This window comes from Ammospiza nelsoni, chromosome 2 (assembly GCF_027579445.1).
Source record: "Ammospiza nelsoni isolate bAmmNel1 chromosome 2, bAmmNel1.pri, whole genome shotgun sequence".
Taxonomy (NCBI): Eukaryota; Metazoa; Chordata; class Aves; order Passeriformes; family Passerellidae; genus Ammospiza; species Ammospiza nelsoni.
This window is the reverse complement of record NC_080634.1, coordinates 20,561,509-20,633,597: the sequence shown is the minus strand read 5'-3', so window position 1 is coordinate 20,633,597 and position 72,089 is coordinate 20,561,509. Positions and strand designations below refer to the sequence as shown.

The 72,089-nt window shown below is 39.9% G+C and overlaps 2 protein-coding genes and 1 pseudogene across 4 annotated transcripts in view; all 3 read right to left on the bottom strand.

Moving 5' to 3' along the window:
- Positions 1-8,643, bottom strand: part of C2H3orf52 (chromosome 2 C3orf52 homolog) — a 9,821-nt gene extending 1,178 nt beyond the window's left edge. The window contains exons 1-6 of one of the 3 annotated variants that reach the window (XR_009417819.1): positions 8,200-8,643; positions 4,795-4,918; positions 4,113-4,246; positions 3,225-3,295; positions 1,206-1,396; positions 188-282 (exon numbers count right to left, since the gene is read on the bottom strand). Coding sequence is in view for 2 of the 3 variants with exons in the window: in XM_059466161.1 (XP_059322144.1) it covers positions 281-282; positions 1,206-1,396; positions 3,225-3,295; positions 4,113-4,246; positions 4,795-4,918; positions 8,200-8,379 (702 nt within the window). In the remaining variant the exon portion in view is untranslated. Of the gene's footprint in view, positions 283-1,205; positions 1,397-3,224; positions 3,296-4,112; positions 4,247-4,794; positions 4,919-8,199 lie in introns of all 3 variants that reach the window. The other 2 variants (XM_059466161.1, XM_059466162.1) reach the window with 2 other exon arrangements.
- A 3,098-nt stretch (positions 8,644-11,741) lies between these two features.
- Positions 11,742-36,933, bottom strand: LOC132087564 (suppressor of tumorigenicity 14 protein-like; annotated as a pseudogene).
- A 6,759-nt stretch (positions 36,934-43,692) lies between these two features.
- TMPRSS7 (transmembrane serine protease 7) lies at positions 43,693-71,863 on the bottom strand. Its single transcript, XM_059494055.1, has 16 exons — positions 71,512-71,863; positions 69,193-69,260; positions 67,186-67,379; positions 66,365-66,403; positions 62,499-62,727; positions 61,086-61,216; positions 59,773-59,885; positions 58,085-58,191; positions 53,485-53,621; positions 52,241-52,348; positions 51,534-51,644; positions 50,280-50,396; positions 47,743-47,920; positions 47,299-47,567; positions 46,020-46,156; positions 43,693-43,920 (listed from the first exon to the last, which is right to left on the bottom strand). The coding sequence occupies exons 1-16, from the start codon at positions 71,533-71,535 to the stop codon at positions 43,750-43,752; spliced, it is 2,133 nt and encodes a 710-aa protein (XP_059350038.1). The 5' UTR covers positions 71,536-71,863; the 3' UTR covers positions 43,693-43,749.
- Between the last annotated feature and the right edge of the window lie 226 nt (positions 71,864-72,089).

Genomic DNA, 72,089 nt, shown 5'->3' with positions numbered 1-72,089 from the left:
TCAAAGTCAACAGAGCATGCATCAAATACATGATTTTCTCAAGGGTGAAATGGATTACTGAGACATAGAAGAAGGAGGTAGTGGTTCTATAGCAATACAACACTGTCATATATATACCACATTTTCCATTTACAGTATTGCACCACAGGCAGTATTTACAGGACAACAATTTTAGAAGCATTTCTACCTAATGAATAGTTCCCTGCCCTGGGATTACTTGTAGATAGGGAATCGCATCTCCTCTAGGTAGTGATGAAGATGAAGAATCTTTCCATAATTTCTCTGAAAGTTAAAGAGAAATACTTTCATTTAAACGAAACTTTAAACAGTTATTTCAACATATTCTTTCCTGTCCTCTTTTACACTCTTTTCCTAAGAATCCTGTCAATATATAAGGAATAAAATTCTTCTAAAATTGGAACTGATGATCTGTTGATCTCTTGTCCCTTGGTAACAATCCCAAGAAAAACCAATATGAGTTAATTGCAAACCTTACTTACCTACACTGCAATGCCGAATTGTTAGCCTAGGAATATTCTAAAAGCACACAGGTGTGACTCAGTAAATTGGCACTGGGGGAGGCAGTTCCATGCATTTAGCATAGCTTCAAAGCTCATGGGACTTTTATATGGGCATTTCTATCAGGACAAATATAAATGCATTGGGATCCCTACCTAGTCGCTGGTAGTCATCATCTAGAAAACCTGGAAGAATGAACATTTGTTTCCTTTAAAGGTATTTCTGTACATAATAAATTTTCAAAAAAACTACACAAAGACAAAAATCAGGATTCTTTTTCATCCCTTGGATTAAATTTGTTTTGTTAGCATTCAAAACCAAATGTACAATAAGGAGAAATATTCTTAATTGTTTGTCTCCCCATTATGGTATACACATACATACAAGGAGAATTTTTCTGTACAGATAAAATGCAATATTAGATCAGAAAAGTTTGGTTGGAGTCCACAGCTAACAAGTCTCATCACTATTCCCTTTCTCATCAGAGGACCAAACAGTGAGTCCCAGGTTTTAAGTTAAGCATATCAAGACTTTCTATTGAAAGCTATTTTAAAATATCCTTAATACTGTTATGCAAATCATATATACTAATGAATCTCAATATCTTTCTAGAAATATTTCCCTCCTTTCACATTAATACTTCTGCTCTCTGTAAAGAAACAGTTTCTCTAAGGTACAGCACTTACATGTGAGAGAAGTCAGGTTGAGCTTTAACCTGTCACATTCAGATGTCCCAGGATTAAGAGTATCTTCATCATAAATATACTGACGTAAAATGTTCCTTATAAAATCTGGGTTCATACGGTTTTCCATAAATCCCTCTGTTGATGGTGGTACAGAAAACACTAGCTGATAAATTACGGTGGAGCTTTCATTACTGAAAAACAAAGCCAAGGATGAATGTCTTCAAGTGTCAACAGCATCTTTTCTTTTTTTTGAAAGACTGACTTTTTGTATCAATGTTGGGATGGATTTTTATTAAAAAACATTTTCCCAAGAAAGAAAACTGCCAAAGATGCCAGTTTCTGCCTCCCTTCTCAGAACAGCTCTTGAAACTGGGTATGTACTCGAAGCCAGCCAGAGACGTTTTCAAAACCATGAGGGGCAAATGGACACGTGTTCTGATGGGATGCAGTTTTCAGTACTGGTGCTTCACAAGAAGCTACTTATAAGAAGTGTTGCAATATCCTGTGCATAGTTTCACTAGAAACCTGTAGGAATGTTTATTTTCGTGCTAGCAGTATCTGGGACCACGCAGCTGTGCTCCCAACTCAGCTCTGGAGTGTATTACACAAACCAGTGAACTGGAGACCATCTGTGGAGATTTCATTTTTTGTGGTCTACCAAAACTGACTACAATTCAACAGCTATCTTCTATACTTACAGAATTCAAAACATTTTCAAAAAGTACTTGAATGGGGGAAAATAAAAGGAAAGAAAGAGAGGGAGAGAGCAAGAGAGAGGCATCAAAGAGGCAGAGAGAGTTATTATCTAATCAATATATGTGTAGAACTACAGCTTTGTACTTGATGGTCTAAATCATAGTTAGTACCCATAAGGCTAAGGAGCTACAGTTCACAGTTGAACAAAGCTGGCATGCCCAAGGCTGGCAGGGCAAGGGAGCATATTCCTCAAGGGAGCAAAGTGCCTTTGCGACTGCCACTTGCCACATTGCAACGTGGCTATTCCTTTGTCATTGCTATCTCAAAAGAACTGTGACTTTGCAAAACTACTTCCCTTGATTTTGTCCCATCTTTCTGATTTCTTTTGTAAGAGTTCTTTTTCAGAAGTCCTTGGGAAAGCTCTCTGTCTTCCCTTGCCTTCCTGCTATCTCACCATGACAGGAGACATGTATATTCCTCTTGCCTTTACATCTTTTGGGAACAAAATTATTCTCTCCTTTCTATGAACCCTATTTTATATATTTAAGATTATTTAAACTACATCAATCTGAAGCGTTTCCAGCAATTAATTTTTCTTTTAATAAATATCTTTAAACATGTTTATTAAGGGCTGCAAATGGAACCAAAGATAACAGAGATTGTGGAGAGCCTGGTTCAAGCATGGCTTAAAGAAAGAGGCCATGAAGGTATACAGCTGATGGGAAAGTAAAAGGCAGCTGTAAAGCAGCAGTTTCCAGGCTTGATTTTGTAAATAACTAGGTTCTCAGGCACCTTTTTATAAACAGCAGGATTCTCAGACAGTCTTCTCATAACAGTCCTTGGCTGCTCTGGGAACAGATATGAAGGTTTTGAGAACTTTTCATATGACAGTGAGAACACTAATTTTGGTTTCAATAAACAACCACAGGTATTGTAAACAAAAGGAGGGGTTAGAGTTTTCTCTGTAACCTATCGTGAGCTCAGATTTTGCAATATGCATGAAGTTAATTAACACTATTATAAAAGATGACTGATTTGATCAATAAATCTGAGTCGATGCTGATCAACAAAGATGGGTCGTCTCCCTTCACTTTCAACAAGAGATGATACTACACAGCAACAATATGTTCCTGTTGTTATGTAATTTTAGCAGCATTTACCACTTACACCAGATGATCCTTTGACAAGTTTTCACTGCCTATACACATAATTTTCCCCAAACAACCCTATTTTTCAGAGATTTAAATATTGTACATTAGCATATGTAAAGTCTCATCAGAAGCCTGTAATTTTCAGATAACTTTGGGGACAGAAATTGCTTACCTGAAAGAAATCACCTGAGCTGACCTAAAGTAACGTCCTAAAGCTGGAGATGAGCTGTACACCTTTGTTAGCTGACAGAGAGAGAGAAAAAAAATGTTTCTTCTATTCAATCTCTTTTTTGCCCTCACAAAGAAAAAAAAAAGCACAGCAAATCATTCTTACAAAGTGCTTTAAGGAGGATAAAAACAGGTGCTGAAGGTCAAATAGCAGCAAATATCTGCCCTGGAAAAAGGTAGAGAGTTATGTAAATTTGACAGACAAATTAATTGTACATTTGAGTGATTGCTATGTCACCTTAACACAATGGGGGCATTCAAGGTGAACTAAGAGTGTGTGCTCATGTTGCTCTGTGCAACTAATGCTGTTAGGTTTGGGGTCTAATTAGTACCAAAAGGCCCTTCTAACTCTTACTTTGTGGGGGAGAGGGTCTCTGTCTTGAGACTGCCTTCCCACCATGTCCAAATGATAACTGCCATGTATGCTGAGCATATTTCAGCTGTAACTCAGAGCTGTGCTGGCTCAGCAGAAATCACAGCTATAAACTCAGACTGTAATCATGTACTCATAAGAGAATGCAGCACGTAGGATGTTTAGCCCATATTATGCTTAGATGACTTTCCCAGGCCTCTCCTAAATTATTCAATGATTCTATGAAAAAGGTGAAGACAATGTCTTTACAAATGGTCAAATTTATGGGGAAAAAGTCCATCCTTTATTGTGCTTAAAAGCAGACAATTAATTTTTTTTCTAGATTGTGACTTTAAAAAGTACAACACAATTTTATTTGTGGACTTGCAAATGACTGAGTTGCTACGCAGGGAAACAGAAACTTAAAAGGCAAAACACTGAAGCAGAATCAACTTTGCCAAGAATTACATAAACACTTACCCTCTTAGTAATGTCCTCGGAGGAGAAGTGTGGGAGACCACACATTAACTCCAGTGTTCCTGAAAAATTGTGAAAATTTCCATTGCTTAGTAATTCATCAGGATCCCAGTAGTCATCCTCATCTGTGTAAACATCTAATAATTAAAAGGAGATAGAAAGGGGAGAAAAAAGTTTCAGATAGCTGAAGTATTGAGAAACAACCCTCTTGGCTTTCTCATAGATTTCTTAGGTAAGGACTGACTGGGAAAGACAGAAAGAAAGTGCAGTCACCTGAAAAAAGTGACAGCACCTGGAAGTCAACCACCAACCTCCATTAGCAAAAGTCATCTGCTCTGGGAGTCTGACAGGCAATGACTCCATGGGACCTAAGTCATCCATGGCACTTGTTCCAACATTACAAACACAATTTCTATCCTCATATCCAAATCTCTGGCTGTGATATTTCCTCACTTAGCTACAAACTTGAATTTCCACCAGATCAGGATACCATTTGCTTGCTGCCTGCTAAGATAAAAGCATTCACAAGAACTACTGAACTACAATACCACCCTCTGCAGTCAGTATCCCAGTTCCTTCAGCAGTTTACTAAAGGACATTAAAGGATGTTATTGTTGCATTTGTGTTCTATTAGAGTGTACATATTGCATGTTTGTATTACTGTAGCCAAGAGTGAGATACTTACTAGAATAAAGAATTAGGCTGATGAGAATGACCAGGAAGATGACTAGAAATATTGTAAATATAACCATCCATAGTTTACACTTCCAGAAAACTACATTCCTGCATGATTTCCAGCCATCTCTCTCCTAGGTATAAAAGAGAAGGGCATATTGATTAATCAAATAAGGCAGGAAAAAAATATTGAAAAATGTCTTGGCTGTCACACTTAGAAACAAAACCCCCACATAGATGGGAGAACCTCATTGGTAAGCAATGCCCTGCATCAGGGGTGCCAAGCCTTGACTACTGCTGCAGGAGAAAATGCAGACCTAGAGAAGGTAAAGGACATTCACTTGAGAGAGATCATTCCCCTTTGCACAGAAGTTCCAACTCCTGAATGGCCCATAAAGTTAAAGTACTGCAAAGGTGATTTCTTGGCTCCACATTTGGTTTTTTTAACTACGTGAATTAAATTTGCATATTCCACAAGCTCTCTTTTTAATGTTTTTCATCTCTCCCAACTAAAAAGTGTCTCTGGACGTACTTCCAAAATCATTCACCTCTGCAGCATTGATGATGTCAACCTGCATAACTTCTGGATGCCAGCATCCAATGCAAAGGCAGTGCTATTCAATAGATACTATTGCGTTAAACCCTCTGTAAAATAATTGAGAATTTTATAGTTGACTTATTTTTTTTCAGAAGATTGGAAACTTGAAGGCTATTGAGTGTATTTAACAGAGAGTTTAATGCAAATCTCACCTGCTCTATGAGGTCAAAAGAAAACTTCACTCAAAGCAATTGTGCAGGTATGTACATTCATATGGGAGAGAAAGGACAATACCTTGCCTGTTATTTAATTTTTATAAGACTGAAAACCACGACAGAAATTAGTCTTTTAATGAGTTAATTCACAGGATAAGTATTAAAAAAAAAAAAAAAAGGCGGGGGGGGAAGGAGTAAGCTTAGGTGATGGATGGCAAAACAGATAACTTCATCTGTTTTGTTCCACAGCCAGAAGAATCAGAGGACTGAAGCAAGGCTTGAATTCATAAGCAGACCATGCTGTCTTTTTAATTACTCCTCTCTCTTCCTCTCCATCCACCATAATGGTAGTAATAAACTCTATGTCTTTTCTGTCATCAGTACCAGGTAAGGAAAAGCACGTGCTGTAAGTTGTCTGGGACACACACATGCAGATTGGCAGAAACCAGCTGCTGCTGGAGGCAATAATCCAGGTTTCCTTCCTTTACTTTTTGAACTTTCTAGGAACACAGAATAACAGGGAGGCTTTCACTGAATTTAACTGAATTGAGCAGCTGGCTAAAAGCTTCTATGTGGTGGCAGGGGAACAGGGAGAGAAAACAGACACACAGAGAAAACGCTTACAAGAGAGATTCCTTCAGGAACAGAGGCAGAAAAAGGAAAACACTCTCTGTAGACACCTCTGCACACAGAACTTTGCTCTGTTGGAGCATGAAAGGCAAACATTGAGTATGGTTTTGTTGACAGCACGCTTTCAACTGTCATCTCATTTACTTTTTTTGTTATTTGATTTTTAAAATATTTTATAGAAACATATATATATATTTTATAGAGGTATGAATTTCAATTTAATACTTAACATTAGCATATAGTTTTGTATTTTAAAAAATTTTAAAAGCCAGTAACTACTGCCTAGAGTGCAACTATGAAATCAGCCATAGCCTCATCAGTTGAGACAGGCAGCTGTCAAGTCCAAGTTTTGACTGAGCCACCATATAGTAAAATCAGGACCCCTGACAAAGAGAAATTATTTGCATCTGCTTTCCAAAGCATTCCAAAACTTCGGAATGCTGAACACTTGCTTTATTAAAATTATATTATATTATATTATATTATAACTATACTACAAAGAATACTAAAGAATACTTACCACTAACTAACAACTCATGACTGTCTGCAGACTGACAGTCCACACAGCTTGGATCCGATAAGCTAATTAACATAAACAATCTCCGCCAGAATCCAGTTACCAAATTCCTTCAAGTAAACAACCTTCCCAACACATTTCACATGTGCAAAACACCAGGAGCAGCAAGCAGAGATAAAAACTGTTTTCCCTCTGTGCTTCTCCAGGAAAACACCTGAGAGAGAGAATTATGTCTCTCTCTGTTCAGAGGGCATGTTAATACCACACCACCACATGTTTAGGCTATCACAAAACACAACTCTTAATCATACATAGCAAACTGGCTTGATCCCAAGAAAGCATTCAGTTCCACAACTAGTCCAACATCTTCCGAACTTTGCCAATAGGCCAGGGGGAAGCAACAACAGCCGAGAAATTCTCTCCCTGGTGGGCAGGAGAGCTCTGATTAACCTGCCAGCTGAGCAGAAAGCAGAGCATTGTAACTTCCAGTAATCTGTATAGGGCGGGAAGCCACTGGCTATAATCAGCATAAAGAGAGCTCAAATGAAAACTCAGCTTTGGAAAGGATAAGCCCAAGGGTAAGGTTTCTCGAGATAGTCCAGCAGACTTAGCTCTCCTCCCCCCTCTGCTGCTCCTCTTTGCACCTCCTGGAATGTGTCTAGCCCTGCAGCGAGCTGATTCAGCTTTCCAGACCACGGGAGAAGTAACTTGACCCCTGACACAAGAGAACAGAGCGGGGTTTTGCCTAGTCAGCGGAATAAATGAGCCCCAGAGGTGTGAGCAGCGGGGCTCTCCCAAGGCAGCAGTGAAGTCACAGGAGCGGGAAGGGACGGGCGGTGCCTCAGGCAGACAGCTCCCGGCAGTCAGCCGTGCCCACAGAAAAGCAGGAAACATCTTCCCACCACCACAAATACTCCTGCAGTATGTAGTGTAATTCACTACATACTACAGCAGTCACGTGTGAATATGTTATTCTTCTGCCAGAATTAGTCTGTTCTGTAGCTTTAAAATAGGGACTAGGAGCTACGTCCCTTAGGATTCATGTGCTGATCTTAGCTGAGGGTTTTGAGCATTCTGTTAATACAAATTCATAATGGTTAGCAACTGAAAATTACTCAGAGATAATCCAGCATGCTCTGTTCGAGGACATCTTATTTTTGTTTGGTAGCACTGTTTCCTGGTTGACTTCTACTGAAAGAAAGCCTGGCTTTAAAACTTATTTCAACTTTTCTCTTTTCTGGTTTTGAGCCCAGTCCCACGGATAGCACATTAGAAGAGAAAGCAAAAGGAGAACCAATTACAGTTTCACTTCCTAAATTAATGCTTAAAATCCCACTCTCAGAACATTTCATTGATAAGGAAAAATAATTACCTTTAACATTTTTTTAGCCTCTTTCCCTCTACTTCAAACAGGAAATTAAATAATTTCTACAAAATGTTCCTTCAAGTATCATTTCTCTTGCTGTGTACTATTTCCACCACAGGAAGGATTAAATGACCAAATGAAATTCCTACCTTTCTCGTTTGAGCATTTAGAGGCTTGTCACGATCAGTCTCACTTTCCTCCACATTATGTTCCCGTAATTCAATAATCTCTTGCTCCTGAGCAGAACTCTGCCTTTTCATTGCTTCTGTCTCAGAAGAGGGTCCTCTGCGAGAACCTCTGTCTCTGAAGTGAGCATGGAGCCAGCTCATTTCCTTCTTGTTTCAGCTGCTATTATGGTCAGTGGTAGCTCAGACACGAGGCTGGAAACAGGAAGAGTGGGGATAGTGTTCACAGGAGAGGTCTCAAAATACTGTTAAATTAGGGGAATTCCTTGGAAGAACAAATAAAGTCAGCTGCTCTAGCTGCAGAGAAAGGGAAGGCAGAGGAAGTATTGATTTGCATAGCTATGAGAGCTCTGACTCTCAGCTGTGCAATACTAGGTTTTCCAGTTTGCCTACCTGCCTGTACCAGCCCTTGACAAGCAAGTGACTAAACCTTCAGCAATGCGGGGATGATTTTGAAAGGAACCAGTGTTTTCTCTGCTGCTGTCAGCCAAAACAATAAAATGTTATTACTGTTATCCATGCAGCTAAACAGATGCGGTGCTGAACAGCATGAACAGAGTAAAAGTTCATAGAGCATGTTGTTTGCTTAGGGTGGGACTCTGTCAACACTTGTGATTCTAGTCTCCCTTTATAGTCAATAAAGAAATGAACACTAACGACCTTTGTGCTATAAATTGTTCTTCCTCTAGCTATTATACTGCCTAAAATCATATCTAGTGTTAAAGAACCATTTATGTCCTTTAACATACTATCCAACCTAAACCTGAGAAGCTGCTTTCTGGTAAAAAAGCCCAGAGGACATAGATAAAGAGAAGAGAAAGATGGGCTTCAATTTCATTCTGTGCTCTACAGGACATGCTTTTATGAAACAACTGTGGTGATTTGGTCTGCACTAGCTTCCCACATGCCCTCTCATGTGCACTAGGAGTCTCTCATAACAGCTTATTGTAGCCAGGGGCTGATTACGAACTCAGCCTCCTAAATATCCTTGATCCTACCTCATCTTATTTCTCCTGTTCACATGCCATCCCCATGTTTCTCCTTCCTTTCCACAGAGCATCTCTCTCCCCTCTGACTCAAAAGGCCTGGGCAGACAGCTGGTACCCACACCCTTCCTTACTCTTTTGTCCCAGCACAGGGAGTATCATGCATTGAGAACCAAACACAGCCTCTCTCCCCAATGCCCTTTCCACTCACAGCACCAGTCCTTTTTCCTGCCAAAAGCTCAGGGTGTTCTCCCCTTGTCCCACCACTCCAATTTTCTCTTTGTGCAACTCACCTTGGTTCTGCTGCCTGAAGCACACCCAGGGTTTGCATTCCTGATGTCATGTCACACTCATCCAGGCAAAGGCACTCCATGAAAGTGAGCATGTCTTAGGTTTATTCCACAAGTAAAAAGAAATAAAAATTGCATACCCCACACATTTTGGTTCTGAGAATCTTTAAAGCTCTGGAGGACTGAAGGTGAAACTGAGCAGTCATCAAGATCATAACATGTATCTGGATCTACAAAATCTTACTTGGGACATCTGACACTAGAAAACCGTTTATCTGGTTCTCACTACTCCTGCTGGATATTGGGCTCAATTATTTAATTTCTGCTCACAGTAGACCTTCCTACTGGATTGTCTGAAATCAAAACTGCTCCTCTGAGACAAAGAGTTAATGATTATACAGATCTCACCATGCAAAGGCCAAAGTCCTTATTTTATTTTATGTATTTATGAAGAAACTGCTTGAAGTCTTTCTTGCATCTGGGGGATCTAACTTCCACACTTTGTGCATTTCTTCCATGTGAAATTCTGACCCTTCAGCTTTGCAAAAACAGGAAAGTCCAAGGCACCAATGTAGTTCTGATTACACATGGGGTTTATAGTTTCAGAGGCACATCCAAACAAACAATACATAGTCCCTTGCAGTTTTAGCACATGTTTATTAAAAAGGAAGATGTGAATAATTGAGTATCCGCTAAAGAAACAACCCTCCTAATATGCAGGCTTTGAATATAGCTTATGCTGTAAGTTTGACACAAGCTGGGGCAAGATGCCCAACAGGAGAAAGGAAGGAAAAGCAATAACAGTGTTAAAAAGAGCAGTCTCACTGCATGCAGATTACAGTGCTAGCCCTTTTCAACATTTACCCCACATGCTGCCAAGGGACGTCTGACACTAAACAAAGATCACATACTTATGTACTGCAGAATGAGTGTGCTGTGTGGACTGCAATAAAAGGTGTTCAAACTGCCAGTTTCATCTTTTAAATATATATATTAAAGGTGAAAGCTAAACACTTCCAAATATTGAGCACATCTTAAAGACCATCTAAATGGTCTTAAGGCCATGTAGACAATTCTTTTATTAAGCTAAGTACTGGTATTCTGAAGTCCCATAAACAGCTTTGGAAACGTTAAATTGGCTAGATTTGGAGTGATAAGCTCATCAGGAGAATAAAATTTAAAAACTTAGATCTACTACCAGGGTTAAAGGAATATTGCTATCATTTCTTATGTTACTTTCTTTGAGCCCAAGGATGAATCCAACCACATACATCCATTCTCCTTCTATGTCCATTTCAATTTAGTGTGGCCTTGTGGGCACAGCCCAGAAAGATACACCAAAAAACAAATTTCCTGAGCCTGCAACTCTGCTTTCTGTGGACCAAGGACAGGACAAAAAACAATCCTAACCTACCAGGAGCATGCTAAAAATTCACAATGGATGCCAGAGCTGGAGAACTACACATGTAACATATTGCAAATATTAAACCCCTACAGTTAGTTCAAATTCTGAAGAGAATTTAAGAAGGCATTATAGTTTCTTTTTGTTCAATGAATTACAACTCATTCATTCCTTCCTTTTATTTAGACATCATCCCAAAGAACCTAAACAATACTCTTCCAGTTACTTAATGAAAATTTCTTGCATCCTAGCATTTTTGAGCTATATATCTGGTATTTTTAGGAAAACACAGTAGAGACCCCAAAAGTTACAGCCCAGAAAGTAAAAATCATGCCGTTGCTCATAACTGGAAAGAATTAATCTCAGCTTTACACACAATACACTATTTATATTTTTGAGAACGATGAAATAATTATTTATGTTTAGGATCCTGTAACATACCTAAAGACTTGAATATATATGGCATGTGGCCATTTTTATCCAGATAAAATGTGGAAATAAATATAGATAACAAGGGACAAGGAAGGAGAGAAGGGTTATGAATGAGGTATGGCTGGATTTTTGTTACAGGTTATAATTCATTTTATTTTGTTTCTAAGGCAGTGCTGTTTCTGCAAATAGCCATAAGGAAGATGAATTCATAAGGAGCCCGGAGTTCCTCTGAGGCTGAATAGTTATTTCTAGATGAACCACAAATGATAGTTTCTTCATTTAAAAAATGTATTCTTTCACCAAGGAACGGTCAATGGCATTTTCATGTTGTATCATCAAATTGACTACAGCAGGAAGCAGCTTTCACACAGAGGTGATCTGCATTTTGTCCTTGGCTCACCAGTTTGTATTCCAACAGATCCAGTCATAAACTCCTGTCATCTTGGTGTACACACCAGGACAATTGCGCCGAGCACACCCTTCACCCCAGCTCACGATGCCAGCAAGGTACCATCTATTGCCCTTCCCTGTCCAGGCCAAGGGACCTCCAGAATCTCCCCAAAATGAAGGAATCCAGCCATTAGTACATGCACAGAGAGCAGTGTAACAAAAATTAGGTTATTTAGGAACAGTAAATACCTGCCCCTCTTTGTCTCAAATATTAATTAAAACTTACTTCTAGATATAATGTACTCAGCCAGATGCCATATTTATTCAATTGTTTTAAATTATGGATGCAGCACACTTACCAATATAAAGCAACGGCGAGAAGCAGTTTATAAAATTACTCCTTGATAATGTCTCATTACAGGATTCATTGAATAACTCACCACAGCTCAAACAGGGAGAGAAGAAGACAGGGATGGAAATAGGGAATTCTACTACAACTTGAAATAGGGAATTCTACTGCAATTTGAAATCTACTATAAATTGTTCACAGGTTGAAGGCAGATCTCTTATACTGTGTGTTAAATAGGAACAGAAAGATACCACACACCCAAATCAAAAAAGCCAACTAACCAAAACAAACCCAAACCTGACAAACAAACCAGGCACAATTGAGTATTATCAGTAGTTTTATAATCAAGACTGACTCTACAGTAGACTACTTTGTAGAGACAGAAGAAGGAACAAAGACTAAGGAATGTGCAAATAAGAACAGGCTTCTCAAATGGAACATGCAGGTTTGCATAGCAGTATAGAAAAATAAAAAGTTCTATTTAATTCAGTTCCCAGGATCAAAGTGCATTTGGGCTAATCAATGTTTTTTTTTGCCTTCCATTATTTTAACCTTCTCTGACCTAGTCTGTTGACAGAACTCTGGGCAACTACAGTGCAGCTCCTCTCTGCAGCTGTTCCTAATGCACACAGGGCTGTCAGCAGCCTCCAAATTCACCCTGGGGCTTGTTTGAGCCCCCAGGTGGAACCAAAACATGTAAGAGGTCAGGAGAAAGCCACGTGCTGAGAAAAGAGTAATAACACAAAGCTTTCATCACCCAACCAACCAAAATTATCTATTATGATGGTAGAAAATTATCTAGAGATAAGAAAAGAAGTCAGAGTTCTTCCTTTCTCTCAGGCTGCTGTCATACTAGAAATGTTGCTAATCCAAGAGACTGATGTCAAAGTGACTTGAGAAAGGAGGCTCAGACAATTACTCAGCCAGTTCTGAAAGACCAAAGAGGTTGTATATCTCTAGGGAAAGGAAGGATCCTAAGCAGAAGAATCAAGATCAAAGAACATTCTAGAGTGATAAGAAAACAGAATGAAAGGGTGATTTTTTTATTTCTTGTGTATCAGGTCCTCTAAAGATGAAAGGTATTTGGAAGCTTCATATAACTTGTGCAACATATGCACAGCTTACATGTCCAGGAAGGAGTAAAACAGAACAAGGCCCTCACAAGTCTGAAAGCATAGTAAAGCAGGTTTAGGGTGTTATGGGACTTTCCTGAGTTCCCAGTGTCATTCCTCTCTAGCACTGTACAGGAAACACTTACTATATATTACAGTGATATAATATACTGTGACAGAAAGTATATATAATATATATACTAGTGACAGAAAAAAAGGGAAAAAAAGAAAAAACCAACCCCCAAAAAAGTAAAGATGCTACCCAGACTAAGAACTTAAAAACCCAGAGGTCCAACATGCCAGAACTCAGACCAACATGCTAAAACTCAGACATAGCATATCATGCTGGAAAATGTCTAGTATGATATACAGCTGAATAGGTTAAAAATGCCCATCTGAAAATTCAAGGGCATTTCTTAAGCAACACATTTTTTGGAGGAATACCACCCCTCTGACATATTTTAGCAAAATAATTCCAAGGTCAAAGTTTGCAGATAAACTCTACGTAATGTTAATAAAAATAATAATTAATTTAATTAAGTCTTTGACACTATAAAAAAAATCTACAAATAGTCTATCATGTTAAATAAGTTTCACCCATCATGAGCTACAATCTTGCAAAAGTTATCCTATTGCATTAAAATAATAAAATTTATATATTACACAAAATTTGTACCAAATTGCCTCAGCCTAATATTCAGTAACAAATTTCTATCCCTTTTGCATGCTAACTGGTATAAAAAAATGTTTGTAAAGCTGATACTCATCATCAGAAATTTAAACACCAATGAAGTACACAACTAGTGTACTAGGAGAAATAAGGCAGAGTCAGGACAGGGAAGTATAACCAAAAAGCAGTTTCTGGTTGTGTGTGTAAACAAGCTGGGGTTTATAACTTACACTACTGTGATGTAGTCACAACTTGTAATTATACACATAAATGAATGTTTGAAATTAAAAAGCACCATTGCAGCTGCAGTTCCAAAACTTAGCTTAGCTTTTCCTTTTGTATTTCTTTTTAACTGTAACAATAAATTACTCATCATACTTTTACAGTTTTTTAGCAATTCCACATCCAGATATTAAAAAAGATAAAAATAAATTAATACAAATAGCGCAATTCACAGGTGGACCTTTTAGTGCAGACGATTCCTTTTATCTTTATATTTTTGTTGTCTGGTATGAAATATAACTGTTGAAGAAGAAAAAGAACTCTTCTCGATACATTTTACTCCTTGCATTTGCAAAATGATATTTCTCAAGAGAGTCAGAGATTATCCATTATGAATTTTCTTCCTTATTTTGGAGGTCTTTTAGTTGCCATGTTAAATTAACCATAAATTTGCACTCAATAAAAAAGAAAAACCAAAAACCAAAACCCAAACAACAACAACAAAAACCCAAAAAAACCCTCACCACACAAACAACCTAAAACTGAAGAGTTTTCCAAAGAAAGCAAACATTCATTTGTAGTTTTCCTACCAGTTCCATATTACTGGCATGCATGAACACCACCATTAAGGTTCCCAACACACAGCATACGTGAAGTAGTAAGATCATCATAGAGCTTGTTGCAAACACTTTGGTTAATCATTCTCACTCGAGCTTCCTGCAGTGTTTTGGCAAGATGACCTAGAAAAAAATACAAAGGGTATTGCAGAGGTTACGATGGCACAAATTTCTTACAGAGATACCAATTATCAAAACCAAAGAGAATTGCTTCTAACTCAAAATCTACCCAGCTAATGACAGCAGAGTAATTCCCTCACGTTCAAATGGTGCCTGCCCTTATTTTTGAAAGCTGGGTTGTTCACACTACCCAATAGCCATAGACGTTCCAATGCACCATGCACCATCTTTCCATTTCCCTAGCCTTTATCCTTATGACCTTAGTCTATCAGAAAGTAGTAAAAGTGCCATGCAAATTGTAAGATAAGACTGCACACGGGGTGACTAAATTTGAATGCTGTTTCAAATTATGCCTGAAGCTTTTTGTTATTATTTAAAACATGGCCATGCTCCAAACAACATCCTAGTCCTACAAAATGCAATTTCTATATAGTTTTCCATTCTCTCAGTTCTAGGGAAGAAACTGAGGAATAAAGCTGAGCATGGAAAAACAAATAATTTTAAAGAAACACCAAAGAACAGTCTGTAACTCACAAATTATGCTAAGACTTTAATTCTGAACTATGGTATTGACATGAGGTGCCCTTGTGAGCTAAATATCCTGATCCTTCTGATGTGCTGAGATGCTGCCCAAGCCTAGGTTTCAAGCTGTTTAATGCTGACACAGCGCAAGGATCCCACAGGCTCCCTTGCTACCCCTCTCTACCTCAGTGTGCTTTTTTCTGCCTCCCCACTGCAGCTGGCTGCTCCAAGCTACACAGAGGCAGAACTTCATGAGGCCTTTGATTAAGACAGAGAAAATGAAAGATCCTCCACATTTTTTTGCAATTGCAATTATTGCTGCTTATGGCTCTATGTTGTCAATCAGAAACAAATTCTTTCTCTGCAATAGTTGCAAATTACGGATCTCTTTACTTGCAAGGTTCTATTCATCTGATTAAATGAGTCATGAACATGAAAATAGGCACATTTTTATAAATCTATGATCATTTGCTTTTCAATGATCTGTGACACCTGAGTATGCATTTTGTCACTTATCACTTGCTATCCAAGCAACCTTTCAGAATTCACAGACTGTAGCTAAGGAGATCTTTTCTGGCTTTTTATAGACACAGTAAGTAAATGTCATGGGTTTGGGTTTTTTTTTTGTTTGTTTTGGTTTTTTTTTTTTTTTTTTTGTGCTTACAAGTATAAATATTCCATTGTTAGAGTTTAAAACTAAGCCAAACTTGCAAAAAGCGTATCCAGGAAAGGAACATACTATTTTCTTTTATGGCTCCCCAGCCAGTTACATAGCCAGTTCCATAAAGAAACACTCTAGAGGTGCTAGGTAAACAAATGGGCTCTACCAGCTCACTGAAGAGTACAGGTGTCTCCATTTCCAACAGAGCAATGTCATAGTCTGAGATAGCTTTGTCATGCTGTGGGTAGACAATAATCCTTATGATTGATCTCATAGCTACATGATTGCTCTTTTCATTTATAGTATGTGAACCCATATACACTCTCTATCCCATTGGAACAGAGTATCTGTAAAAAAAAGTATTTTTAGAACATCCCATTGGAAAGCAACACAATGTTAGTTCACTCTGTTTTAACTACTTTTCAGTATTTGAGGACATTCATCAAAACCATGGTGCATTTTCAATTTCCACTACCTAAACTGAACATCAATGAGGTTTTCACTCATTGATCAATATATAGGACATGTATTGGGATAAAAGGCCATAGTTCTACTCAGAAAATTCCTGCCTTTTGAAAGAAGGGGGAAAAAAACAATGGTGTTTGCCCTACATATAACAGGACAGTGTTCTGTCATCCAGGTTTTACTGGTAATGGAAGCAAAAGAATAACTTCAAAAATTGAAGACTTTTGAAGCCAGCAGACAACACCAAGTGTTCATGTAGGGATGTCATGTCACCAAGTTATTACCTGGATCAACTTATCTAGACAAGGAATAGCTTCTACAAATTATTGAAAGCACCTTTGTAAGGTTATTAAAGTGCAAATACTCTAGAACAGTATAATTTCCTCACGCCTTGCAGAATCAGGATCCAGGAAGCAATGGGTAACAGATATGAGCCACCTGTTGGAGATCACAGATGCACCACACACGTGGCCATGTGCCCCCATCTGTAAACTTGCTTGCCAAGGCCACTTCTCAGATCTCGCATCTTCACCTTCAACGATTCTGTTTTTTCTAAGCTGGTGTCTTCCACAAGCTAACAGAAATAATTTAATAAATTAGTAAAAAACCCACCAGTTAATTCACTTTGCCATGCTTGACACAAACTTTTACCCTTAGACCTTACTGTGCAATTGGTAAAAAGGTGAGTACTTGCCCATTTTCACTCAATGGGTAGGTCAGATATAAAGCATTATCTGTCTTCCTGTGTAGCTTTCTAAAGAGTTGAATAACTCAAAAAAAGGTTAAGCACAATTTAAAAGTTCACTTGAATAATTCTTGTCTCTATTCCCTCCTTACAAACACAGCTTGACTACATTTCATTCAGCTTAAAAAAGCAGCAAGACCTACCAGCTTATCCAGGAAGTGCATTGCTTGAAATTAGTCATCATAGACAGAATGGATGAGCTGATTTAAAAGAAACAGTGCAAAATTCAAGACAGACATTTGCATACAGTGTTACCAGGAAATTAATTTTTTAAAATTCATATTTGATTAACAAATTCTTAATCCAATAATGCTTAAGAATAACACAAATTGATGATTTAGTTTTCCAAGTAACTAACAAATTTTAAAATGAATGTTACCACACCAAAATGTGATCCATCTGCACAGTCTCTTTTCCCATCACACTCAGGATTTGGTTTCAGCAAGCATGTTCCATTGAGGCATTTGTATGCATAAGGGGAGCAACTTTGGTGTGCTGAAATAAGAGAGAGAAGATAGTGTCACATGTTTGGAGTCATGCTTTCAAATTATTAACAACATCTTGCACATGCAGCAAGTTGTTCAAAGCTACACATTCTAGTCTGCTTAAAGTAGTAGTCCTATACTAGTGTAAACTGGTCCCACTGTGGAGAGCGAACAGGGGAATGACCCACCCTAATTAATGATCACACTAATTTCAGTCTCTACTGTCCCTGACAAAAAAGAAGACCCTTCAACTGTCCACACTCCCAATTTACATAACTCTAACCTGAGTAAGTGAGGCTTCTCAGACTTGTTCTTTTGCCTTCACCAGAACCACAGGCATTACAAATAATAAAAAATTCACAGCATCTTTTAATTTTCAAATGAAATTGAGAAAACTGCAGAAGAGCTTTATACCTCCCTCCAATAAATTTCTGACTAAGGACTATCACAGTTTACTATGTGAGAAGCCTGATAGATCTCATCAATTGGCTTCCATAACTATTATTTTTATTACCAGTTGTTTACAAGGACCTCTAAACAGTGGGAGGTAGGTTTTTTTTGAAAAAGGATTTACTCCTGGTTACCCCAAGACTGAAAGCACGACAAAAAGTACATAAGCAAAATTAAGCAAGTCACTAGGGAGCCACTGGTAGTATCAGCAATGTCCACAACCATAGAGGACCAACAGCCACATGCTACACTCCCTACTAGAGGTCATCTGGATGTTTCTCTGCCATTTCTGCCAGACATTTATCTACCTTGGTTTTGGTAGTACACAGTGACAGAGAGACTTGTGCTGTACTATCTGACCTTGGGTTACCTTCTGGTCACTGTTTCTGGTATCTTTTGAATGTTCTCTATGTTCTTTGACATGCAATGCCTAGTTTAGGTACAGTACACTAGCTGAAGCCTTCCCACTGGTGATCAGGAAGGTATTTTCAATTTCCTATTTTATATCCTAGTGTGACACTTAAAAACCCCAGAACAAAGACAACCAACCACTAAATACAAACAAAACTCACAGAGTATTTTGTGACCCTGACTAACAAGTCAGCTTTTGAGCAACAATCATCCCCTCTGCCATTTTTTCATCAAAAAGCAACTTAGGCGATCCACATGTCAGTTTAATTATCTCCATTCAGATCTTCACAGAATCACAGAATATTCTGAGTTGAAAGGGACCCACAAGGATCAACTTTACAGTTCAACTCGTGGCTCTGCACAGCATCACCCACAAGAGTTACACCCTGTGCCTGAGAGCATTGTCCAAATGCTTCTTGAGCCCTGGAAGCCTTGGGGCTGTGACCACTGCCCTGGGGAGCCTGTTCCAGTGACCAATCACCCTCTGGGTGAAGAACCTTTTCCTAATATTGAACCTAGTCTTCCCCTGATACCACATCAGACAATTCCCTCGGAAGTGTCACTGGTCACCAGAGAGCAGAAATCAGACAGCTGCCCCTCCTGTTCCCCTCACAAGGAAGCTGTAACTGCAATGAGGTCTCCCCTCAGTCTCCTCCAGGCTGAACAGACCAAGTAACCTCAGCTGTTCCTCATACAGTTTTCCCTCAAGGCCCTTCACCATCTTTGTCACCCCCTCGTGGACATTCTCTTAAAGATTATTATTTTTTATATTGTGGTGCCCAAAACTACCCCCATCACTCGAGGTGAGGCTGCCCCAGTGCACAGCAGAGCCGGACAATCCCCTCCCTCACCTGGCTGGCGATGCTGTGCCTGATGCACCTCAGGACAAGGATGTCCCTCCTGGCTGCCAGGGCACTGCTGACTCATATTCTTGTTTTTATTTTTCTCCATACATATTCTACAGCCTTTCAGGACCCCTTACAAATGCATCCCTCTTAAATACATCGATATTTCTATTGCGTAACACTTTTCTATTTCAGAAGGACCTACTCTAATCCATAATTTAGATCACGAACAAAAATTATGTGACAATCCATAACAATATTGGCAGAATGATATTAAAAATATTCTTCCTCTTTGGCAATCAGTCTTGACCAATCATTCTGTGGAAACAGTTTCCTGTATTTTTTTCTCCCCACATTTTCTTTACTTATTGATAAGCTTGTCACATAAAACAGTGTCAAAATACAGTTTATCTATTTATCCTCTCACAGCAGGGAACTAAAACAAAATTTTAAATCTCCATGCTGGTTTTAATATTATTTTCACTATTTACAAATAGCTTACTTTGGCTATTTCTTGTGCATTTTTCCTCTTTGGAAAGTTAACTTATAAAGATTGGTGTGAAATTCCCTCTTGATTTTTCTGTTCTCCCACTCTTTAAAGAGACACATTACACAGCCTCTTTTCCACACTTTTACATCTTCACCCACGTGCTTCATGTGATCCTTAAGATTGCCAGCAGTAGTTTAGAGATAATTTCAACTCATGTCTCAACTTCGTGGAAAAAACTCTTTACAGAAAACAACAAACAAGAAATGATTTCTCTACCCCAATCCAATTCAGCAGTACCATCTGGGCAGCCTTTCCAACATTCAAACTAATTTCTTGAAGGAATACACATTCTGTCTGCATATCTAAGGACAATCTAGAAAAATAAGAAATCAATGACACTGGAAATATTGATACAGTCTAAATGCAGTAATGCAGGACTCTACCATGAAGAAATAGTAAAATTATTATTAAAAATTGAAGTTTGTGTAATTTGTAAAATAAAATGAATATTTTAAAAAATCTCACTTGGCAAAATCTGTCAAAGATTTTTATCAAGCAGTCTGAATTAAATGAGTCACCTAAATATAGTTAGCAAATTGAATTTACATTAATTGCCTCTAAGGGTTGAAAGTCATTCACCACAGATACATAACTACTGATAGGAAGCATTTCTTTCATTTGTTAAGGAATGTATTTAATACAGGAAAAAGAAAATAAAATCAAAAATAATTTTCCTAAGGAAAAGGAAAATAAAATCAAAGTTAGGCTTCTCTTTAGTATTACAAATACATATTTCCTCCTATTAAAATTCTGTACAAATTAATCTCTATGTTACTACACTCAGTGTCTGATGTGAATAAGTGCTTTATCAAACAATTCCCAAAACTCACAGTCTTGTATGCAACAGCCCTTGACCAAGAATTTCTTTCACATTCACATTAACTAACTACTAGTTAGTTTAGATGGTAAATTGTTTCTTTACAATATGTAAAAATGTTTGTTCTCTTTGACTCTTTCAGATGTGCAAGAAAAAAAAAAGTCTCTGAAAGACTAAGTAGCTCAAACAACTCCTCTTTCTGCCCAAGTGAAGTAAAATGAAATTTTCTCCCATTTAGCACCATAGGCAAATTAAGAGCTACATCAGATTGAAGGACCAAATCCACTTGTCCCACAGTAGTCTAATCAGTTCCAATCTGGATTAAATTAGTCTTCTTCACTGCCTTGCATGTGATGTCAGTGGGAGGAAAGCATACACCACCCAGCCAGCACAAGCTCAAAGCAGGAGTGTCTGCATTTTCTTGTCACTTCTCCCTGAAGTTATGCAGCTGATGGCTGGCATTTGCTTTCCAGGTCAGCTCAGAGCAGAACGTGCAATTTTTAGTAACTGTGCTTTGATAGGCACCCAACAATGGGGAAAAAACTAACCTCAGGTGGGTGATTGCAGGTACTTAAGATATGGGAAAACATGACTTTATTTTTTTCCTTCTCCTGTTACTACTGCTGCAGGGAAGGCTGATATAGGCCAGCGCTCTCCATCCATGCTGGTGTCTGAGATAGCATTCCCCAAACTACTGCATCTACTTGATACTGACACATGACAGCCATTCCACTCCTCCTGAGTCTTTAAACAGAGCCTCCTGACTGTGACTAAGAACTGATTAAATAACTTTGAGCCATCTGCTTCCTGCCTCAGTGCTAGTCGCAGAGCACACAGATACACACAATAAAGGCAGTGGATTTTGTTAAAAAAGGTATTCCTAGGCTTGGAATCTTAACCATTTTTGAGGCAAAAACCAGAGTAACCACAGAACTAAGAATAGTTAGTAACTTTTTCTGGTAGAAAGAGGACCCACATTGTTGGAAGAAGAAATCCCTGAAAATTTGTGTCTTATAGAATGACTTATTGGATTCAGGGCACCCCTGATGAAGGAAAGAATGATGAGGAGGACTCCATCTTATCACAAGGCTAATTAATTACTTTATTATACTATATTACACTATGTTACATTACATCTAAGCTGAATCTGCCAAGCACTCAACTGCACTGACTCGTGACTGCCCACTGACAGTCCCGACACACACATGGATTCAATTGGCCAGTGAATCAAAACACTCACACCAGAATCCAATTAACAGTTCCCTTCAAGTAAACAACATTCCACAATGCATTCCACTTGTCAACAACACAGGCACAGCAAATGAGATAAGAACTGTTTTGATCATACTTTTCTCTGCTTCTCTCAGGTTCAGAGAATGTGAATCCCACAATGACTGACCACAAAACGTGCCATTTATTTAGAGTGAAAGGCCATGAAACAAGAATCTTTATCAGAAACCTTAAAATTTAAATGCTTCTATGTCAACAATGAACAGAACTACATTCTGACAAGCAAGCTGAGGATTTGAAGAGGCTTCTCAAAATGAACTGATCTCATGAAATCACAGAGAACTTTAGCTACCTAGACATTAATTGGGTAAAAAACCCCTGGCATTTAAAAAATCTGAAATTGCATCTTTTCTAAGAAATGTCACAAATAAATATACTCGTATCTCCTGAAAATTCATGTTCCACCATCTGGAAGACCCCCAAAATCTAATATTGATCCAGAACATTTTCTGTTTCAGGGGAGGGTCCTGCCTTCCTTAGCAGACACCTGTCTGTCAAAACCAAGACAGATTTTGGTGCCCAACATGAGGCTTAAGGGCATAGAAACAAAAAGGGAATAACAGTTCTTGAGTAATCTAATTTTTGTGTGCTGCTAGAGAAACCTCGTTAAGTGACGCCATGTGGTCCAGCTTACCCTAGTTTGGGTGGCATGTGATCGTAGCTATATTTCTCCCATTTGCAGACCCTTATCTAAACATGGCTCCTATAACCAAGGCTACTGTGGCTATTATCCACTTTGTTTTATGGGTGAATAAGGTGAGGAATTTATGGATTTTTAATTTCCTCTGGAAAGCAGGCACATGGATTCAGAGCTATCACACACTAACTGTATGTTTTTGGGGTTACTTTAATAATGGCACCTACCATAACGAAATGACACTGGGGAAAATTTTCTCCCAACCGTTTAACCATCTCTTTGGGTCTGCCCCACCATTTTTTGAAGTGTTTAGATCCACTCTAAATACTAATAATATCATACAGTGGCTGGTGTTGCTGATAGGCTGTAAATTTCTGGCGTTCTTCTGGCTGATTTATGTCCTGAGATATTTCAGGGACGCCGCTTGTAGATTTTCGGCGTTTCTCTTTTCTCTTTGCTCGGCTGATTTATGTCCGGAGAGAGATCAGGGAATGCCATTTGCTCTGTTTCTCGGCTGTTTAGGCTTGTAGGTCTAGGGAATTCCCAGGGACGCCACTTGTAAATTTTCTGTGTTGCTGTTTAGGTGGCCTGGAAAGGCCCAGGGATGGCCTTGGAGAGCCGACGCTTCAAAGAACGAGGAGAGACTTCTGATCTTGTCTCGGTCTTGGTGTTTATTAATTGTTTATCTAAAAGATTTTCTTTCAGCCCGACAGAGGTCTGCACAGCAAGTCAGCCATGGGCACACTGCCGAAGCCCCCGGGCGGTCACTTATCTTTATACCCGAAGTTACGTGTACAATATTTATCATTTTTCTCCAATACTTTCTACTCTTATTAACCTGTGCACTTCTAGTAACAACCAATCCCCAAGTGCCACCACCACCACAGAAGATGGAGGCCAAGAAGAAGAAGAAGAAGGACAGGACACGCCCCAATTCCTCCATCTTACTTCTTTAGACCCCCCTGTACCAAAATCCTAAACCCTGTGTTTTACACTTTAACTAACTTATCCCTTCACCATTCACCCAGTGGAATCCTCCCAGTCCTCATACAGGTCTCATCTCCTGTGTAGGATCAAAATCCTGCCACCAGACACTTCTGGCAACATTCCAGGATTCCCGAGCCCCCCAAGGGTGGTCTCGGCCTCTCTGCACCTCCATCCTGAGGTGCTGAGATCCCACATCTCCCCCTTCTGTTTGCACCAGGAAGACCTCTTTTACTATCCGATTCATAGCGTGTTTTAAACATGCAAATATGCATGGGACGACAAGTATGAGGAATAGGAGAATTATTAAAACATAGAACCCTACTCTTAAAATTCCTCTCCAAATGGGAGAGATGTCAAAGAATTCTACCATACATTTTGCTTTGGCTGATTAATAGGTAAATTATCCCCATTGCTTATTGCAATGAATGAAAGAATGATGCACATAAGCATCATGAAACTCATGGCTTCACTTCTGTGTGACATCATTGCTTTGCTTTTCATTCAGGACCTTAACAGAGAATTCCCCCAAAGTCCTTAGTTTCTTCTTATTTCTCTTTTGAGTTGTCTTGGCAATCTGAGTCTCGACCCCTGTCTGAGTACTCGTCTCTTTGTTTTTTGGATCTTTGTTTCTGGGATCCGCATTTTCATGTTCTCGCACTCGAAATGGTTTCACGTGTCGTGCCGACACCCACGTCTCGATCTGTGGAGATACAAGCGAAAGCCTTGCTCCCCCACTAGGTGGCGCTGTCACCGGCCTCCCCAGCTCGGATGACAGCATGAGCTCTACCGCCCCTGTCCTGTCGACTGCCGTGTTCGTGATCTCATTTGAGACCGTGTCTGCTTGGCTTTTAATTCAGCTGGAAATGGAGCTTGAACACCAGAACGTCTCCCTTGAAGGGAAGGGACTGGGACTCCGAGGGTTACAACCGAAGGTGCCAATTCCGAAGAGGGTGTGGAGCCGCTGGGACATAGGATCCCGAGCACGGCCCCTCCTCGCCTCAGATGTCACTCTCTCCCCCTTGCTCCACCTCCGAATCTCCTCCCCTCGGTCTGTCCCGACTCTGTCTCCTCTCCCTCTGACGTTGTGTCCCTGGCTCCTCCCGCCGGTGCGTACAGCCCGCCCCCCGCCGGCACCCGGGCCCGCCCCGCAATTCGAGCCGACTTTGCTCCCGGGTTACTCTGCCGGCCGGCCGGAGCGGCCGGAGCGGCCGCCACCCCCCGGCGCCGCGCTGATAAAAGCCGCGTCTGCACTCATGTCTCCCTTCTCTGTCTCTTCACCCGCGCTCCCCGCCGGCTCCGCCGCTGCCGCGCCGTGCCCCCCGCGGGAAACGCCTCCCCCCCCGATCCCTTCTCTCCCCCCTGCACCCCCCCCTTCCGTTCCTGACTCCCTTGTATTCTCCGGAGTTTCAGGACGCTTTAGGAGCTTCTTGGGGTTTCTGGGTTTTGGGACCGGGGCTTTAATATTATTTCCTGCTCTCTTTTCTCGAGAGCCCTTTCCCCTGGCTTCTTGAGGCCAGAGCTAATTAAAATTTTTTCTTTTTTTTTTTCTCCTGGAGCTTTGCTCCCCACCCTCCTTCTGAGGGTGCCGGCAACTTTTCGTTGCTCTCCCAGTCTTTTCGACTGTGCCGAGATGATGCCTTTCTGGCATCAATCTTGCCGACGAGAGCAGCTTTAACGCTGTCTCGTCCTTCTTTGTTGCTAAAAAATATAAGTGCCTATTAATTTCCTGCCAAAACCCCACTTCGAATAGCAGGCATGTTTCAGCCAGTGGGTAATTAAGCCTTGCCCACAACAACAGCTGTTTTAATTCTTTCTTTTGAGATCCTTTCTGTATATGTTTGAGCCACGCCTTGTAAGGCGGACAAAATTTCCCGTTGTTTTTTGGGAGAGTGTGCAATTATGTTCTTATTTTTTGACCTTCTCACCGAATCTGTCGTCAGAGCTGTCCGAAGGCTCCCGTCTCTGTCCAGCAGGTCACAGGAGAAGGAATCCAGAGGCGCCTTCCGGTTCCGATCCGGGCTGCTCTGCTACGAACTTGTCTTCGGCAGAAGCTGAGAGATGGAATTCTCAGTGACTGCTGTTTTTTTTGCAGACTCTTCTGGCCGTTTTTTTTTTTTTCTTTTCTTCTTTCTTCTTTTCCTTTTTTTTTTTCTTCTCAGGCTTCTCTCCTCAGGAGCTGCCCTCTCGGCTCTTCAGCTCTTCAGCTCTTCAGCTCTTCAGGGCTGATCCCCCCCCGAAAGGGTTGGTGGGGGGTGCCCACGCAGCGAACGCCACTTGTAAGGTTTTCTGGCGTTCTTCTGGCTGATTTATGTCCAGGGACGCCACTTGTAAATTTTCATTTTTCTCCCGGCGTTCTTCTTTTCGCTGCTGATTTAGGTCCTGAGCTATTTCAGGGACGCCGCTTGTAGATTTTCGGCGTTTCTCTTTTCTCTTTGCTCGGCTGATTTATGTCCGGAGAGAGATCAGGGAATGCCATTTGCTCTGTTTCTCGGCTGTTTAGGCTTGTAGGTCTAGGGAATTCCCAGGGACGCCACTTGTAAATTTTCTGTGTTGCTGTTTAGGTGGCCTGGAAAGGCCCAGGGATGGCCTTGGAGAGCCAACGCTTCAAAGAACGAGGAGAGACTTCTGATCTTGTCTCGGTCTTGGTGTTTATTAATTGTTTATCTAAAAGATTTTCTTTCAGCCCGACAGAGGTCTGCACAGCAAGTCAGCCATGGGCACACTGCCGAAGCCCCCGGGCGGTCACTTATCTTTATACCCGAAGTTACGTGTACAATATTTATCATTTTTCTCCAATACTTTCTACTCTTATTAACCTGTGCACTTCTAGTAACAACCAATCCCCAAGTGCCACCACCACCACAGAAGATGGAGGCCAAGAAGAAGAAGAAGAAGGACAGGACACGCCCCAATTCCTCCATCTTACTTCTTTAGACCCCCCTGTACCAAAATCCTAAACCCTGTGTTTTACACTTTAACTAACTTATCCCTTCACCATTCACCCAGTGGAATCCTCCCAGTCCTCATACAGGTCTCATCTCCTGTGTAGGATCAAAATCCTGCCACCAGACACTTCTGGCAACATTCCAGGATTCCCGAGCCCCCCAAGGGTGGTCTCGGCCTCTCTGCACCTCCATCCTGAGGTGCTGAGATCCCACAATAGGCCTGTTCTGTTTAGCATTTAGAGATAAGGAAAGGTTAACCTGGATAACCACCCTGACACCTACTCCAGAACCTGACATGGCACCAGAGACTAGGGATGCTGATGCCCCAGAGCCTGACTGTGCCCCACAGCCTACCCCAGATATGAACTACCCAGATTGGGTGGGGGGTCTGGTGAAGGAGATACGTGAGATGGGCCAGATGCTGAAGGAGTACATTTCCCCAGCTGGTGAGAAGCCCTCCCCCTGCCTCAAATAGGAGGAGTCTAACAGTGCAGCAGTGGAACCTACAGATGTTACAACTGTCTAGGTTCCATCTGAACTGCAAAGGCAAGACATAGCTAGCAACAGTTGCCCCATAGAAACAAGGAGATCTAAGATGAAATCAAAGCACCCAGATAGGGGAGGGCCCTCACAACCCACAGGGGAGCCAGAGGTTGCAATCATCACCGAGTCCCTGATGTATGAAAGTCTCCGTAATCTGCACAAAGACATTGTATGACGGGGATATGAGGCTTATACTTTGGGTCTGGGACCTTATGGGTATAGGTGTCCAGCTGGATGGTGGTGAGGCAAGGAATCTGGGACCCTTGACCCAGGACTCAGGTATGAATCAGATTTTTGTAAGGGAGCCAGGGTCCCTTTTCCTCTGGGAGTGGTTTTTAATAAGTGTCAGAGAGCGGTTTGTTGACAGGGAGAGAATGCAGGACCACCACCGTAGAATGCGCTGGAAGACCCTTGAGGAAGGGATCCAACAGCTGAGAGAAATGGCAGTATGGGAGGTAGTCTTTGGGAGGGATGGACATCATGATAATGACCCAAACAAGGTCAGGTGCATAGGGCAAATGTTGTGGAGTCTGGCAAATTGAGGGCCATCTCAATACACCACCTTCATTGCAACGATTGATGCTGATAACAACCGAGAGACAGTGGGTTCTGTTGCCGGTAAGCTTAGAAATTATGAAAGTATGATCAATGGCCCAATGCAGGATCATGTCTCAGCTGTGGACAAGGAACTCAAAGAGGAGATGAGGGAGGAGGTGAGGAGGAACATTTCCACATTACAGCAGTGCAAGTCACAGGCCCCAAAGTCAGAGCCCAACGTTCCCCAGCTAGAGAGAGAGGGTACACCCCGCGGGCTGACCTGTGGTTCTTTCTGCGTGACCATGGGGAAGACATGGGAAGGTGGGATGGGAAACCCACTTCTGCCCTGGCAGCAGGGGTGTGTCAACTCAAGGAGGGAAACCCTAACTAAGGGAATTCCAGTAAAGTGAAGGTACCCTCAAACTCCCATGATGAAGCTGCTGAGTATGATCTGTCAGACCTTCTTGAAGGTATCTCTATCATGAATGTGCAGGAAAGCAATAATAACCAGGTTAAAGGGGCCCTGCCTCTATCCAGGGAGCAGCACCAGAAAACTGGATCTTCTGGATGGTGTGGATCTGATGGTCTGGCACATTACAACTACAAAATACAATGCCTTAGTTGATACTGATACTGATCAGGTACTGCAGTGTACCCTGATACCATCGGGACATGTGGGGGCAGAACCTGTTTCCATTGCCGGGGTGACGGGGGGATCACAGCAATTGATCCTGTTGGAAGCCAAGGTGAACCTGACTGGGAAAGAGTGGAAGAAACATCCTATTGTGACTGGCCCAGAGGCCCTGTGTATTCTGGGCATAGACTTCCTCCAGAATGGCTATTACAGAGACCCAAAGGGACTCAGATGGGCTTTTGGCATAGCTGCTGTAGAGGCAGAGAACATTAAGAAGTTGAACACTTTGCCTGGACTATCAGAAAACCCATCTGCGGTAGGACTTCTGAAGGTGGAAGAGCAACGAGTGCCAATTGCCACTTCAACAGTGCACCGCCGACAGTACCGAACAAATCGAGATGCTGTGATTCCCATCCACAAAATGATCCGTGAGCTGGAGAGCCAAAGGGTGGTCAGCAAAACCCACTCACCCTTCAACAGCCCCACTTGGCCTGTGCACAAGTCTGACAGAGAATGGAGATTGACTGTGGACTATCGTGGCTTTAATGAAGTGCCTCCACCGCTGAGTGCTGCTGTGCATGCTGGTACTCCAGTATGAGCTGGAGTCCAAGGCAGCGAAGTGGTACGCCACTATAGACATTGATGACACGTTTTTCTCCATTCCTCTGACAACAGAATGCAGGCCTCAGTTGGCTTTCACCTGGAGGGGAGTGCAGTACACCTGGAACCGACTGCCCTAGGGGTAGAAACACAGTCCTACCTTCTGCCATGGACTGATCCAGAACACACTGGAAAAGGGTGCAGAAGCTCCAGAACACCTGCAGTACATCAATGACATCATTGTATGGGGGAACATGGCAATGGAAGTATTTGAGAAAGGAGAGAGGATCATCCAGATTCTGCTAGAAGCCAGCTTCCCCACCAAGAAGAGTGAAGTCAAGGGACCTGCCTGAGAGATCCAGTTCCTGGGAGTAAAGTGGCAAGACGGACAGTGTCAGATTCCAACTGAGGTCATCAACAAGATCACCCACAATATCTCCACCAACCAGCAAGAAGGAAAACAAGCTTTCCTAGGCACCATAGGTTTTTGGAGAATATACATTCCCAAATACAATCAGATGGTGAGCCCTCTTTACCTAGTGACCCTCAAGAAGAACACTTTCCACTGGGGCCCCAAGCAGCAACAGGCTTTTGCCCAGATTAAGCAGGAGATCGCTCATGCGGTAGCCCTTGGCCCAGTCAGGACAGGACCAGAGGTGAAGAATGTGCTCTACTCTGCAGCCAGGAACAATGGCTTGTCCTGGAGCCTTTGGCAGAAAGTGCCTAGGGAGACTTGAGGCCAACCACTAGGATTTTGGAGTCGATGCTACAGAGGGTCCGAAGCCAACTACACTCCCACAGAGAAGGAAATCTTTGCTGCCTGTGAAGGAGTTCAAGGCACCTCAGAGGAGACTGGCATGGAAGCAGAACTTCTCCTGGCATCCCGACTACTGGTGCTGGGGTAGATGTTTAGAGGAAAGGTTCCCTCTACCCGCCACGCCACTGACACTATATGGAGCAAGTGGATTGCTCTCATCACGCAGCGTGCCTGTATTGGAAACCTGAATTGCCCTGGGATTTTGGAGAAAATTATAAACTGGCCAGGAAGTGAAAACTTCGGTCTCACTGATGAAGAGGAACAAGAGCAAGTGACATGTGCTGAAGAAGTTCCACCATACAACCATCTACGATCAGAGAAAAAACGCTACGCTTTTTTCACTGATGGTTCCTGTCACATCATAGGGATGAACCGGAAGTAGAAAGCAGCTGTATGGAGCCCCACATGACAGGTTGCACAAGCTACCAAAGGAAAAGGTGGATCAAGTCAACTTGCTGAACTCAAAGCTGTTCAGCTGGCCCTGGACATTGCTGAGAGAGAGAAGTGGCCAAAGCTCTACCTTTATATTGATTCTTCGATGGTAGCCAATGCTCTGTGGGGCTGGCTGGAAAGGTGGATAAAGGCCAACTGGCAGCGTAGAGGAAAGCCAGTCTGTGCCGCTGATGAATGGAAAGACATTGCTACTTGGGTGGGGAAGCTACCTGTGAAAGTCCCTCGTGTAGATGCCTGTGTCCCCAAGAGTCGGGCTAATGAGGAACATTGAAACAATGAGCAGGTAGATCAGGCAGCAAAAATAGAGGTGTCGAAGACAGACTTAGATTGGCAACATACGGGGGAGTTGTTCCCCCTTAGCTCAATGGGCCCATGATGCCTCAGGCCATCAGGGTTGAGATACCACCTATAAGTGAGCACGAGACCAAGGGGTGGATCTAACCATGGACAGTATTTCACAGGTTGAAATGAGTGTGAGATATGTGCTGGCATCAAGCAGGCCAAGCAAGTGAAGCCCCTGTGGTATGGTGGGCGGTGGTCCAAGTACAAGTTGGGGAGGCCTGGCAGATTGACTACATCACACTGCCCCAGACACACCAAGGCAAGCACTAGGTGCTCACAATGGTGGAAGCCACCACAGGATGGTTGAAAACCTACCCTGTGTCTCACGCTACTACCTGGAACACCATCCTGGGCCTGGAAAAGCAAATCCTGTGGACACATGGCAGGGACAGACTGAGCTGGGGGAGGCTCCTGGGGCACAGCAGGGATGGAGGCCTTGCTGCACCCGTGTGTCCCTGGCTCGGTGCCTTCCCAGGGTTCCCTGAAAGAATTGAGTCAGACAACAAGACCCATTTCAAGAATTGCCTTATCAACATCTGGGCCAGAGAACATGGTATTGAATGGATATATCATATTCCTTATCATGCACCAGCTGCCGGGAAAGTTGAACAGTGCAATGGACTACTTAAGACTACCCTGAAAGCACTTGGTAAGCGAACTTTTATAAATTGGGAAATGAACTTAACAAAAGCTACCTGGATGGTCGACACCCGAGGGTCCATCAATCAAGCTGGTCTTGCCCAGTCTGAACCCTTGCACACAATGGATGGAGATAAAGTCCCTGTGGTACATATGAAAGATATTTTGGGAAATATTGTTTGGATTAATTCCACCTCAGGCAAAGATAAACCCATCCGTGAAATTGTTTTTGCTCAAGGACCTGGTTACACTTGGTGGGTAATGCAGAAAGATGGAGAAAGCCGTTGTGTACCACAGGGAAACCTAGTCATAGGTGAGAACTGTGTAAGGTTTCTTTGCGATGCAGATGGAAAATAGAATAAGGGGTGGATCATGTTCTGGATTGCCAAGCAAATTGTACTCTATTTGCCATCTGTATGGCAGTTGTCTTCTGTTAAGTGGGCAGTTTTCCTTATCTCTTCCACAACCAATCCTCTCTCAGGGGAGATATCTGCCAATAATAAGCCTATTGAGCATCATTGCATGACTGATAAGAACTATAGCATCCTATTGTGAGATGCTCCGCCCAGAGGCAGGAGCCAAGCATTTCTACCTGGATATCATCTTGAGTTTCTGGAACACCAGCATGGCTTCTCCACTGGATTTTCCAGAGGAACAGCTGCCTCTTCCACTTGAGCTTCAGAGGAAGACTACACCCTTTCTACAGGATCCCTGCTCCAACAGAACCATACCTCACACTCCAGGAGGACTGCAGCCACATCTCCAATTGGACTGCTACCAATACCCTGACCAACAGGGTGTCAGGTTGTGCTCTGACTCTGTCAGCGTTGTTCTGATTTTCTGCATTGTTTATTTTATCTTTTTATTTTCTTCCCTAATAAAGAACTGTTATCCCTGCTCCCATATTTTTGCCTGAGAGCCTCTTAATTTAAAATTTATAGCAATTTGGAGGGAGGGGGTTTTTGCTTTCCATTTCAGGGGAGGCTCCTGCCTTCCTTAGCAGACACCTGTCTGTCGAAACCAAGACAAGAAAAGATTCAGTATTCATGGTTAACTTTGGCTGGGAGAAGAGTCATGCTTAGAGGCCCTCTGCCATTCTATTTTCATATTGCAGCTTGGCTATTTTAAAGTGTCAGTGAAGTGCCATATAGTAGATCTACAGAAACTGAGAAATTTTACTCCCCATTTTACAGAATAGTTGATAAAAGTTAGAAAATAAGTACTAGCTTATAAATGCATCTTATATCTAAATTTGTAGCTCTATTCAGTCAACCAAAGACATAACATTTTACACATTTGTCTCCTGCAGTAGGGTTAAGAAAATAGGCAGGTTGAGTTGTATGCAACTGATCTGTCAAGCAGGGTTTCTGAAAGGTTTCTCCTTAAAAATTAAATTGTGTGCTTATTAACTTATGTTCTGTGGGACTGAAAGCTTTGTATTCAATATAAAATGCTCTGTGGGTGACCAGCTCATCAGAATGGAAGTTGATTGCAACAGAATAACCATATTCTCTGTTTCTGTTGTTTTCTGAAAGAGTTTTACAGTATCTAGCAAGGCAAAAGTGAGAAATATTAATTTCTAACCAAAGGCTGCTGGGCAGCCTTTTTCTCGGCCTGAAACTGCAGTAATTCATTGTGAACGACCCTCCATAATTTACCTAACTTCTTGGCAGTTTTATTGTCCTCTAAAGTAGCCTCCCATAATAAATCACCAAATTTACGCTACTCCATTAACTCATGAACCGTATGGGGGTTAATAAAAACTCCCCTAGCATAGCCATAAGTCAAAAGCCCTGGTAAATTCTTTTGCAAATCTATCCCCTTAACCTGTCTTTTCTGTAAAAAGGCAGTAAATAAATCATATGCTGCTTGCCTTTCCCTACCTAAATCGTCAGCGCTGATTGCAGCTCTTCAAGGTCCGGCAGCAATATCGGCCAGGCTCGTCTATACGACACCCAGAGCACGGTACGTCTCAGCTTCTTTTTTATCCGCTTTTTTTTTTTTTTTTCTCTGCTGGCCTGGCTGCTTCAGGACCCGATCCGTGTCTTCACTCCTCTGTGGTGCGTTGCCTTATCACGTTGGGGTCACCATTTGAGAAAAGTGAAGGGAGACGACCATCTGATTGATGAGCATCAAACTCCGATTTATTGATCCAGCTTACACCCCTTTATAGTAGTGTTAATTAAGCTCATACATATTGCAAAACCTGAGCTCATCATTTGTTACAGATTACACACCAACCCCTCCTTTGTTGTCAGTACCTGTGGTTTCTTGTTGAGGCTAATACTTGTTTTCCTCATCCTGTTGTTGACTTGTTATTGACCATTCTCAAGGCCTCCATGTTTTCCACTATGTTTTTCTCATCACTTTACTCAAGGACATGGTGTTTACTGTTTTTAAGGAAAAAGCCTGAGAACCTGCTGCTTACAGCTGCCTTTTACTTTTTAACCAGCTGTATGTAATCATGGCCTCTTCCTACAAGCCATGTCTGAACAAAACTCTGCAACAATTAGGTAGTTCGTAGAAATCATGAGTAGATTTTAAGTCTCGCCAAAGGACTTGCTTGAAATTCAGAGGTGAATTTCTGAACCAGAGAATGTCCTGGCTCTGCAGAATTCAGAATTCAGGGAAATACACTGTGGTATCCATCATGTGAGGCATGATTTACATGACCATTTTTTCTTTTTGACATAGAAGAAAAGCTCTGATTATTATTAATTTTCTCTGGCTGCTGGGATTTGTCATCTTACACATTAATTTGTTGCAGTCAAAAAAATTCTCAAATTTCTGGAAGTTGGCAATATTTCCATCCCATAGCTGGCGCCTGTACATAGGACAGGAAACAAATGCATGCCTGAGAAGAAGTCAGGTTCAGTGGTTTCACTAGGTTTTCTCTGTTTCATCTACATCAAAAGCCATTTCTCCCAATTTTGTGTCTACATAAGATAAAGAAAAGTCATCAATACTTAGAAGAGTTCCCAGCACTTACCTTGATGATCCAGGTGCAGTCAATGTTTGGTGGGTAGTAACTTGGATAATAAGGAGAAGTCAGTGTCCCATTCCAGGAAATATATTGACCACCACGTACTAGGAGAGAAATGCATCATCAAGGAGCATAGTTATCTCAGCTGTATGAAAGTGCAGAGTCTGCTCTACATACAGAGTTCAAGGAATGCATTGTGGCAGTATTCAACTCACATTTTTCCTGTATTAACTGAAAATCACTTAACTTCCACCTCCACATAAAACTGAATTTCTCTTTTTTTGGATCAAATTACAACTAAGGGTAAGTACAAAAAAACCTCTGACTGAAGTTTTTCTTTTTTAAAAAGGCATTCTTTCATGGTAAGTGGAAGAAGCAGCCAGATGTGGATGCAACACACCTCCCCCTTCCAATCTACTTCTGACTTTTCTGTAGGTATTTTCAAAATTAAAAAGCAATTAGCCCAGTGAAGGGATAACTGATTAATTTCATGTAAACAAGGAAGCTTGTGTATCATATGCCATACTGAGGTTTTATTTTCTACCAAGGACTCTATTAGATATCCAGTCCTTAGTGCTTTTGGTTCCCTTTAGGTAATATTGTGAATGCAAATATGAACATAACAGAAAATAATTCTGAAATTAAAAAAATATTGTAGCAAAACCTGGGCTAAATGTAATTTGAAATGCCCATCCTCAGAACAATAAAGCCATTTTAGTTAGTAATGTGCATGGGATAAATATTTGGATAAGCAGCGTGCAGAGAGACATAAGCTGAAATGTGGCAGTTTTGGAGGAGTTTGTCCTCAGTGACTTGTTCCACACATTAAAAGGAAAGTCACTTGCTTCATTGTCAAAACTCTTTCACTTATACCTTACCAAAAAACTGTGGCTAAACTTGATCCTGTGGAGCCCCTTTATCTCTTCTAAAATTAGTACTACAGTTCGGCATTACTTAAAATATTTCACCCCACAGGACTCATGTAAAATCCACAGTACCTCATAGATTTGGAATATAGGTCTTAGGTTTGGAACACATTTTTCTTATTCAGTTAACTACACTGAACAATGCATTCAGAAAAAGAACAAAGAGAAACTAGAAGTGCTTGCTCTTTTCCATTTTCTTTAAATACACATTCTATGATCTGTGGATACATTGCCAAAACTGACAAAAGTAGCTGCTCTGTCACTGGGGCTATCTAGCTTTGCCCAGATAGTGCCTGTAGCTGTCTGTCTGTCTGCTTCCCTGCCGCTGCTCGGTGTTACTCATGCAATGACTGGCAAGTAAGTCTTGAGTAGTTATCAGGAAGACAAAGTCTCCCAGACCAAAGGATGTTCTCTCTTTGTTCAATTCTCAGTCTTTTGTAAAGTAGATCTCAATGATAATTCTCTACTTTATATGCCAACATTCCGTCTCCCAGATATGGTCAAGGCAATATCAACTTTTTAGAGGCAAAATCAGTAATTAGTGTGCTTTCATCAGATGCTTGTTTCTATTAATTACTTACTGATTTTAGGAACAGCTTGAAAGTGAGCTTTTAATATGTTGCTTTCTCCTCTTTGGTCCAGTGAGAAGGTAAGCAACATCACATTACTTGATGAAGTTAAACACACAACCAAAGGAGTCCAGGCCCCAGGCCCATCTGGAAGGTTACCAAAAAAAAAAGCATTAAAAAAAATTAATCCCAAAACATTTCCCATATTCCTGTTGTCTTTGCTGGGAAACTGGGCAGAAGTAACACTGATCTGGTCATCTGTGTTCAAGAATATTTCCCTGGCTACCACTTCCCTTTCATTCTTCCATCCAGCTGATAGTACACAGGATGCTTGGGCATTCCAGCATTGATGACTAGTCACTCTGCGTGTACGTCACCATTTTATTGCTTAACAAGTGTCCTGGAGTTTCTGTACCTATAGAAGCATCAGAAAGGCAATGCCAGATTATGTTACTTCAGTGGTGATAGTGGCACTGAGAAGCAGAGGTTAGGAATGAAAAGGCAACAAGTGCCCGTGTAGCAGTGTTAAGCAGAATCTGTGCAACAAATGAACCCAAAGCATTTTCAATCTATCCATGTTCAGCCTGGTTTTGTGCCACAAAAACTATTACACAAAATGTGAAGCCCTATGCTTAGCAACTATTACTATCTGCTGTTCTTTTACTTGTAATGTGAGATGCTATTTCTTGCATCTGTAATTCACTCTTATGCTTATTCCATTTTGCAACCTGCATCATATTTTGAAATTTTTCATTTATTTATAACTCTATGATCCTTGCGGGTCACTTCCAACTCAGAATATTTTGTGAGTGAATATATACATTAAAAATTTCTAACAGGTTTCTCTTTTTCTGTGCGCAGCAAATGAAAGCAATTAAGATTAGACCTCACAGTAACAGATTATTTCCATCACAGCCCTGCATCAAGTTCTTTGATGTAACTGAGGCCCAGATTGGCAGCATTAAAATAAAATTTTTTAACCTTAAATTGAAAGTACTTTTCTTCTGCTTTAGCAGGCTATTCCTTTCATGCGTTTGAAGTGAGGCACTAGTGAATGAATCTCTGCTTTGCCTCTCCTGCAGACATTATTAAATCCTTTCTATCATAATAGCTGACAAAACATTTATAAAATAAAAATTTAAGTACCTCCACATTGCCATATGGAAATATTTCAGCATCTTCATCAACCCAGTCGACAGCCTGGTTTATCTTCTATCTGTACCTTCTGTCACAGTATCATCAGGAAAGCAAGGCAAGCTATGAGAAGAGTTGTCCACATGAGATACTTACTCTCACAGCACACCTCCCCATCTCAGCTTGAGCATGCTTTAGGATTTGTCACTGAACAGATTTATTACTGCAGTTTACAGAAACTGGAGAGAATCAGTTCAGCCACCATGTGTGACCCTGGACCTCAACATTGGGGAATAATGACTATCATAGTTACTGGCTGTCACGGATGGACATCCTGTTATTATTAGTTCTACTGCATGTGTAATAAATATGTCACTAGGCTGCTTTTGATCCAAGAGCAAAACTAATAGACATATGCAAAACAATGCATTTTTTAGGGTGGCAGTAAAAGCAACAAAAAAACTAAATTTTTCTGAAGTACCTTCAGGCTTATAACATCATTTCAGTCACCAAATTCTGTTTTGGTTCTTTAATAGACAGACATCTATTGATATGCACATTCTTGAATTTTATCTTACAGCTTACTGCATCAATGTTCTCTGAATGTCTTATATCAGACACCTGTGTTGGTCTTGCTGTCTTCCAGGTATTTTCATGCTCATGGCCAGCTCTACATTTGTGTCTCCTAAAAAGCTAAGCCAGTGTTAATAATACACAATGGAGTAACAGTAGCAGCAATAATCCATAATAAGTAGCAGAACAAATGCAGGCCTACATCAGGAACAGGATTCCCCTTTGAAGTTTGAGAGTAACTCCTTACAAAAACCTTCTGTCCATTCCATGCCAACAATGGCAATCTGTTATGTCTTGTAGCATAGAGAGCAGTTAATTTTAGTACATTAATAGAGCTGAAGAGGACTACTCAATTGAGTTAAACCACTCCTAAACAAGTGCATTTCAGATTCCTAGCTGAATCTTCATGCTCAGCTAACCTCTTCCTGAAAGTTCCAAGAATTTAAGTAAAGTTCTCCTCTTGAAACCATCCATCCTCAGATCCTACAATTTGTTTATTCATTTGGTTGAGGAAGACAGATTCCTTGTGCTCATACATGAAATTTAACTCTGAAAAGTAGAAGCGTAGCCTCTCAAATTTAAATATCATCTGAACCCACTTATGCAAATACACTACAGTGACTCTGAGGATGTAGCCTTCCAGCCCCCTATTATGAGGAGGAATTCAGCTGTGACTGGACTGCCATAAAACATACATTTTCTGAAAGTAATAGAATATAATACTCTAAAATAAATTCTGTATGTTTTTGAGTTGTAAATGTAATTTTATGGAAAGGAACCCTTTAGAATTAGACATAGTGTAGAATAAACCCCACAGAAATTTGTAATGGGTTCCCCAGGGAAGAAGGGGTGATGGCACCAAGCTTGTTAAAGTTTAAGGAACGTCTGGACAATGCTCTTAATCAGATGGTTTGGTTTTAGGTAGTCCTCTGAGGAGAAGGGAGTTGGACTTGGAAACCCTTATCAGTGCCTTTCAACTTTATTAGGAGATCTTTTCATTACGCTATCCAAGATTTTAATTAAGTTGTATTTCAAATCTCAAATTCAAATTTTATCCATCTAGTACAGTTTCAGAGAGCTTCTGTACAGCTCAGTAAAGCATTTTTGCTCTGTATCTTACCTCGTAATGATCTTGTTCTGCAGTGGAAGAAGGAAATCATATGCTGACAAGTGGTATGATGCACAGCTCTCTGGAGTGACACCATGCAGAGCGATAACTACCATGTAATTAGGAGGAACTTACAGTCTCCATTGATAAAAAGACTTTTTGGGATTCATCAGAGTTAGAGTCCTGTTGTTACCTGGCTTGGAATACAGGTCAAAGGATACTGCTACAAAGTAGAGTGTAGATGAGTATGGAGAAACTGTTAGACTGAAAGATAGGTTCTTGGGTAAGATTTCTGACAAGGTAGAAAAAAATCACGTACTCATATTTCTTGACTCCTCTATTCCTTTTTTGCTCTTACGTTTACAATTCTGTTGCCCTTTTCCTATCAGACTGCATCACCTTCTCCAGCTCTGGCCAAGGGAGTACAAAGCCTCACCATCATAAGCAGGAACTGATTCAGCTGCAATTGCTACAATATCTGCCTAATTGATCACTAACAATATAAAACCAAAATTGTCTAGTCACAAGCCAAATTATGTACAATTTCTTAGAGGTTTTGTTGGGTGTTTTTTTGTTTGCTTGTTTGTTTTGTTTTTGGGGATTTTTTTAGAAATGGCAAAAATCAGAGCCACAGCTCACTGCAATAGAGGGAGCTATTAAATTTTAGCCATTCTAGTTGGAACATCAGAATAAAAGCTGTAAGGTATTTCCATCCAGCCTTCATTTGAAACACAAGACATGAAGATTCCATAACCTAGTTTAGTTCATAAGCCCTATGAAAAAATGCCATTTTTCTATCACAGGTTTCCACTCCCCCTCAAAGTGGCATCACTTGGGATTGAAGCATAATTTCCTGATCTTATCATCACATCATATTCTGTGGAATTGGAAACTGAAATGTAATAATTATGAGCTACACAAGCCAAAGACACAAAGTGGAGAAAGAAAAATAGACAGAATAGGTATTAAATGACAGGTACATTGATACCAAAAAGCTCCATTGTAACAAGACCAAAATCTTCCTCCCCAGAACTGAACAAGGGAACTGTTTGTTTACTACAGATTTCTTTTTGTTCCACTGGGGTTAATTTTTCAAGAAAAGTAACCGTATCTTGTGGTGCCCAGAATGTATTCCAGAAGTGAGCTTGAACCCCAGATTCTCCTTCACTGTGAAAGGAAAAGAAATTCACTATAAATACAGTCTAATTACTATTTTGGACATGGTTTTCACTGGTCTGCATTTTTGGCTGGCACAGTTTCATAGCCAGCTGAACTTCTGTGCCCAATAGTTGCTGCTAAACATGGTGACAAAAGGCTCTTTTGCTAAACAATTAGTTTTGTTGCATTTTTATACAGTTTTGACATATACAGATTAAACAGCTACACACTGAGACAGAAAACCACACCTTGAAATCCTTCAATAGTTTTTATGAAATTGGATGTTACCATCCCTGCTGTATAATTTTACACTTCTAAATTTTTAATGGAAGATATGATTTTATGCTCGCAATTTCTTTGCTCACACAATTTTTGTTGAAATAAAGAATCCTTGAGCATACACATACAAGTTATTGCTTCAGTGATTCCACCACAATCCTTTGAAATCACCTGTGCACTGACCATTCAGGATTTTCAGAAACTACCAGGATTGTAATAACCTGCTGCTCGGTGGATTTACATTTCTTACCAGGAGCTCAAATAGTGTTTTACCCCAAATTACACATCTAAGGATTTGTTTTCAGAGGTTGAAAGATAACTTTATTTGAATGGATAAAATAAGATCTTGCAAGAGCTGAATTATTATTTCAAAAATTAAAAGTAGATTAACAGAAAGAAAAACAACCCATAGACTCAGGAATGATTAATCAGACTTCATTTCTCACAAATTTTACAAGGCAGGACAGAAGTCACACTATAAGCTTAAATCATATACTTAAATGCCTTTCTGCATTTTTAATTCTCTTACAGAGATGTGCATTTTCTTCTAGATAGCAAATTTAAGATGCATTAAAGAAAAACAGGAAAACACAGCTGAATATATCAAATTTCCACCAAACCTTCTTGGTAAGATGGGCAGTAGCAAACATGCAGACTTTCCTAGAGAAAGACCATGGATGGCATTAGTGTTAAAAAAGAAGAGCTATTGTAACATATTTTCGTGTATTTACTCCCATAGTTTTAAAGAGATAAAAATATTGCAAATTGAGATAAGATCTTTCATGTTATCAGCTACAATTTATGAAGAATGGGGGTCAGTGGACACAGGAGTAGACAGAGATAATTTTTTTACTGTGTTCCTACTGCAAAGCTTAGCTGGTGGCTCTTACCTGCCCTGCGACCTGTTCAGCACCTGGTACTGGAATGCTGTACACAGAAATCTGGCTGGAGGGAAAAGCCTGCAGCATGATGCCATGACAAATGCCTTTTGACAAAGCTAGCAGCAACCCCATAAATGAACCCCATTTCTTAAACAGAATAGCTGCTCTCCCCACTGCACATCCCGAGCTTCTCTTTTTTCACCTTTGCTGTACTGCTTCAATTGGGAGCCAGCTGATTTGCAATCATAGAAGGTGGGCAGGAAAAGTTACCATCACTGTAACTCTTTGTTTACCTGACAGGCTAAGTAGGATATGGATCCCATAATTTGAAAATAGATCACTTCTTTCTGAAACATGGGAGTAGGGAAATAATTTACGACACAATGCAAAGGACATGCAGACATGCAATTTACAGATAAAAGGTCCCAGGGCAATATGAATGAGGCAACTTCTAATAAACACCCTGGGGAGTTCATAGAAATATCTGTAAGAGAGGAGACATGCTCAGTTCCACATGTCACCTTAGTTTTCCAGTTTCAAGACAGTACCACAGAATAAATACGGTAAATAAATTGCAAACCAATTTATGTTCACATTTCCTGTTTGAAAGGAAAAGCGGCTTTAAGTCAGCAAACCATCAAGCTCAGCATGTTCTGCTTATAAAATAAGAAAATCAAGGATGTGTGTGGGGAAAGAACATATTTGATATATGTTGAAAGAGAGAGAGAGCACAAAGAACAGAATCTAGAAAAGCAAAAGGAGATGGAGAAATCTCAGCCCCAGAAAAATAATACAAAGGGAACAAAGGGAATAAAACAAATCTGAACAGTTCATACAGAGATTGCAAAAGGGGTTAATTTGAAGGCAATCCTCACAGCTCAGAAATTCTAACTACAACTGCAGACAGATGGCTTTGTTTAAGTCCTAAGTCCTCTGCTTTTCAACAGCCTGTCGCTGCTATACATACAGAACCTGCTGACTGATGCTTTGCTCCTTCCTTCCTTCCTTCCTTCCTTCCTTCCTTCCTTCCTTCCTTCCTTCCTTCCTTCCTTCCTTCCTTCCTTCCTTCCTTCCTTCCTTCCTTCCTTCCTTCCTTCCTTCCTTCCTTCCTTCCTTCCTTCCTTCCTTCCTTCCTTCCTTCCTTCCTTCCTTCCTTCCTTCCTTCCTTCCTTCCTTCCTTCCTTTTGCCACTTCCTTCCGCCACTTCCTTCCTTCCGCCACTTCCTTCCTTCCGCCACTTCCTTCCTTCCGCCACTTCCTTCCTTCCGCCACTTCCTTCCTTCCGCCACTTCCTTCCGCCACTTCCTTCCGCCACTTCCTTCCTTCCTTCCGCCACTTCCTTCCGCCACTTCCTTCCTTCCTTCCGCCACTTCCTTCCTTCCTTCCGCCACTTCCTTCCGCCACTTCCTTCCTTCCTTCCGCCACTTCCTTCCTTCCTTCCGCCACTTCCTTCTGCCACTTCCTTCCTTCCTTCCTTCCTTCCTTCCTTCCTTCCTTCCTTCCTTCCTTCCTTCCTTCCTTCCTTCCTTCCTTCCTTCCGCCACTTCCTTCCGCCACTTCCTTCCGCCACTTCCTTCCGCCACTTCCTTCCTTCCTTCCTTCCTTCCTTCCTTCCTTCCTTCCTTCCTTCCTTCCTTCCTTCCTTCCTTCCTTCCTTCCTTCCTTCCTTCCTTCCTTCCTTCCTTCCTTCCGCCACTTCCTTCCTTCCTTCCGCCACTTCCTTCCGCCACTTCCTTCCTTCCGCCACTTCCTTCCTTCCTTCCTTCCTTCCTTCCTTCCTTCCTTCCTTCCTTCCTTCCTTCCTTCCTTCCTTCCTTCCTTCCTTCCTTCCTTCCTTCCTTCCTTCCTTCCTTCCTTCCTTCCTTCCTTCCTTCCTTCCTTCCTTCCGCCACTTCCTTCCGCCACTTCCTTCCGCCACTTCCTTCCGCCACTTCCTTCCGCCACTTCCTTCCGCCACTTCCTTCCGCCACTTCCTTCCGCCACTTCCTTCCCTCCTTCCTTCCCTCCTTCCTGCCTTCTGCCACTTCCTGCCTTCCGCCACTTCCTTCCGCCACTTCCTTCCTTCCGCCACTTCCTTCCTTCCGCCACTTCCTTCCTGGAAAAGGCAAAAAAAAACACCCAGAAAAAGGCCTAGAGGAAACAAACCACTTTTACATAAATATTATACCAGGACCTTTTAGAAACAATGGTTTTATTTCATCAAGGACAAGATCATTGCAATAACACACATCATCATGTTTATTCATCTTGATAAGGTTGCCTGAAGCTTGAGAATTCAAATTCTTAGGTGGATGAACTTGAAAATAAAGACATGAAAGCACGAAAGAAAAGTTAGTAGCTCCAAATCATGCAGTTAATTAAAATGAAAGCAGAAGGAGTAAGCATGCGACAAATCACTTATAGCAGCAGAATTTGTGATCTTCAAAAATTTGGGCCCTATGGATTTGAAAGGATCGAGTTCACTTTTTACAGTGTCTCCTCTCTCTTTCATCATCTGTCCTTGCTGGAAGAGGTAGTGGAAGTAGTATTTGCCAGAGTGCAAACAGTTCACTGCTACTTCACTGTTACTTTTGTATTAGCTGCACACATCTCAGAGGAAATTATGAGTAAGCCTCAAGCTCTCTGTTTACACAACCAATTGTATCTTCAGTTTCCTGACAGCTGAATGCACCTGCATTTAGTTGGTGCCTTGAAAACAAAGTTTATTGTTGCACCTCCCACCATGTCTTCAGACATCTGCATGGAAGGAACAAGCACCACAAGGAACAGCCTCCTCCTTTTTCACCAGAGCTCAAATTCCTGGTATTTATTAGCCCCATATGTGAGCCAGAATCAGCAAGAGACATGCAAAGAAATTCCACCTGTGAACAGTTCCTCCAAATATGGTTTTAATGAAGATATCCAGGACATGTTTTATTTCATGGAAACAGTTTTCAAGCTACAAGACTGAAGGCACATATTTGTGTATCCATGGTGCAAAATTTGACACTCTTGTGTAGACACCTGGAAAATTTGGTCTTCCACATCCATAACCCCAGCTCACAATGCCAGTCAAAAACCATTTTCCATCTCCATTGCTTTGACATGACAGTGGTCCACCAGAATCACCCTAAAAATAACGTATCGAGTTATATGTGTTTACAACATGAATTATGAAAACTGAGGAAAAATCCATAGGAGATGTTTTGCATAATTCCAGTGATTATATTTTCAAATTCAGATAGTTCAAAGTTGATAGGGTTTTTTTTCAAGTAGATGGCGTTGCACAGTTTTACCAAAGTTTGCTCTTTCACAAGAGAGAAGGTAATTCTCACTCTTTAAAGACACTAATAAAGATATGACTTCGCATGGACTACATTTGAAATTCACATTTTTCCCCTAACCTTATACTTAACCATAAACCCCAAATCTGCTACTTAACATATATGCACTTTCATAGGTTAGACATTAAAACTCAAAAATAGTAGGCTTTAAAAAATATTTTTAAATAAGATAAATACAATAAAGTATTTAATAATTGTATTTTTTAGTTCAAATTAAAGGTAAATGGAAACAGATGGAATCCCTTAATTGTTTTGTGTTGGGTTGTTTTTTTTTTTTTTTTTTTTAAAGAAGGAAAAAGAGCCTAAGGATTGTCCTCTGGTAGATACCAGTCAGCATATAATGTTTAGAGGCCCGTAATGTCTTTGTAATTAGAGCAGTTAAAATTAAGTCTGTTCTAGACTTCAAAATTTATTACAGGATCTCATCATGCTATAATACAGGACAAAGCAACTAGGACTCTTCCTTTACAGCATGTTCTTTTAGAAATACATTGGCAGAGCATCAGGTATAAAATCATTTGCCATCATTTGGGGAAAATTCCTTGGACCAACTGATACTTCCCTGTAAGGCTCTGCCATACACATAGCATTTCTGAAAGACACTCAATGGCAAAGTAAACTTTACCAAAATATTGGATGCAAGAAACAACTTCTAAAAGCAAAGGGTGCATTTGGCAAAATTCAGATGTTTTGCAAGACAAATATTTTTGCTAGACAAATATTTTGTTAGAGCTAGAAAACTATTTTGCCTTCACTCTACAGGTTGTTGGATTATGCAGGTTGGAATGGACCCTTCCAAGGTGCTAAGGTGCCACTCACTCCTCTAAAGCAGGATTAGATTGAATTGCCTCAAAAAAGGTCAAGAATTTAGATGACTTTTTTTCCTTCCACAAAAAAGATTTCACATTTAGAGAGTAAAATTTGTGAGTTTTCTCCTTCATTCCTAGGGCAAAAGTAGAACACCAGCACTTTTCACAAAACAGGAATACACACAATTTGATTAGCTCTAACAACTGCCAGACACAGACACAAGTCATTTGCCTCTACAAAAATGCAGCCAAAATGAAGTCTTTCCCTGGCTATATCTTGAGTGGCCATAAATAAACAAATTGTCCAGTTACTGAAAACAATACTTAATATCAATGGCCTCACTAACCTCTAAAAAACAGCTGGAGCATTATACTCCCTCAGCCATTGTAGGCTTATTCATTTAAGTTAGAACATCTTGAAGATTCCAGATCTCCATCATAAAAAAATGGTTTTATTATTATTTCAGCAGTAAATGTACTACTATTTTAGCAGTAAATATGTATGGTTATATAAGTATAGTATAATACAATATGGCATATAAGATCTGTAATATTAAGTGTCTTATAGATATATACAGCGTATCTATGGGATTTTACTACTTTTCACTAGAAGTAAATTCAGCGCTTTACATTTATCATCTTTCAGTTTTTCCAGATCAGAAATATCTTACATTTGCAAATGTATGCCTAATTGTCTGCATCTCATCATACAGTCTTGTAGTTCCAAGTTGGAGGGGAGGGATTCTGAAAAGACACAAGCTACTTTCTCAGTTTGTATTTTTTTCAGCTGAGACCCTATTATGCTGAAATTGCCTGATTTCAACTTGTTAGTGGGACTTACAGTTTGACTGGCTTTTGACCTGCAACTGAAATTTAGTGATCTTACTCATGCACATAAAGCAGCAGAACTCTGAAATCACCCATAGAAGAGATTTGCTGACAGGCAATACTTATATTCCTCTTTTTCAGAACTGAAACATATTGACCACAAAGTGGTCTGCCAGTTAACTTTACACCTCCTCATGCAGCAATGAAAGACCAGATAAGTTCCTTGCAGAGTTTGCTGAGGTACATACTTTACACCCGTCTCTTTTCCCAGATGATAGCCCAGCACAAAACATCCTAGCTGTGATAATCCCATATGTGGAATGACATAATGTCTGGTCAATAATTTCTATCTCGGCTTTCTGAAGAACTGCTGAACCTTCATTATCTGGAAAACAAATTCAACAGCATTTTACTCATCTATTGAAATATAAAACAAGAAGTCAGTAGAAAATATCCATAGATACTTTTGACTATTGATTTATTCCAGATTCCAAACAACTAACTGCAACAGAGCAGAAAGCCTCTTCAAACTATCAGGCAATTTTTTAATGTGATCTGAGTCCTTCAGATGCACCAAATACAATGGCATAATCCCTAGGATTGGCCAAAATGTTTTTTCTTTGGTTTTTTTTTTTTGGTTTTTTTTTTTTTTTTTTGTTTTGTTTTGTTTTGTTTTGTTTTCCCCCATAACATCTCAAGACTTCTTCATTTGCTCTCTTTTCATTTCAAAAAGGAAACTGAATTTTACAAAGATATTTAGACCATCACATGATACATTTGCAGTGAGGGCAGCATAATATGAAGGAGCCAAATTCAAGATTAAGATTATGAGTCAGTTTCAGGATGCAAATTCTCGCCACATAAAGAATCAATTTCCACATTTGCTTCTTTCTATCTGAAAGATTTGGTGAAACACCTCTTTTTTGTAAGGCATATAACTTAATAATAACAGAATTAACTTAAAGTTTCCCCTCCTTTCCATGCAGCAGGCCCAATCTCATCGCCAGGTGATCCTTTCAAAATCTGGTTATAGCAAAAAAGCCCTCACCTGCCTACTCAGATATGCAAGCACTGGTTTACATAATAAAACTTTATTTTAGGATTTGATAAAGCTAGTATGTAATAAGGTATACTTTGAAATTAAAAGATTGATTTGGCACTTGTATTATAGAAGCTGACAAAGGGAATAGAGGGAAACAGGAAAAAATACACCCTCCTTTTTTTTTTTTTTGAGACATTACATGCATTTTCAAATAACCAGATTCTTAATTTTACATATGATTAACCAGCAGCCCAAAGAGAAACCACACCATGTGTCCCACACCTCTGAGGGGAAAAGAAGAGAAAGACAACCCTGTGATATTTTTGTGTAAGTGTAGCTCCCTACATTAACAACACAATATGGAAGACATTCAGATCCATGGGACCAGCAGCCAAGTTTCCTGAGCATACAAAGGTACATGCACACTGCCCCAGCTGTGAAGGCTCCTGGAACAAAATCATATAAGTGGAAGGGATAAAACTCACCTGCTTCCTGCTTTTGGCCCCAACCTGTTATCCAGCACTTGTCCCCACTGCGGGCTTTGTGGGAATAGGGAGGTAGGCAGATGGGCTGGATGAGGTGGCCCATGGTGTCCGGCCAGGGCGTACTCAGCTGCAGCAGCGCGATGTCATAGTCGTAGTTCCTGCTGTTGTAGTACTCATGCACTACAATCCGCCGCACCGCAGACACAAACTTGGCACGGCCCTGCATCTGCATGCCCAGGTGGGCACGCCATGCTCTGGGGTCAGCCAGCCTGGGTGGGAGCAAACAAAGATGTTTTGTCTTAAAAAAGTACCTCAAAACAGTCACTCTCAGCAGGACTGGGAAAAGCAGAACATAGCACCTCCATGCAGTTCAAACTCCAGAACCTAAAGGCACTTGTGGATTCTGGCCATGCTTGGGACAGATATAGAGGGAAGACTGCTTACTTGCTCCCTTGAAAGCAGTGGGCTGCAGACACAAGCCATTCTTTCGATATCACTGATGCTCCACAGTAAGCAGCTCCCACAAAATGAAGGCTGACCTGCCAGGGCCATTCACCTTCCTCAGTGTTTGAGCCACCCACAATCCGAGGGATGAGGTTGCTGATCTTGCTATTGCCACAATCTGCAAGAGATATTTCAGGTCATAATCCCCATTTCCAGTACTTTCCTTTAATGAGGGGGCTTCCCACACATGGCATGAAAGAATATTACACTTTGAAATATTTTGAAATCTATTTCATTCCCCTTTTATAATAATAAAACTTCTCTCTTTGGCTATTCTATCAGTTAAATCAGAGATGACTCCATAAAAAGGCACCAGTCTGGAAATTTTACTTGAGTCCCTTTTCTATCTCTGCTACAGAAATTAGCCCAAAATATTTCTTGTGTCAAAAATGTCAAGGGATCCATTGATTTAATAAGCATCACAGTGAATATATACAAATAGGCAAACCCTCATCTCTTTTTGATACTGCCAACCTTGACCTGAAAAGAGACCAACCAGAAAGAAAATCAACATCATCAAAACACTTGCCAAAACAGTGGGAACGATACAAGAAAAATGTATGTAGAGACTGGATATTTATTTGACAAACAAGGTGGTACAATCATTTTGTATGGAAATGACTGACTGACAATGTATAATACTAACAGGTGAAGAAGTCATGTCTCATCAGCTGAGGAAAGTGAAGGGAGACGATCATCAGATTGATGAGCATTGAACTCCGATTTATTGATCCAGCTTACACACTTTTATAGTAGTGTTAATTAAGCTCATACATATTGCAAAACCTGAGCTCATCATTGGTCACAGATTACACACCAACCCCTTCTTTGTTGTCAGTACCTGTGGTTTCTTGTTGAGGCTAATATTTGTTTTTCTCATCTTGCTGTTGACTTGTTATTGACCATTCTCAAGGCCTCCATGTTTTCCACCATGTTTTCCTCATCACTTTACTCGAGGACATGGTGTTTATTGTTTTTAAGGAAAAAGCCTGAGAACTTGCTGCTTACAGCTGCCTTTTACTTTTTAACCAGCTGTATGTAATCATGGCCTTTTCCTATAAGCCATGTCTGAACAAAACTCTGCAACAATCAGCACAAAAATCTGAACTCTTAATTGGAAAAGCAAGGAAGAAAGACCCTTCTGTAAAGTCTCTGTCCATCCCTAGTGCTTGCACATCTGCTCAGGAGTTTTAGTCCCACGCTCCCACACACAGGTTTCTGGATCCTTTCCTGAACACATCCAGAAAGTCAAATGTAGCTTTAATGTTTCCAAATAAAAATATGCATGTGGCTAGTCTCTTAAGACATCCTACTGGATCCAAGGCAAGTGCTGACAGCTTTGTCATACAGGCAGCAAGCCAGAGACAGCTGAGGGTCAGGCAAAATCCTAAAATGGTTTGGTTTGGAAAGGGAGTTTAAAGATAATCTAGTTGCAACCCTCCCTCCCATGGGCAGGGACACCTTCCCGCTAAACCAGCTTACTCAGGGTTCTATCCAGCCTGGCCTTGAACAATTTTGGGGATGAGGCATCGATAGCTTCTCTGGGCAACCTCTGCCAGGGTCTCACCACCCTCACAGTGTAAAATTTCTTCCTTATATCTAAATCTACCCATTTTTATTATAAAGCCATTCCTCCTTGTTCTATCATTACATGTCCTTGTGAAAAGTCCCTCTCCAGCTCTCTTGTAGGCTCTTTTAGGTACTGGAAGGTGCTAAAAGCCTTCTTCCTAAAGCTGTCTCTTCTCTAGGCTAAACAACCCCAGCTGTCTCAGCCTGTCTTCATAGGAGAGGTGCTCCAGCCCACAGATATCTTCACAAACCTTTGGACTTGTTCCAACACATCCATGTTATGTAATATACTTGAGACCATTCAGTTTAAGCAACTAATCCTAACCCTACTTTTATTTCTACTGCAATGACAATCATCTGTTTGCTTTACATCAAAAAAAACTTAAAAGGTTGCACAGAGGTTACTTTAGGAAGATTTAAGAGTAGACCCTGACTTGATGCTATGAAGTATTGGGGTCTTCACCATCTGGAAGAATCAGAGAAGTGAAAAGTTTGTGGTTTTTTTTCCCATTGCAGCCGTATCACTCTGGAAGTCCAAATACAGTTCAACTTCAATGAAATGCCTGGCATTGCTGCAGACAACAAAAGTTGCTGCCACCCCAACTAACCAAGTTCATTCTGTAATTAACCCTGCTGCCCTTATCCTCAGCACAGCTGCAATAAGCAGTACAGCTTGTTAAGGCTCCCCATAACTGTAAGCCCATCGTCCCACAGGAACTTGGCAAGTTCTGAAACTAGATCTGTGGTCAACTGATAGCTGATCATTACCCAACTATTGCAGAGAGAATGCAATAAAAATTTAGTACCTGCAGCCCAACTTGTACCCACTCCAAAACAGGAAGAAATAAAGGTACTTACTGTGTAAAATGTTCAAAGTTCAAAAAGATGAATATTTGAAAGGAACTTACTGCAGCTGCTTTCATCACTTCCGTCAACACAGTCCACAGTCCCATCACACCTTGCATATTGTTTCCTAATGCAAATGTTATTCCTGCACTTGAATGTGTAGTTGGTGCAGGGAATACCTGAAATAGTTGTTAGGGAAAAAAAACCAAAACAACCATTAGCTCAGCTTAATACACGAAGACATGTCTGCACAGATAGAAGATGTGCATGTATTAGTAGGTAGGAAGTAATATGACGAAAAAAGCCCTTTGGTGGGGATGGCTTAACCTCTAAACAGAATAAACTATTCAAATAGAACTGCATCTGTACTTGGGTGGGTATTTACTTGGCCAAGTCCAAACAAAGATTTCTTCCCATTTTTTCCCACAGCACTAACACATACAGATATAGTAGTGAAAATTAGATGTAGAGTGTAAGGATAGCAAGAGAAAACATCCAGTACTCTGGAAAGGAGCTCTCCTTTGTATTTCAGTATTAAATGTGAAATGAAAGACTGCAGTGAAAGCAGCCTTTTAAACTAGTATTATTAACTAGCCTTATTAACTACTGTATCCAGTAAAACAGCAACCCCCAAACTCAGCATTTTCCTGTTTCCCTGTGACTTCCAATAAATGCACTCAAACCCAATCCATTTTTCTTGTCAATGGACAGAAGTATCCTGTAATCATTTAAACAGATTGTCTTGTGGGAGTAGTAAAAAAGTTTTCTTTTAAAAAGTTACTTGCAGAACTTTTCAGTTGTGCTCCCTTTCATAAGTCCCTTTCATAGCTCACAGCATCCATTTACTCTAAAAAGTTCAAGAAAGTTCTGATTCAAAATTTTTATTTGTCTAATGCCAAATTTACAGCTTCTGCTAGCCTTATAACCCTGAGAACTATGACAGAGAAACCATAATTTTAATAGCTATTTTACAGATGGTAAAATGGATCCAGGAATTAATTTGCACAGATTATGCAGTAAAGAGATAAAATCTCAGCTTCCATTTTAAATCCCTAGATCCCCATCATGCACCTGAAGTACTTAACTCTTCTGCCAGTATTTTGCAGAAACAGATGTTCATGGGCTTATTAAAAAGAAATAGTTTAAAATCTGTAACGGCTTGTTTATAAGTGTATCAGAAGAATTAAACAGAATTATATAGCCCAAGTGAGATTTGACAGTGCCTCTTAACCTTTTGAATGCAGCATCCAGAATTCAAGAAAGGAATCAACAGATGACAAAAGAGAGGAAAAAGTTATTCAGGAGAACAGCCTTACTGTGGGTGCAGTTCTGCTCATCTTTTCCATTCTCACAATCACTTACTCCATTGCAGGCAAGCAAGTTGTCCTGTATTGCAAAGCTGGAGTTACAGTTCCACTCAGGGACAACTTTAAAAATATAAACCAAATTAGGTACAGAAGCATTCCTGTAAGTGCTAACACATCCCCTTCTGACTATGTCTGGGTACAACATTCATTGCTTCAAGGATGGGCAATACAAGGCAGTACATTCCAATACAAGGATGGGCATCAGTGCCACGTTATGCATGGAGAAAATAGAGCACAAAGGAGTTGAGTGAGTGCCCCAGGTAGTGATGCTTAGTATCACTCTCATCTACTCTGTGAACCCCTCTTTGTTGTTCCCCCACAAAAATAACTCACATCAAAATGGCACAGAACTTCATTAATAATTGCCAGCTTTTATCACAAATGGAAATACATCCTACTACAGCTATTACTGCACATCAAAATTTCTTCCTCGTGCTCTCCAGTGCATATCTTCTTTATTCTTGGTTTTGTCCCTTGCCAATTAATTATGAATTTAGCATTCAAGAGACTGACAGATAGTCTGTACCCAGATGTACAAAAGAATAACATCTTTTGTTATTCTCATTAAAAAATTTCACCTTGTTTCAGTTGCCTTCTAAGATTAGAGAATACATTCACTGTTTTCCAGTCAAGATCTCTAATAAGTGAATACAAACCACAAGATAGTTCATCACTTTCATCAAAGCAGTTGTTAATGCCATCACAGCGCTGCATCTGCTGAATGCATAAGCCCGTAGAACACTTGAAATATCCAGGTGGACATGCTGGAGGTTAAAAAGGAAAAAAAATAATAAAAACAAAACAACAAGAAAACCAAGCAACCAAACCTCATGATTTATTTTTCACAAATATTGCCAGCTTGTTTCAATTTACAGTCACTAAGCTGCTCCAAGGAACAATAAAATTGATCTAAATTTAACAGTCTGTATATATTTCCAGCACTTAAATTGAATTCAAATGTTGAAAACTGGGATTTGAAGAAGAGGAAAAAAATATCTTTAAAGTTCCAGTTCAGCTGTTCCTGGAATATGTACCAAGGCTCTCTAGGGCTGGAACAAATAAGCCAGTGTTTTGTGGTACAACACAAGACTACTTAGAAGGCCATCTTTGTTTTAAATGACATCTCACTTCCAATAACTAAAATTTGCAGCACTTTGCAACTTTGGAAAATAACCTGTGTTGAGGAGGTGCATGAACTACATAATTCTGCCTTATAAACTAAAATAATCAAATTTCTCGTCTTTTTAAATACTCTACATATACATATTGAATAGAGTTCCTCTAATGCGACAAGTAACTATGTCTAGAAAATACTGCTTCTCTCCCACCTTAAAAAGAATATGTAAGAGTAACACAGGTGAGCAAGTACCAGTAAACAGGTTGTATTTTACAGGACTGAAAAAATCTCAGTCTCAGAGTTTATCAATTTTTTGAGCTGTTTTTTCAGCTCAGATTTCTGATTTGCACGCATTGTATATAAATACATGGAAACACTGATATAAGCAGATGGTTATTTGGTACTCTTTTCATTACCTATAAGCCTTATAGCAACAGAAAAATTGCAAACAAAATGTTGGGGATTAAAACAAACAGGAATAGACTTCAACTGACTGCACCATGGTTATAGTCATGCAGGAAGCTTTGAGGACTGTGCAGAAGAGAACAGTGTGCATGCAGGAAAGTAGAGCATGCTGCACATGCTCACAAACCTTAGATGCACAGCCTAGAAAGGTTCTTTGTTTGCTAGTCATCTGACTTAGTGAGATTAGAAAAGAAAATGAACTGAAACCCAACAGGTAATTTCCTGCATAAACTTAATTAGGTTCTACTGGACCCAAAAAATGCTACTTCACAGATCTGAATTGCAAAGAAGGGTTGAAAGAGATAAAATCCATCTTACGCTGGCCGATGTTATAGCTGCCATATTCCACCAGCAGGGGCCTCTCAGAGACCTTCGAACTGCACTGCAACTCCACGCTGACAGCAGAACTTGTGACGTGGAACACTGTTTGGTGATCAACATAGTAACCACAGTACCTGAAAGTGTCCAGGCGAGTTCTAGAGCAGCCTTCATGGGGAAACTGCCTTACATACAATTTAAATGTCAACACCATTGAAATTCAGAAATACAGTCAGCTCCCATACTTTAATTAAGAACCAAAACCAAAACTATTTCTCAGTAGTTACCCAGTCTTCATCCACCATTAACGTTGTGGAAATTTACTTCTCAATGTCCCACCTTCAAATAAATAGTCCTAAAAAGAATGCCTTGAGTGCACATATACTTTAAATTGCTATTTTGGCAAAAAAATTCCTTGGACTTCTGCCTAGGTGCCACTTGACTCAAAGAAAGCAAAATACTTTCTGATGCCAGCAAATATTTAATCCATCCATTTTAAATTAATTTCTAATGTTCCTTTCATCAAATATGCCATTCTCTACCAGGGGATTGGGGCTGGGCCAACAAAAAACTAGATTTAAAAAAAGCAAAGAAGAAAAAACAAACCCCACAACAAAACAAAGCTGCTTTGACAAGGGAAAGGTTGTTGAATCATTATTTTAAAAATGGAGACTGTTTTAGAGTTACTAAATCAGTGAACATCAATAGTACAGGATTTTCTAGAAGTGGAAATAAAGATTCCCTCCTCTGCTCAACTAAAATGCCTCAAAAATGCAACACTTAAAAGAGAAACATCTGGCTTTAATATTCCTGCCAAAATCAAAGTACATACGAATCTTAAGTAGATTTAAGAGCACAGGTGGCTGCATTGATTTTTAGCAGACTTGGCACACACACTTGTTTGGCAGCAATACAAGGTCACTCACTGACAACAAAACGCACACAAAGAACAAAAGAAAAAAATTGATTTTTGTATTGTTAAATGGAGCAGTGGACTATTAGCCAGAAGTAAATATTCCCCTTGTGTATTTTTCCACATCAAACATTGCACCAGGACTATTCTTCATGTCACCAAATGGAGAAAAATTGGTCAGTGATTTCCATGTGAACAGATGTTGCCTCAGTGTCCTGAGCATCCCAGTGAGGTCTGCCAAAGGGAATGGACACATTCATATGTTTTCATGTACGCCCTATTTCACTGTACTAAAAACAAACATCTTGTCAACAGATCTAGGGGTATCTGTTCCAGCAATATGAAAAATAAAGGAAGAAAACAATTTAGAAAAAAAGACTTCTCTTTGACATCCTGGAAGCAGATACAAAAATCTGAGTTAATTTTACAGCTTCTTACTATAGCAAAATTAATTGTAAAAGAAGCCCCAAACAAAGAAGCAAGCAAACAAACCCTCAAAACCCCAAAAAAACCCCAAAAAACCCCAAAACCCAAAACAAAACCCACCAAAAACAAACAACAAAAAAACCCCAACACCACCAAACAACAACAAAAACCACAAAAAAACCCCCAAACCGACCAACCAACCAACAAAACAAAAACAACAACAACAACAAAAAAAAAAAAAAAAAAACCAAACAAAAAAACCACCCAAAAAACCTCAAAAAACCCCCAAACCAAACCAAACCAAACCAAACCAAAACAAAAACAACCAAAAAACCCTCAAACCTCAAAAAACCCCACTAACTACAGTCTTGGGTTACAATGTAAGGTGTAATCAAAAGTACATATTTCTACTACCATATATGTAAGCTGCTAAAATGAAGAACCCTGATAACTCCCTCTGGGGAGGCAGTCACCACTCTGAGGGGGCCAACTCTGCTAAGTCAAGTACTCCCCAGAATGATTCACAGAGTTACATTACCCCATTGTGGAATTCCCTGCCCTGGGGGATGTACCAAACAGTCCTGCCTGTAAAAAATTTGGGGCTTGGGACACCACAATACCACCACTTGATACCCAGAGGACTCTTGACAGCCACCACTGGATCTCCAGAAAAAGAGGAGCCCTTTTCTCAGGATCACTGCTTCAACAAGGCTGTATCCATCCTCCAATGGCATTGCAGCCACCATTTAGTTGGACTGCTACCCCCACCCTGACCAACAGGGTGTCAGGTCGTATTATGACTTCCTCTGTTTAGGCCAGTGTTTCTGTACTATTGCCTTTATTGTAATTTTCCTATTAAATTATAGCTCTGACCTGGAAGCTCTTGCAAAATATTAATCTGAAGCTAATTCCTCCTGCTGGTTTGCCTTCAAGCCAGTACACCCGCCCGCCAAATGTATCAGTGTTGAGTGCAGACTTCCCTACAACAGGAAGTCTAATTGTCACCAAGTTTAGTGTTCGTCACCAATGCTCCCAAGCTAAAACAGCCTGTCAAAGTGCACAGCAAAATGCTGTTTACCAGTCTGATTCCCTTCAAGTAGCTCACAGACATTTTCTACATTTCTTCTTCTGCCAATGACTGACACAGTCTTCCTTCCAACAAACCCTAGCAATATAAAAAACCCCAAACAAACGAAAAGCCACAAACAAACAAACAAACAAGCAAACAAACAAAAGTTAAAGTCTGCATTGAGCTCTTCTCAGACAAATAAAACAAATTCATCTCCCCAAAAGCAGAAGAAATTACTGCCCATCTGTGGAAAAGCTGAAACAGGTACATCTCCTTTACACACTGTGAAAGGCCATATGCTCATGGGATTGGTAAAAGAAAGCTACAGGCCCTCAGGAGCCTTTTGCTGGTGTTTTACTGGTCAGATATCCAGGTCCAGGGCAAATGGACCATCTGTAACTCTGTGTCATTGCTCCAGAGAGAAACTGATTAAGAGGATCCCGCCCATATGTTGGAGAAGTGAGTAGGATAATTTTTCAGGGGATGAGCAGATTCATGCATGCTGTAGCAGAAACAAGGGCATATTGCACTAACAGTTTTAAGACAAATAAAGCACCTTTGTGTTCACATAAAGCTCTGGTAGTCTCCTCATAAGACACTCATTGGTATTCCTGCCTCTGAGAATTTTAAGTAAGAAGTTCATCAGCTGTAACTTCTTTGACAAGGCAGTGAAGCATTGTATGTCAACTGGAAGAAAGACAAGGAAGAACTGCATGGTCATGTTCAGTGTCTCTAGTTAGAGAAAGCTGTCCCTAGAGGTCTGATGGAACATTATCTGCACCACCTGCTTGTTCACAGGGTTTACTAATATCAATATCCCAAAGGTTCTTAACCATTTTTATCTAAGATAGCAGAATAAACATCCCATAGGCTGCAACGGCAAGAGGCTGAAAAATGGGGGTCCCCTGCCTGCACCCCCCCACCCCATTTCATTAACAGTTAAAATTTGGAAAACAAAAACAAAAAAACCACACATCACCACGTTTCATGCTTGAAGTCATATTTTTCCCCTTCAAAAGTTAATATAGGACAGAAAATCAAAGGTTCAAAAGCCTTATTTTCAATGAAAAACACAGTCTTTCAAAGGAAAGCTTGTCTTGATCTATAACTATAGCCAGCAACTTGCAACAGAAAGCAGGAGCGTGTGTTCTTGTGCAGTACTTCAAAAGTAACCCTGAGTAGACTTCTAAGAATCATACCATGGACATTTGATTCTGTGGAACGCATAATTGTCAGGTTTGTCAAAAAGCTGCTCATATTCTTTCAGGGTTCGGTGTCAGAGAATTCCTCACTATGATCCTATTATAATATTTTCCTCCAGATTTTGCCTTTGTTTTTTATCTCAAACATCCCAAATATCAGAAATCTTTCAATTTATTTCATAAAAAGACCCCCAAAAATCATACAAACATACTACATGTAGTGTGTTTTGACTGGTATTTTTATGTACTCATCTAGTCCAGCAACCAATTCCCATAAAAGGCACAGTTGTAGGAGATTCAAATTGAATTTTCGCTCTATAAATACAACATGCTATTCAAGAACAGATGAAGCTTTTTATTCTCTCTGTAATTCTTTCAGTTGTACTCTTAAGGGCCTAATTCACTTAGTTTCAGTAGTGAGTTCAGAAACTTAAGTTTCAAGACTAATCTTACTGAGATTCCCATTTGAATGAAGTTTAAGAAAAAAAAAAAAAAAGGATGTTTTAAATCCAGCCTTGCCTCATCATCCAGTATTCTAAAGATACTGACTTTGAAACTGAGAAAAGCATGGATGGACAATATGCTGGGAAAGCAGTGGTATCTTAGTTAAAAACCAGCAGCAATATTTGAATAAAAAATACTTCTAAAACAGTGGTTTCTTGAAAGCCACTTTGTGCAGTTTCTCTTTCAAGAGTCAGTGACTGGAATGAGGAAGCAGTTACAGTTCTATTCCAAATCACCAAGAAGTTAATTAGATTTGTTGTTCTCTTGAGCAATGTATATATATATACATACACACACATACATACACACACACACACACACACTCTTATTTTATAAGGATTGTTACATCATCAGCTAAAATGAAAGAATGGTAGGACACCCCAGTGAATTACTTCTGTCCTTGTGGAAGCTTTCTGAGTGAGCTGCAGTAGTGATGGGATGGCTTATTTGGTACCATTACATTAATAATCCATGCAGAGTACTTACATGTGTTCATTAATTTTCCACCATCCTCGCTCACAGCCTTTAATATTCTTCTCACTAATGGTATAGTTATGGAACTTCAGAGCTATACCAAGGCTCTTCCGTGGGGTCTGTTGTGAGCAAGAAAGATAGTGCAAGTAGTCTTCCTTTTCCTTTTGTGGGCATAGAACATAAAAGTGTATAAATGTATTTCAGGAATTACGGAGCTTGGCATTGCCACACCCTGGGAGCTGTGCTGGCTTCACCAGTTCAACAGCCAGCACTTTACACTCTTGCCAGCTATTCAGTCCTGAGTCTAGGGTTGGCACAGGCCCACCACATCTGCAGGCTTTCTCTCCCTCTAGCCAATAGTCTTCTCATCTTTAGAGAGCCACTGGCCATAGAAAGCAGCTTTTGTATCAAGATCAAAGCACTCAAATACATCCAAATGTACTTGTGTAAGGACACAGAGCCTCAGAGGATTTTTAGAGTTAAGATACTGCCTGGAATGCTTGTGTCACATTTGTAATGCTAGGAGTTACTTCTACCACATTATTATAGTCTTCTTCTAGCACCTGCGCAGCCATGCATTCTTTCATATTTTACAAAACATTTCTAAACCCAGCAAAATCACAAGTGTTCGTACTTAATTGGAAATTCCTTTCATAAAAAGGAAGAGAACCTTTTTTGAATGGCAAAGCAGTGTTCGTTTAAAAACAAGGACTGATTCAGGGCAAAAAACCAGAAATGAAAATTTTTCTCCCTCTCTCTTATCGAAAATATAACTTGGGAAATGAGCAAATTTTCAATATTGCACGAAAATACAGCACTGAAAATGAAACTTGTTTGAGCAATAAACCTTTCTATCAGAAGTCCAGGGTGAACTGAAGACTGCAAATTTAGCCCCCCAAAAATCACCTCATCATTTTAGAAGAGGAAGAGGCTGTAAGCTAGCTGGACTTCATTTATATTGCTGTTATTCATTTTAGTCAGTTACTAGATTAACAAGGCATGAGTACCATAAGCAGAAAGATGAGTAAAAAGTGGATCTTATCATATCCATTGCTACATTCCATAGAGAGGAAAACACTAAAGAGCAAAACCTAAGTTGGAGACTTTATTTCAGCAGCACTTATAAGGAAACACTCATGTCAGAGAAAACAGAAGTACTTTAAAACAACATCAACTTTCAGCAATTTACTTTCAGGAGAGTGCATGAAATGATGCAGGAAAAGGATACCAAATTAAACAAACACCACAGGATTGTGCTGATAGGACAGACCATTCTGAAGACAAATTAAATGTATTAGGCATACGAAAAGATACCAGAGAAGTGGCAGTAATAACTAGGTTAGGTTTTTTGTCAATATTTTTCATTCAGTTTTCTGGGGGTGAGAAGAGTTAAAACCAGTCAAGTTTTGCATTGCCTGCCATGAAGTAATTCTGCGGGCTTAATATCAAAACTCTTAACTCTTCACCTTTGTAATAGGACAGCTTAGGTACTATGTTCTCTTCCTTAAAAACAAGTGCACAGAAAGAGAAAAAGCTGATACAAAACACCTGAGCACAGCCAGCTATTCAGCAATACCATTTCTTTAAACTACTGCATCTGTGAGGATGCAGGTTACTGCCAATTCAATAACTTCTGCTTTACTTAAGCTCTATGTGCCCAAATCACACAGCAGTGCCTAAGAGAGAAAGAATAATGCTACCTGGAAGTTCCATGCACACAGGCATTTTGGAGGGTAATAGCTTGGGTAATATGGACTTGTGATTCTCCCTTCATAGCCTGTTTCCTCTTTTGTCACTATTGCTCTCCCACACCCTAGGGAAAAAATAAAAGGAGGCAAAATTGGGCAAACCTTGATATACTTTCAGTAAAGCTATTCAGTGGGATAAAGCATCCAATTTTATCAGAAGTCTGTCACTGCAAAGCCGGGCAGGTCAGGAATTATATTTAGCTGGATTCAAGTTCTAAAAAGAGACCCTTCCCAATAATGCACACAGAAGACAAAGGCTGTAAAGAGCCAGGATAAGTGTTGGTCTCTGCAGGACCAGAAGAACACCCTGTAAAATCTACGTTATTTCACTGAAGACAGTTTTGCAAACAAGAATACCAATACATCCACACTGCAGTACTACACAGGGACATCTAGTCTTAGAAAGCAGCCAGTTAGAAATGAAATGGACAACATACTCAACTAATCAGCCTCCTGGAAACCAAACTTTCTTGGATGACAACTCAATGGATTTACAGAATTCATTAAAGACAAACTTGCACACGCAAAGAAACAAAGAAAACTTCGACTTGAACTTAAAGAAAACCAACAAACCAACCCACAGCCCATGCAGAATAGAACTTGAAGTTTATTATGAGGGATTTATCACATGTTTTTATGATGATATTTTAAGGCTTAATTACTGTCAACATTAAAAGTATGCAGCATCTTTTTGAGCAGCTTGAATTTCCTTGCACTGAGTTGTGTGAGATTTTTCTTGGGTCACTAGCATGATACTCCTTGCACTATTTGTGATTATGATCTCAGCATTTCTTAAAGATTAAAGCAATAAAGACATGAGCTTGATGCACAAACGTTACAGACTCTTTTGTGTTCCTGAGGAGGCAGGGACTGATAGCAGATCCAGACAAAGCAACTGAAGTTTTGTTTTCTGAAAGCAGTTTTTAGTGCTGTCATCCTTCCGCTTTTAACATGATCCCCGAGTCCCAAGGCAGAAGGGCGACCACTGCTACACCTGAAATAACACCCCCATCTACTGGCACACTGCAGTCCTCGCCAACTGATTCAGGGCTGCTTTCAGCCCCTTGTGTTCATACTTCACAACCAGTCTGATCGGATTACATTACTCAATAGCAGTAACACAGAGAAGGTGAAGGGGAGACAGGCACTTGTAAAAAGGAGAAACTCAGATACAGGAATCATTTTTCCATAGTCAGAAACATGACAGACACTTCAGAAGAAGAGACAATATAATAAACACACTTCCAAACACAAAACAAACCTACTTTCTTGTGTAATGACCTCAAAATAGCCATGGAATTCCTTTTGCTCCTTTACTTGTGCTGCCTTAAATATTACCAGCATGAGATTATTTGTGGACACAAGTGACACCAATGAATCAGCTGATTCACAGGCTCTGAGGGGAAAGAAAGAAGAGCAAATACATAATTAACACATTATTCTCACTCGACATAAATTTTCCACTGGTTCAGATCTTACCTCCTTCAAAGTCCAGTCAAATCTCCATGCTCTTGAACAAAAATATACCTGTTACAAGGGCAATTTAAAACTCAATACTCAAAATTCTTCTTACAAAAATGAAGGAAATTGCATGAAAACTAATATGGAATATTTCACTCTATGAGATGATGACTTCCAGCCTTCACTCCCAGTAAAAATGAATGAAGGAAAAAAATTAACAAAAAACTTGAAGAAAAATCTTATTTTATTAGACCAACAGTTTTATCTTCATATTGGGGAGTGGAAAAGACAAGAAAGTTATTCTTCAAGTCAGAAATTAAGAACCTAAGCAAATCAAGTAGTCTCCTTTTAAAAAAATTACTTTCCATATGCATTACTTAGCAGACATCTTCAGTCCTCTACAGATACTAACATGTAAGTGAGCACCATCCAAGTCAATTGGAGATACAGATTAGTACAGGACAGCTCTCAAAAAGGACTGAAAAGTCAATGCTCTGGTTTTGAGGCTTATCCACAGACTGAAATGCCAGAGAAAAGGTTTCAGAGGTGAAAATGCTGAGCATTTGTCTACTTCATGGAGATGGTGTTGTTTCCTTTTGACTTACAGAGTCCTATGGAATTAATTATCAGGGATTTTAAAGAAAAAGTTCCTAGACAAACATAATGGATCATTAAAGAGAGAGAAGACCAAGAAAAAAAGTGGTAGTCCGCATCCCTCAACCCATCACAGCTTCAAGTCAAGATTTTCATAATCCTCTAAACAAGTAGAGCAGATAAAAAAAGCACTGAACTAGTGAGTGCCAGTTAGTGAAAATCACAAGACTTAGTTTCAGAACTTCAGTCTTTATCTGAAAAGCACTAATCTTAATAAAGAATAGCTTACTTAAGGGAGGAAATTTTGACAATCTCTTTCAGTCAGCATCTGTTTCCTGATAAGAAACAGAAACTTTTGCCCAGTAGTGCGCAAATTTTTCATAGTTCTGTAGCTAGGTGAAGATGCAGTTAAAAAAAAAAGAGAAAAAACTGAAGAAAATTTTCCCTTTTATTAGCAAGATAACTTATCCAAGAAATTTTAATTTGTCAGGTGTTATGTGAGTAATACAAGAAGATCAGAACAATTTTAACAAAACCAAACTAACCAAAACATGAAGATGATAGGTCTTCAGAAAAAAAAACCAAAAGTTGTCAATTAATTCTTAATAGAAATTTATACTCACCGGTAGAGTATCTTATCTTTGATTGGCATCAGAGAATCATAAATGGTGAGCGAGTCAGTGATGCAGTTATCTGCTTCAATCTGAAGGGATACTATGGAAAGGCGGACAAGGTGGCCCACAGAGGCAATAAGCTTAAAATAGCAGATTGTTCTCTCTGAGGTAGCTTGGGTATCCAGAGGAAAGTGCTCATGTAGTTGGTCAGCATAGAGATCATACATGCAATTTGTTCCTGTGAAAATGTCACATTTTCAACACTGGACACAATCACTCCAAAACTTCTAAATCCACATGGCATTAAAACAAAAAACCCTACAACTTGTGTGTTAAACCAAAGCAAATTATGAAGGCATATCTAACTTGGAAAGCAAAGTAATATTAGAATTAGAGAGTGGTTTGGGTTGTAAGAGATCATTTAGTTCCAAACTCTCTGCCATGACAGGGGTACCTTCCACTCCACCAGGCTGTCCAGACCCCCAGCCAACCTAGCCTCAGACATGTCCAAAGGGCATCTGCAGCTTTTCTGGGCAACCACCCTTACAGTAAAGAATTTTTTCTTTCCCTAAACCCAAACTTATCCTTTTTCAGGTTAAAACCATTCCCCTTTCACCTTGTGAAGCCTCCCTTTCTGGCTGTTTGTGTCATTCACTGCTTTCATCTTAGATAAAACTCTGTGGTTTAAGAACAGTCTATTTATAACAAGTACAGAGCATGGCCAACAGTGCTGTTGCCAGGGTATTTTCTTGCAGGGTATTTGCACTAAAGCAGTGCCATTTTGTACAATTTGCAGTTAAAGTTCTGCAGAGTCTCTAGAGGATAAATTTCTTAATTCTTCACTGGGACATACTCATCTACTTTCAAAGCATAAATGTACTGCTTGCCCCTACGGACATTAGGATATTTAAAATATATAAAACAAAATCAAAGGTAAATACAGTTGCATGTCTGTATGCCCCCAGCTTTTTTATTGATCAAATGTCAAGGTTCTCAATGTTTTATCATGACATGAACTAGAAGTGCTAGCAACAAATTCAGATTCACCAAGTCCTTTAGTTTGGAAGGGATGCTCGGAGTTTTCTTGCTCAACATTCTGCTCAAAGCAGAATCAAAATGAATTCAGACCAGGATTTTGTTCTGCCCAGTCCTGAAAATTTCTGCAGTGCTAGAAATCACCATTAGAAATGGAAACACTGGAAACAAATGGAAACACTGGAAACAAATGGAAACAATGGAAATAAAAATTATGCAACTTACCCTTACACAACATTCATTTTAAGAAGGGTAAAAATTTGTGTCATAATTTAGACAAGGATAAGAAAAATATTACCCTATTTGCATTCAATTTTCCAATTAAGCTGGAACAACTGCAATTCCAAATAAAATATATCGAGGTCTTTATTTCAATTCAATATTGCAGTTAGCAGTCAGCAAAAAGCTTAGGGAATTTTTGTTTGGTCATGTCTAAAACTCTTAACATAGCTCTTTAAAAGGTGAGAAGGAAGAAAAATGCAAATTAGGGAGAATAAGATCAAAAGTGAGTATTTGCCCTAATTTCTGCCTATTACAAACATAAGTCGCTCAAATAGTTACCATCATGGAACAACAATTAAGAGCACTGTGAAATTTTACTACCAATTGTTGAATCAAATTAAACGTTGACCTTTTAACCAGTAGCTAATCAAGACAGGAAGTGGCAGGCTTTATCCAACTTCCCCTTCTAAATTACAATCTTGAAACTATGATTGAATGTAACATGAAACTAATGCTATGAATGTTTATGAACAATCTGTAAGGGTCACATTCCATTTAAATTAATTACAGTTAAAAGCTTTGTTTAAGTAATTGTTCGTCCTTGTTCTTATCTCTTCACAACAACATTATTTTTATAAGAGTTATTTGTGCTTATCTAGTCACCCTTAGCAGAGCCAACCTTGATCATAATCTCTAAAATTATATGTAACTACCATTATTTCTACTAAGTAATTAACAATGGGAAGAGGTCGCTGCTGCTATGGGGCACAGTCAACTTCAGACTGACTCTAGAACTACAAGTAGTTGAAGCATGCTGGTTTGAAACCAAAGCTGGATAAAGTCTTTAGCCAAGGAAACCCAGCATAATCAGATATTATGGCAATGCAGGAACCTCACATCAGCTGGATGTCCACAAGTCCCTTCTCCAGCACCATTCTTCAATGAATCTGCACTCCATTCTGTGCCTGAACCAAACACTGGGTTCATCTCCATACCCAAAGTTAACTCCATTGCTCTCAAAATACAGCCTGCCAATGCTCATTCATTTTGTGCTGCTGCATGTTCACTTTTACCTCTGCATCATTTCCATAGTCCTAAACAGACACAGTCAAAGAACCCCAGCAAATACAATTGTACCAGTATAAGATTCTCATGTACTGTGGCCATCCATGCTCTTTGTCCCCAGGAACTTCATTATATACCCACTCCACACTTCCCACAGATACCATCTGAAACCTGTGGGTACCTATACAAAGTCTGTGAAAGATATCTAGAATATGGCAGGTCATCCTTCTCCCTTTGTGTAAAAGACACCATGTAAGTCCTACAAAGCCTTAGCAACAATATTTGTGTTGAGTTCTTCTTAATTTCTTCTGTTTTAAGGGCTACATTCTGGAATAAATTGGAACCACGTTCCAAGTGGGCTAACTTCTCCACCCTGGAACATGGAAGTGGGAAATGAAATTGCTATGCAAGTAAACACCAATACGTAAAACTCTTGATAGAAATAAAATGCACATTAATGAGATGTGATAGAAGCCAATATTGTTTTGCTTTGCAGTTTAAATTGGGAGGCTTGTACAAATGAATGCTATAGCAAAGTTGACTTGAGTTTTGAGAAATTATGGGCTGTTAGCAATATAAACATTGGACCATTGCTCTGTGACCTGAAGTCTGCCTGTGGACCTCAGAACTAGCAGAGCTTGACTTGGCTGCATGGCAAAAGTAGTTGGATTCCAAAAAAAATATGCAAACTAAAACCTTTACAAGGTAACAGAAGTGAAAAATCACAGGTAGAAGTGCAACAAAATGTTTCAGGAAAGAAAAACACAAACATGGAAAGCTATAAAGCCCTTAAAAAAAAACAAAAAATTGAGATTTCTCAAGATGAAGAGTCACTCTGTGTCAAGTAGCAAGGCAGGCCAACACATCCCCAGCTGATTGATAACAGTTGGCCCAACAGAGTCTTAGCAGGTATCCCCATCAGAGGTGTGGTACTATTGCTCAGCCTAGTAGCACCTTTTTTCTAGATAGCTACTCCATGTACTACTGAAGGTAGATGTACTGTACTTTTGACCTGCTTATTCAGTGCTTTGCACACTGAAAAAGAACTCTTCTGGAGTTTACAAAATGAAACCAAGCAGGTGTACAAACAGTGTCTCCCACGAACCTGGCAAAACTCAACTGCCTAAAGTAATTACTGTTAGGGAATTCATTCAAAAGAATAACTCACCATTAACCTTGGAGAAAAGGGAGTTAAGGTGGATAAAGATTGGACAAAAGCATGGACAACACATGCTCTTTTTCAGCATATTAAATTCATTACTGTCCAGTTAAGAAAAGGTTAATCTGCTGGTCAACACAATGAATAGCAAACACCTGATTTAGTTAGTTTCCCTACTATGTCACCAGGTACATCTAAAAATTTACCAGGCAGATTAAAGGTAGAGAGTTCCTGTGTTTGTTACATGCAAGACTCTTGGTCATCCTTTTAGTAAGTCAGGACTTAAATGCCAAGGCTGAATTGAGCCCTCTTAAATTAACACTGAACAGTATCTAAACTAAAAGCTTTGTTCTCCACCTCTCCTCTACAGGAAGCTGCCAAAAGGGTGAATTACCTGTTCCCGTTGTTGACCAATAATCTGACCGAAGACCTGCTGCATAGAAAAAAAGTTGTGTGAGTCCTCTTGTTTGCCTGAAATCCAGAATTCAGGGTTTAATTCAATCACACCTCAGTCCTAACACTGAACACACAGGACAAAACACTTTTCTCAGTGAGAGGGTTTGCCCTAGCCCCCTTTATTTCTGAAAATTCTGCAAGCAGCTTTGGAAGTGAGGCAAGAAGATACTGCATGGCAATTAAGCAATCAAAGTCAGTTGAAGGACTGAGATAGAGGTACCCTGAACGTCATTTTCTGGCTGATGCCCTTAGAATGGAAAGTCATTAAAGATTTTGTAGCTTAATACATTAAATGTGCTTGAATCACAGGTTGTGAGTTTGTTCCCCAGACAGGAATGGCACGAAAGTTATTTAGCAAATGGGCACCTTTTAAAATCTCTTCTTTAATCTTTAATAAAGGAGTGATCTCATTTTCAATGAAGTGATCCACCTTAACCCTTCATGTTTTTATGCTTTTAAAATCACAGACAAACCCAAATCTGCCTACAAATGACTCCATTTTACCTCCTGACTATGAACATAACCACATACAGGAAGTTTTGCAATCACTGCTTACAAGGACAATTTGCACCTTGATTTGACCTCAAATCTCATTTTTGTTTTTCTTCACAGTTTTTTTCCTCTATTACAATTTTAGTAATAGAAGCTAGAGGTGTAGGATCAAGATTTTAGTTTATTTATAGAATTTTCTACTCCAAAATAAAAATATTTGCTTAATGAAGTATTTTGTCAAGGATATGGATGTGTTCTACTACTAACCACTAAGGACAATGGAATCCATGTCGACTGCAAGGCCCTGAAGACTTCCCACCGAAGTCCGGTTGATGATACTTGTCTGAATGGAATCCTTTAAAATGGCAGCCACACAATCCTCACACAGCACTTGCCCCTTCGCCTGTGGTACCACAAATACGATCCAGAAATGAATAAGAAGGCCTCCATTGTTGTTGTTACTGAAATAAAGAGCTCAGGTTATCACACTGTTGGAAGTCCTCTGAAGACTAGACTCTTAGCCCAAGCTTCTGAAGCATAAATTCAGAAGTGCATGGCTCATTTCCATATTTTATAATTACTTTAACCCAGTGAATGTATATTTTACCCTAAAGAAACAAATAAACAAACATGACAAATCTCAAAACACCAAAACACGCTCTTCACATCCAGTTGGCAATATTCAGTAGGCTGATTTCCTGAGGGCCCCTAACTATGGAGATTCTATGGAAATCACATTGTCTTCACATGAATTAGAGCTAGACTATTTCCTAAAGATCAAAACATAAATAGTAGAACACAAACAGTAGAATTATCATCTCCAGAAATGCTGAGCTCTGCAGTGGTATGTATTTCACCCTGCACAGTGTGTTGCAGTATATAGGAAATGATTCCTAGACTATTTAGGTAACACATTATGTATAATGTATGATTGTAAGGTTTCATGTTTTTCTTTTTTCTGATTTATGTCCGGAGATATCTCAGGGACGCCACTTGTAAATTTCACTGTTTCTCTTTGCTGATTTATGACTGGGTGATAGCTCAGGGATGACATTTGCTCGGTTTCTCGGCTGTTTTGGCTTGTAAGGTTTTCTGTGAGCTGTTTAGGTGGCCTGGAAAGGCCCAGGGATGGCCTTGAAGAGCCGACGCTTCAAAGGACGAGGAGAGACTTCTGATCTTGTCTCGGTCTTGGTGTTTATTAATTGTTTATCTAAAAGATTTTCTTTCAGCCCGACAGAGGTCTGCACAGCAAGTCAGCCATGGGCACACTCCCGAAGCCCCTGGGCGGTCACTTATCTTTATACCCTAAGTTACGTGTACAATATTTATCATTTCTCCCCAATACCTTCTACCCTTATTAACCGGTGCACTTCTAGTAATAACCAATCCCAAAGTGCCACCACCACCACAGAAGATGGAGGCCAAGAAGAAGAAGAAGAAGGACGGGACACGCCCCAATTCCTCCATCTTACTTCTTTAGACCCCCCTGTACCAAAATCCTAAACCCTGTGTTTTACACTTTAACTAACTTATCCCTTCACCATATACCCAGTGAATTCCTCCCAGTCCTCATACAAGTGTCATCTCCTGTGTAGGATTAAAGCCCTGCCACCTGACACTTCTGGCAGCATTCCAGGACTCCCGAGCCCCCCAAGGGTGGTCTCGGCCTCTCTGCACCTCCATCCTGAGGTGCTGAGATCCCACATATGATCACACTAATCTCTACCTCCTTGGTGGGGAGAAAGGCCTTTAAATCAAACACAGCCCAGAAACCTCCAGTTTCTGAAGCAAAAATGTATTTGGTTCTGGATGATTGAAACTAACTAAACTTCTAACATTTGCTGCAAACATGAATATTAGAGTAAGAATACTTTAGTGCATAGATTTCCTTCATCTTAAGTAGAAAATGCTTTTACTCCAGTAACATTACTCACAAAATATGTGCAATTTAATCAATAACACAGAGTTGTGCTCCAACAGCATGTTTAAGTGGTTAAACTTCTACATGAGCCAAAGGATTACCAAACCTCTTAATTGACATTGTTTCTGTTCATCTTGCATTGTATTTCTTGCAGACAAGGAACTGTTTATATGACTTTAGTTTTGCCTTACTTTTGTTAAATGAATTGGTATAGGTTATAAACCTATTTTGCTATCAGTTCAAGTACATAGCAAAGACATTGAATTATAACTATTAAAAATAAGCTTGTTTTGTGGGCTTATTACATTATCTACCGCCCAGCAGAAATGCAATTACTTTAACCACAGTTTTACCTGACTTCTGAGACAGTGGACTGCTTGTAAAATTTGGAGAAAGAAGAAGTTGTGTAAACCAAGTTCATCTGAAAGACAAAGTATAAAGATTTAGCATTCTGAAAACCAGTTACCCCTAGAGATGCTATATGCCCAGGCTTTTCTAGGAGCAACCTATTTTCCACCAAGATTATGCAACATGCACTCACTTCCAGACATACATCAGCCAAGCTAGGCAGAAGAGAAGATGAACAGACAGGCTCTTCAATGCATCTGTAATAAATCCAGTATTCCTAGGAAACATCAAATCTTCTGCCTATGGCCAGTTGGTATATACAATAATGCTCTTTCCATATAAATGAATTTTGACAACAATGCATATCCTTCACCCAGAAAATCCCAAACACAGAGAGCATCCCTATCCTGATGCTAAAACTTAAGGCCAAACTTCAAAAAATGTGCACACATTCACAACACTTTTTTTGGTGTTGTTACTAAGGTGCAGTGAACAGCACATACCAGAGCTTTTCCCACAGAATCATAGAAAGACTGAGATAGGAAAGGGCTTCTGGAGAGCATCTAGTACAATCCCACTGCTCAAAGCAGGGTTGACTATACCACATTGCTCAGGGCCATTTCCAGTTTTACCTTTAAGAATGGAGACTCCACACCTTCCCTGGATGAGAACCCTAGTGCTTGATTCCACTCACAGCTAAGGAATTATTCTTTTTTTAATGTGTCCATGGAATTTTTTGCACTTTGATTCCTTTGTGTCTATTTTCTTCATCAACAGCTTAGTATTAATATATTTCTTTCCAATAACACAGTGTAAAACGTGGAGAAGCAAAATCTCTCCCTGTTCCCTGCCAAAGGACTGTCTTTGGGCAAAGCAAGCTCCTGATTCTCCCTGTTGCTGGGCTGTGATAATACTGGTGTGACAACAACTTTCCTCTCCCCATCCTGTTCAAAGCCACAAGGTGGCATGTACCTCAAGCTGTTCGGACATCACTCTGCTGCTTTATGATTAAAACTAATGTGCAAAGGACTATGAAACAGAATATTGCAAACACTGTAAAAATCACATCCATATTAACCCTAACCTTCATCATTTGAAACAGGAAGTTTAAACAATAATTTTAAGGGCCTAAAAAAGGTGGGTGGAGCTCAATTTTGCTCTAGATTAAGGTACAAGAGATTTTATGTATTACTGCTACTATCAAATGGAAAGAACCTATCTTGAGAGGTTTTTTTACCACCACTTGGGGTCTCTGGGTCAGAAGCCAGTAACAAAAGGGTTTTGAGGACAACAAACAAAATCCCAAAATCCATTGATAAGTTCAGGCAAAGCTCACAGATAAAAAATAAATTCTGAGTAATGTTAAAGTAGGAGGTGTTGACACTGGCAGCTCAACACCTTCTCTCTGGTGCCTCTCTCCACTATGTATGACATGGGCAGGACAAGAGCAAGACACAAGAAATACAGGACATTAGAGCTGCTCCATGGATAGCAGGGAAAGGTGATGCCCTGCACTGGTTATCTGAAAGAACTTCAACAATTAATATGCAGGACTTGGAAAGAACTGAAAAACAGGAACATTAGTTCACATTATAAGGTGACAAAAACTAATTATTGAAATTAGTAATTATTGAAAAATTTCTTGGTTTCATCTAACATTTTTTGTTGTTGTTGTTGTTGGTTTTGTTTAGTAGTTTTCATACAGTCGCTTGAATCCTTATGTGGATAGCATTCCTGGCAAAAATGTATTTTTGCTGCCTACACCAAATGTATTTAAAGTCAAATTCCCTTTTAACCAAGATTGCCCCCCACCCCTTTCTTCCCACTGTAGAGCAGCTATTGATCAAGAGTTCTATTTTTGCTTTGACTAATACAAGGTATTTGGGAAGTATAACGGTCTTTAGAATACGTAGTATTAGAAGGAAATGTAAATTTCTGTCTGAAATATGTTTGTGATCCCTAGGGTAAATATGGATGCTTTAAGGCAGAAGATACCAGTGTAAATGCAAAAAATTTTGAGATTTTTTCTGTTTGATGTTTCAAAGGTGGCCATTGAGTTTAAGGACTTTTGTAGAATTTTAGTCCCAGATCTAAAGTATGGAAAATTTTAAGTCAAATGTAAAAACCAGATCCATTCAGAACTGTTTGTGATTAACAAGCTGAAAGCAGTCAGTTCCTTCATACCTCCAGACAGCCACCGCTTGCACATAATCCTCTGAGAGGGAAGGGGTAGAAGAGCACCACAGCAGCCTCAATGGTATCTAAACATCCCTTGTCCACAGCTCTGATCTTTTTTTGCTAACCAAGCAGCCCACCCATCTTACCACATGCTGTACAGTCTGTGCCATAGAGAGGAATTCCTTTGATTCTTTCTGCCTATATTCTGGAAGAAACTCTATATTGGCAACACGAAACAGTCCAACAAAATACAATGCATCTTTGTTTTCTGCCTGAACTGCAAGAAACAAAGAAGACAGTTAGCCTTTTTTTAATAACAATGAAGGTTTTTTATTAAATTCTAAACCAAATTAATCTATTTGGCCTAATCAACTTTGTAGTTTGAAACAACTACCCAAAGAACGCTACACTTTTATAGCCAAACGGTTCTAGATGTGTACCAAATTATGGTTAATGAGCTCCTGTTACCTACACAAAAGATAAGACACCACCATACAAACAAGCCAGCACAACTGAAGGCAGTATCAACATCCAGATTCTGGAGCATCTCTAAGGTATCTTAGGCAGTATTAGTATCAGGGGCCTAAAGAGGAAAACATAGCTTTTAATGCTTAATTACACACAAATTTAATTTACTCTCCTTTTACTTCCTTAAATCCATTCTGAAAAAGAATGTACTTATCTGAACTTCAGAACACCAAGAAACACAACGGAAGGCAAAACT

Coding starts and splice junctions, on each gene's coding strand:
- TMPRSS7 (XM_059494055.1), bottom strand. CDS start 71,535: ATGGCACAGACTGTACAGCATGTG. Junction 59,886..61,085: donor TGAGGTCATTACACAAGAAA/GTAGGTTTGTTT, acceptor TTTTTTCCCTAG/GGTGTGGGAGAGCAATAGTG. Junction 47,921..50,279: donor AAGTGATGAAAGCAGCTGCA/GTAAGTTCCTTT, acceptor TATCTCTTGCAG/ATTGTGGCAATAGCAAGATC.